The sequence below is a fragment of the Coturnix japonica genome, chromosome 25 (assembly GCF_054131305.1).
Source record: "Coturnix japonica strain WE chromosome 25, WE-NBRP24, whole genome shotgun sequence".
Lineage (NCBI taxonomy): Eukaryota > Metazoa > Chordata > Aves > Galliformes > Phasianidae > Coturnix > Coturnix japonica.
The window spans coordinates 6,946,371-7,013,554 of NC_140687.1; the positions used below are offsets into that span (position 1 = coordinate 6,946,371).

At 48.4% G+C, this 67,184-nt stretch overlaps 1 protein-coding gene and 1 pseudogene across 2 annotated transcripts; both read left to right on the forward strand.

Annotated features, from left to right (window-relative positions):
- The first annotated feature begins 11,367 nt into the window (after positions 1–11,367).
- On the forward strand, positions 11,368–14,841 carry LOC146756862 (uncharacterized; annotated as a pseudogene). The gene is made up of 4 exons (XR_014937170.1): positions 11,368–11,607; positions 11,797–11,923; positions 12,643–12,753; positions 12,859–14,841. The product of XR_014937170.1 is annotated as an uncharacterized LOC146756862 (transcript).
- Positions 14,842–43,175: 28,334 nt separating this feature from the next.
- Positions 43,176–46,460, forward strand: LOC146756863 (uncharacterized). Its single transcript, XM_085523827.1, has 3 exons — positions 43,176–43,515; positions 44,125–44,223; positions 44,332–46,460. The coding sequence occupies exons 1-3, from the start codon at positions 43,176–43,178 to the stop codon at positions 46,122–46,124; spliced, it is 2,232 nt and encodes a 743-aa protein (XP_085379953.1). The 3' UTR covers positions 46,125–46,460.
- Positions 46,461–67,184: the final 20,724 nt, after the last annotated feature.

Consider the following 67,184-nt stretch of genomic DNA (forward strand, 5'->3'; position numbering starts at 1 on the left):
CATGGTAAGCACATAATACTTGCCATTGTGACTTGCGTAATCCAACTCCATAACCACGAAGCAGTTATAAAGCAGGTATGTTTAATGAGTGATGCGCATACACCCTGGTGCATGGGGGATAGCTTCACCTTACTTGCACACCGTTAGGACAAAATGTGCAACAGATATAGGCTGAACTAATACATAATCAATAGTTTGCAGGAATTTGGATACATATTAATTATATTCATGAGACCCCATTAGCATGCAGTCCCTCCCCCCTTGCGTATGTGTACTGAGTTGTGGGGGTGGTTGTGGGATGAAGGCTCATCATCTTCCTCGCTGTAAACTTTCGACCCTGCGGGAGGGGCACCCCCCAAACTCATTCCAGCTTGCTCTGTGGACATCTAATCACCACACTGTTCTGGGGCTCTTCCACCCTTCTCTTCATGGCCTTCATCTCCTTGTTTTCTCAAAATTAGTGTCTGCAATTCCCCCTCTCTGCCCCCCTGTAACATAAACTATCTATCTGTAACTACCCTTTGCCTTAGTGAGTCCCCCTTTCCCTTTCTGTAGCAAAGTGTTCCCTTTTCATCTACTATGCGGTCTTTTTTCACTATTCAATTGTGAGATGGTGGCAAGGTGATATAATCAACCTGCCACTCCTCCCTGTATTTAACCTTCTGCCATTTTCCTTGCCCACAGAGAAGTTTCACCTCTTGGCTTGTTTAATTACGGCACGTGTTTCACAGTCATGAGTAACCTGCGCAATAGTGTCCATAGTTAAGTCCACCCCTCGGTCTCCGGCCCACTTATATGTCACATCTCTTCCCCGATGGCCCGAGGTCTCATGAGCCCATCGAGCTAGAAATAACTCACCCTTATTCTGCCAGTCCAAGTCAATTTGAGAAACCTCAATTCTGGCAGCTCAATCTGCCTGATGGTTGTTCTGTTGTCCTTCCGTAGCCCGACTCTTGGGCACGTGTGCATCCACATGACGCACCTTTACAACCGTACCTTCGGGTTTCAATGTCTTTCCACAGTCCAGCAGCCCAGATAGGTTTACCCCTCCGTTGCCAGTTACTTTTTTCCTACTGCTGTAAGCACCCCCATGAGGCATTTACCACCATCCATGAGTCAGTATAAAGATAAAGCATTGGCCACCTCTCCCATTCAGCAACATCTAAGGCCAGCTGGACAGCCTTTACCTCTGCAAACTGACTTGATTCTCCTTTACCTTCAGTAGCCTCTGCAACCTGTTGTGTGGGGCTCCATTTGCGATGCTTCCCTACGATGTGACATGATCCATCAGAGAACAGGGCATATTTCTTTTCATTTTCTGGAAGCTCGTTGTATGGTGGGGCCTCTTTAGCACGTGAATCCCCCCTGTGGCGCAAGTGGTAGAAGTGCCACTCTGCTACACAGGAGGCTCGAATCCTGGGGGGTTGGACTCGATGATCTCTAAGGTCCCTTCCAACCCGCACGAGACTATGATACTATGATACTATGACACCTCTTCTGCTGCTGATGTTCCAAACTTTTTACCTTCAGGCCAGTCCATGATCACCTCTAGGATCCCTGGAAGGCTGAGGTTCGCCATCTGAGCTCGTTGTGTAATCATCACAATCCACTTGCTCCAGGTGGCATCAGTAGCACGATGGGTGGAGGGAACCTCTCCTTTGTACATCCAGTTCAGCACTGACAGTCGAGGTGCCAGAAGGAGCTGTGTTTCAGTACCAACTTCTTCGGAAGAGGCCTGAATCCCCTCATACACACTAAGATCTCCTTCTCAGTTGGAGTGTAGCACTCTTCGGACTCCTTGTATGCTCAACTCCAAAATCCCAGGGGTCAGCCTCAGGTCTCTCCTGAGGCTCTTTGCCACAAACTTCGAGTGGGACCTTTCTCTCCAGCAGCAGTGTAGAGGATGTTCTTTACATCCTGTCCCATCTGTACTGGCCCCACGGCCACGGCACAGGGTACCTCTTGTTTAATCTGCTCAAAAGCCTTCTGCTGTTCAGGGCCCTATCCAAAACTAATCTTCTTCTGTGTTACCTGATAAAGGTGTAGGGCTGTAGTTTGGAACGTGCATCCTCCAAAAGCCTACTACACCCAGGAAAGACTGTGCCTCATTCTTGCTAGTTGATGTAGACATGGCAGTGAGTTTTTCGATCACATCAGTTGGGATGTGACTATGTCCATCCTGCTACTTTATACCTAGGAACTGAATTTCCTGGGCAGGCCTTTTGCTTTGCTTAATAGCTTGTAAAAGAATTTGGATTATTTGCTCTCCTTTTGTGAAAACGTCATCAGCTGTATCGCCCCTCACAACAATGTCATTAATGTACTTCAGGTGTTCAGGAGCACCACCCTGTTCCAGTACAGTTTGGACCAACCTATGGCAAATGGTTGGGCTGTGTATGCACCCCTGGGGCAAACAGTTCCAAGTATACTGAATGCCCCTCCAGGTGAAGGCAAACTGTGGCCTACTGACGTATCTGCAAATTAACCTGACTTATCCCAGGACCTTGACTTTCCGGGGGAGAGACACAAACATGGATGCCATGATGTCTTCTCTCATTTTTTTGCTGCGTCACACTCCTTATATACCATCCTAAATCCTGTGCAGACACGTACACCCTCTACACAAAGCCCGATGCACGCGAGAGAGCCTCTACACACACCTAACTAAACCCCCCACCCACTAACTCTTAATCTGCAGGCCTTACTCAGCTCTTCTAGAACACTCCATCTACTCAGAACTATTGTATGCACTCATAAATCCTTGCAAAGACAGCTTAGTTCCCCAACAGACGACATTCTGCAGCCAAAGGAATGGAGAAGAAGGCATTAGCAATGTCAATGGTGGCAATGGTGAGTGAGTTTTGCTGATCACTCCCTGATTCTCCAGCTGGCGAGTCAAATCATGAATGGGGAGCAAGGAATCCCTGTTAGTGTGGTACTGCCATCTGTGCACTGTCTTTGTAGCAATTGGTACCTGCTGCTCTTTTACTTGTAGCAGCCCCACAACAGACGGGTCCTCTGACAGGTCAGGCAAAACAGACAGCTTCTTAATGTCCATATCTACAGCAGCTATTCCAAAGGCCCATCAATACCCCTTCGGAACCTTATATGCCCCCTTCTGAGGTAATCAATACCAAGTATACATGGAGTCCCCGGGCCAGTCACAATAGGATGCTTTTGCCAGTTTTTACCAGTGAGGCTTATTTCGGCCTCCAACACAGTCAGTTCTTGAGAGCCCCCAATCACTCCAGAAATATGGATTGATTCTGTCCCTTCATGACTCGAGGGCATTGGAGTGCACTGTGCACCAGTATCCACCAGTGCCTTATATTTCTGTGGTTCTGATGTGCCAGACCATTTAATCCACACAGTCCAATAAACTCTTATTATCCCTCTCCCCGCCAAGACTGAGGGCAGGGCTCTTCTATTGGTTACCTGTGATGAATGGAGCAACTCCACTGGTGGTTGGTCTGTTTAGTAGTTCTCTCACCCGTGCTCGTAGTACAGGAGTAGGCTGGTTGTGCCACTTCCTCATGTCTTCTCTGTGGTCCCGTAGGTAGCACCACATGGAAACACGCGGTGCAATCTTACTGTTGTTCCTTGCTCGAGCTGGAAAGCACACGCGTCTAATAGCTGAAACTTTTGATGATACAGGTGAGGAGTAGGATTGGAATATTTTGATCAGGTCCTTCACTAGACCTGGTGACTCGTATGGAGACTGACCTTCATCAGTCGTTTCTGATACTACTACTCGACCAACACAATTAGTCGATGTAAATAGTTTCTTGTGCATTTCATCTATCAGTCTTCTACTCGTGAGATGGCAGAAACTGTGGTGCGTACTGGGGGGAGCTGCTCTTCATAGTTTTGAAGTGTCATAATCAGTTCAAAAACTCGGGGTCTTCTCTCTTGTTCCTCAGATCTTCCAAATGTTGTTGCCAGTGTCTGTGCATATCTTTCTGGTGCTGTACTTGTGAGTTTCTGCCACATGCTAGGCTTGGTCCTCACTCTCTCAGGATCATGGTCTTGTGGATCAGGGTCATACAACATGTGTGCCCTGGTGGCGCAGTGGTTAAGGACACCGCCTTGCAACACTGGGGCCCGGAGTTCGAATCCCCCCTGTGGCCCAACAAGTGGTAGTAGTGCCGCTCTGCTACACAGAGGCTCGAATCCCGGGGGCTGGATTCGATGATCTCTAAGGTCCCTTCCAACCCGCACGAAACTATGAAACATTTCCACCACGGTCATTTCCCTCAGGTACTGGATACCTTTTTCAATGGTATCCCACTTAATAGTCTGAGGCTTCAAAGCATTCTTGAAGGGTTACATTTCCCTCACGGCTGTTAACAGTCCAGAGGGTGCCAGCTCCATCCAAACATCTGCTAATCTCTCTGTCGATAGCTGGGTCTCTGGCAATGCTTCCTAGTTGGTGAGATTCATTACCAGCTAGAGACAGGCTATTGGCCCCGTTGTCCCAGCAGCGAATCAATAAGGCAAGAGACCTTCATTTTGATGCCATGTAAACTCCTTTCTTGAGCCTTGGAATTCATCCATCTTCAGAGGTTGATGAATGGTAATAGAGATTTCCTCCTCATCACTCTCTTCTTCATGCCTCTTAGTTTTTTTGTTTTTTAGTTTTTTTTGCATTTCTCAGTGCCAATCCAGACCCCCTACCTGGATCTTCTGCTGCCTCCTCCTCTGCTTCTCCTTCTTCTCATCCTAGACACAAGGACACCTGTTTCCATTTCTTCCTTCCACAGGGGCAACTGATATTGTTACTGGTGCCTTCTGTGACTGATCAGAGTTGACTTGGGGATTTATTTTTTTTTTGAGGCTTGAACCTCAGATAGGAAACACTCTCTCTCTTGGGTAGTATTATACAGAGCACGGTAAGCATAAACCAAACCCCAAGTATGGTTTACCTCCTTAGATCTCTGACTCAAATACTCAATTTCTCAGGGTCCCTCAGGTGTTCAAGAGTGAAATCCCATGACACTGCGGGTCCCCACGCTTCTAAGATTTTTCCTAAACCTTTCCATATTCCCTGCCAGTCAGCATTTTTTGTTTTGGAGGGGACTTCCGCATAGAACGAATGGAGAGAAGTACATTCATATATATTGATAATGATAACATGAACATGAGTATGAACACAAGGATGAACACTAACTCGGTTTTCAAAAACTGTGTGGCAAACTGATAAGGCAGCCTGGAAACCAGATTGAACATCGTGGTGTTTGTAAAATTAGCTGCTGTGAAATTAGCAATTGTGAAATTAGTCATTGTAAAATTAACTATTTCATCTGGGATGCAAGTGTCAAAATTCACATCATACCACATTGCATAGAAGTACAAGGGAGGTGTCTCCATCAATGCCCTTACTTGGTTGTATAATGCATATATTCTATAACAAGAAATCAATAAATTAAGAAGGGCCAGTAAGTTTCAAAGAACATGATGGCTTTGAATCCCCTATGCAGTGCTCCTAAAATAAAGAGCAGACTCATAGCTGGCAGTAGCTGGCAGGCACTGTAAAAGTCAAAGCTAGCTAGCTGTGCTCTGGGAGAGAAAGAAATCCCATTGTTTTCTTTACAAAAGCAAGACAGCAATGCTCAGAGTTTACAGCTACTCCTGAATGTTGACAGTTTGCCTGGACTTTCAAGGTCACACTCTCAGTGAGCAGCTATGAAAAGATATCACTCCCCTAACAAAGCTCTCTGAGAGCAAAGAGAGATTTGTTCCAAAAGCTAAAAAGCAGCAGCTTATGCCCGCCATCTCCACCAAAATCTGTCACAGGTTACCTAGATTTATGTTTGGTAATGACAGGGTGCAGCTGCCCCGTAGGGCCCCCAGCCCAAAAAAGAGAGCTCCAGCCTGCGAGCAAGATTATAAATATGTCCTCTGCGTGTGACTTATCTCTGGCCATGAAGTCCTCTGGGATATGTAGTTTTCTTCTGAGAGATGAGTATTCGGAATGTTGTTATTCCATGGAACTGGAGTATGAAGCTTCTAATGATCCAAACTGCACGTAATGTTATGATGTGGAATATTGACAGCAACATTACAAAACCATGACACAATATTTTGGCCACTTTGTGTTAAAGCCAGAGTAACAGTTTTTAATCAGTCAATATAATCGCACTCTTAGCTCCAGTTTTATTCAATTTCTTGCCAGAGTAACCTGGCAGATACAAGAATTTCTGTATTCCTACTTGTTTTCTTAGCTTATATTTAATTAATCCAAAAAAGGAAACCTTTCCTGTTGGGCAATAGCTTCTGAGAAGCATCAATATCCACCAGAAAATGAACCTCTTTATCCTGCTTTCCTCGATGCAATTTCCCATTGCAGTTTGCACACTGCTTTCCTTCCAGTGGGGAGGAGCCCACCCTGGGCTGTTCAAGACCCCATCCCCCCTCGCCTCTCCATGAGGGGATGTCTGGGTCCTACTGCCTTATTCTAACACCACAACAGTAAGAGCTGTTCTTATTCCCAGTTCCTTTTCTATATGTACGTCAATCAGTTTTGTTTTGGTTAGTTTTCATATCATTCACCACTCTTCCGTCCTGACATTCCTTTTATACCTTGCCAGTCCTTCTTTCTTCTGCCTGTGTCTGTCCCAAACTTTCTTATTTTCCAAACTCTCATCATTACATAAGCTACTAACATCCTATTTCACTTTCGCCTCCTTCTCTCCAGAGGTGTCCAGTGCTAACACTGGGATTTCAGGTTTCCTAGATCTCTGCACATGATGGCTATTCTCACTTCCATTGCCCCATCCTCTCCACCTCCCCCTTCCCTGTTTACAGCAGCAGTCTCTTTCCCTGGCTCTCTCTCACTCTAAAAGTTCCTGCTGGGGGAGGGAACAATGAAGGGGGATTACTCTCACAGAATCACAGAATTGTAGGGGTTGGAAGGGACCTCTAGAGATCATCGAGTCCAAGCCCCCTGTCAAAGCAAGTTCCCTACACCATGTTGCACAGGTAGGCGCCCAGTTGGGTCTTGAATATCTACAGAATCTCTCATACCAGCACAGATAAACTCACTTTCTCCTTAACCCATTTTCCTTTGAACACTATTCCACTATTTGTACCCTCAGTTACAGTTCCACATACCCTCAATTATACTTTTGTATAGGTATATCACGACTTATATATATATATATATACATTGTGTTAGTTTATACAATTATTCGGTTAATTATTTTAACTTCTCCTCTTTGGATCGTTTATTACTCAGGTCTTGTTTGTCCAGCACCGAAAATCAGTAGTTCTATTTCAGATGGCTGGACAGAAATGAGCTGCAGTCTTTGTACTTATGGATTTTACCTAATTTTTAATAACTACAAATTGCTTCACTTAGATGCTGAGAGCTTGAAACGAAATACTCGTATCTTGTTCTAAATGCAGAAACAACAACTGATTCCCACAAAATGTATGGCAGTCAGTTGGTGTCTGTGGCAATTTGGAATGTATTGCACTGGGTACGTAGGGTCACCCCCAATACATTAGACCTTATCTTTTTACAGCGGGAGGGGGCTGTGTGCCGCACTTTGAGAGGAGTGCTGGGTATAAGCTGACCATACTGGGGTTGTAAGAGAAATAGTCATCAAAATACGAGAGGGACTAGAAAAAGGGAGAAAGGAGAGAGATGCAACAAAGCTGGTATGAATCAATGTTTAACTGTTCTCCCTCGCTGACTACCTTGCTGTCCACTTTAGCGGGACCTCTTATTTTATTAATCCTGAGACTAACTCTTGGACCATTTCTGTTCAATACACTTATTGGTATTGTTAAGGGTCGGTTAGAAACAGCCTATTTAATGTTAGTAAGAAAAGAATATGAACGTATCAGTAGCAAGGAAGATGATGAATCTACCCTCCAAAGGGCTAAAGAAGCAGTAAAACGATTTAATGAACAAAATCAGGATTAAATAGAAAAAGGGAGATTGTGATAGGTAAGGGTAAGTTTGTTAGTCAAATGAAACTCAGTGGTGCTTTCTCAGGAGTCCTGGAATGTAAACAGTGTTGTAAAATGTAGATCGTGTTGTAAAGCAGGGAAACTAAGAAGCAGCAAGCACTGCAAACTACACATTGCCAGGGCACATAAGCTGCTAGAAAATAACCAAAGATATAGGAAAAGACTGCTGACTTTCACCCCCACAACACTCTACGACCGCAGCAATAATCTGCACAGCCACAAGAATGACTGGAATATATAAAAGAGATAACAACTGTACAAATGCAGAACCTTTGTTCAAATTGCCACCCTGGCGGAGTACAGACTCCCCTCAGCACCCAGCTCTGTTTTGCTCACTTTACCACCTTCCTTAATTGAATAAAGCTATCCCTTTATTTAAATCACAAGACTTTGCCTGGTTTTGACACGGGAATCTATAGCAGACAACCATACGGACCAAAAACCCACACAGAACTCCATAGTATTGCTTCACAGAAGACTTATTAGGACCCTTAGACAAGGATCTGGGGATAGTCGTATTCTTATCGCAGCTTTTGGGTAAAGCTGCTACCCACAGCTCGGTTCCATTGCAAGAGTTCTGTTCAACATACAATGTCCTCTGGTGCTGTACCGGAGATTGCCTCTTGCTGGGACATACTCGTTGGGGAGAGGAGTGAAAGGAATGCCAGGACAGCAAGGGAGGGATGTCTGACCACAAGGGTGTGCGAATGTCCCCACCGAAGGAAGCAAAGAGAGCCGGCAGAAAGCGATGCTTCATTAGCGTAACTAAACACAGCCCCCATTCCTCCCTCCCTCAAACCGTCCTCCCCTACACCCCTCCCATCGCCCTCCCCCGAGGGCAGATGTGCCATGAGAACGAGCTCCGGGCGTGCTCGCTGTGGGAATTCCTGCCTTCCTGAGCCTGTGCGGAAGAGGCGAGAGCCTGGCTGGAAGCCATCCGGGCAGCACCGCGGTGGCAGGAGGTGCACCAAGGCCGTCCTGCGGCCAGCTCCGGGCTGAGGGCACTCGGCGTCCTCTGCTCTACGCGACTCCGAGGAGCCCGGCTACCTGCACCAGAGCTGGGAGCAGCCTGCTCCGCACCCAAGGTAGGTGCCCTTCGTGGCTCGTGCAGAGGAGCGCACGCTTCCTGCCCCCTGCCAGCAGCACCGGGAGAGGAGCGGGGAGCGGCCCCGGACGGGGCGGAACCCGCACTGCCGTACCCCAGGCGGGACCCTGGTCCCGGCTCCAGCTCCCACTCAGCGCAGCAGGTTTGCTGGCCCAGACGGGCTGCAACCAGGGCAGCAGTTTATGCAGCCCGGGCTGGGCTCCGAGGGGCACGGGAACGGGCTGGGAGCTGGGACAGTGAGGAAGGGAGCAGAGGAGGTCAGCGTGCTCTGCTGCCCGGTTGGATCTCTGTAACACAGAGCAACTGGGACTGCAGTTCTTCCTCTGGGCTACAGGAGACACGAGACGGCCTCGCTCTGCAGCTGTGCACGCGTGGATTGACGGAAGCTTTAAACCCCCCGATGCCTCCTTTGGAGTGTCTTAATGTGAAGCCTCCAAGAGGAAATTTCCACTCCCCCTGCTTCTCCTCCCCGGCAGTTCCCAGCTTCCCTTCGGGGACCCTGCGGGCAACACGTGCCTCTGGTGACCCTTGAAATGGCGTTACCATTTGTTTGCTGAGCGCTTGCCTGATGGCTCAGCTGGGGTTGTGCAAAGCCCTGGCAAGGCTTTTGTTGAGTCTGTCCCGGCAGCTGCAGATGCCTTGAGCGCACAGCTGCGGGCCCTGAGCACGTTCAGCATCTGCAGCAGCTCCGGCACTGGGCTCTGGAACAGACGATGAGAAGCTGGCAGCCTGTGGGCTGACTGGAGCACGCGTTGAGAACACGGCCGAGCAGCAGCAGGTCAGTAAAGCACAGCCCAGGTGCCTTCTGCAAAGGGCACGCGCTGCTGAGAGCGTCCCCTGGCAGTGAGCACAGTCTGCGTGCTGAGCTGAAGAGAGAGGGAGGAATGTATTCATTGATGTAATGCAGGTATCATGGAGTGCTCTAACAAGGGCTCAACAAGGCTGTTGTAACCACGTGGTTGTTTATTGCCTTAATTGTTCTGTTTTGAGCTGCTACTATTTGATAAGTTGCCTTCCTGGTTGAGTTAAAATTCCCAGCACAGCATTGTCTGGTGGTGGTTGTGACCGTCACAGGCTGGTTTGACTGCAGTGCTGTCAGATACTCTCTCTTTTCAGGAGTTTTTTACATGTTTTGTTGATTTGTTTCTGTGTTTAAGTAAGCCATCCTGTTTATTTGAGAAGTGTGTAAAATCCAGTTGACTCCTCGCCATTTTGCACTTCCTTACACAAGGAATGTGAGCCCTCATCACTTTTAGGTAACATCAGCAGCAGGTGGTTTTGAGAACTACATCATTTTCCTTCACAAAGTACTTTTCCAAACCCTTTTATGAGGGCTTGGTTGATTTCAGCAAGCCCAAGGCTACTTCCACTCCTGAGAGGATGTACAGACATCTGCCAGAGGATTTAATCTGTTTGCCACCAGGTGTTCCCCTCACGGATCTGTAGAGGCAGTGCTCTAGCAGGCTGCTCTGCTGGCAGCTGCCATCTGTGCTGAGGCTCGCTGTGTTTGTGTGTTGGGGACTGCATTCACAGTGTTCTTCCATGAACCAGGTGCTTTTCTGCACCTCCTGCTGGATGGTTGGATGGCCATACCATTTTCTAACAGTATTTTTACAGCACTTTCCTGGGTAGCCATCCCATTTAGACGTGCTTGCAGTCAGTCAAAAGATCCCCAGTTGGCACAGACTGTCCTTGTTGTATGTCCTCAACTTTCTTCTCCACTCAGACCTCCAATAAAACTCCCCTTCTGAGGTGACTGGATACACTTGGTTATTTACTGCATAGAGGGTAGGGTTACACGCACAGCTACAGGAGGCCATCCCATTGAGTCACGAGGCTCAGAGTACTTCCCCTTTCTTTCTCATGTCTTCAGACCACAGAGGTAAGGAGCTAGGATGTGGCTGGATCCTCTCCAAGTCCCAAACTTGCTCAAGGCTTTGTGTGGAAGGAATCAAATGGTCCCTCTAAGGCAGAGCCTTATAGAGCACATGAAAGCTCCAAAGTGACCACGGCTGTCTTAGAGAAGATCTGTACTGAGGAGGAGTCTTGATGTCAAGCTGCAAGGGATCTCTGTGCAGGTGTGAGCTGCAGAGAGCCCTGCTTGAGGGCAGGTCCTGTAGTGCAGCCTGCTGCTGTGCAGCAGAGCTGGAGGGGCACTTGTGCTGCTCCCTGTTTTGGGGTAAGATGGCTGCCTCCATGCCTTGCTTTGTCTTAAGTCCCCAGCTCAGTCTCAGCTGTTGAACTAAGTGTCTGCTAACAGTTGCATCAGCCTCCCAGTATGAAACAGCTTTGTGGCAGTTTATCTCTTTGAGCTAGGCTGTTTCCTGTGCTGCAGCACATTGTCTTCCTCTGTAAGCCGAGGCTGTGCCCTGCAGAAGGGCTGAGCTGGGACTGGGACTGCTGCATTCTCTCACAGCTCCCCTGCCATTTCTCTTCTCCCTGCAGGCTCCAGTTCAACTTCTGCCTTCCAGCCGTGATCATCCCAGCCTGCAGGAGAGCAGGAAATGGCCGCAGCACATCCAGCTGAGGTAGGGGTTGGGGAAGCAGGCAGGAGAGGCCAAATGGCCAGGGATGTGAATGCAGGGGAAGAGGGAGATGCCCTCATGCAGCATGTGTGTGCTGGGGACAGAGAAGCGGCTGGGATGGGAGGTTCTGTCCTGTGTGAGCTGTTTGCCTGGGCCTTGGCTGTTCCCAGCAAGGATCCTGTTTGCTTGCAGGAGCCCGTGAGCTTTGAGGAGGTGGCCGTGTATTTCAGCAGGGAGGAGTGGGCGCTGCTGGACCCTGCGCAGCGAGCGCTCTACCGGGACGTGATGCTGGAGACGTACCAGTGCGTGGCCTCACTGGGTGAGAGCTTGTCTGCCTTTCCTCCTTGTTAGGGCACCTTTGGCTGTGCAGAATGAGCCTCTGCAAGCTGGGCCTTGAATAATTGTCATGCAGCTACATATTGACTAACACAGCAGTGCCAGCAAGAAAGGAGATACTGAGAAGCATGAGTTTCAGAAGGGATTAGTATGCACGGCACTCTGATCAAAGCTGCAGAGACATTGCTGGCAAGCAGGCATCAGCCAGGAGGGAGAAAACCAGCCCTTGTGTTGTGTGTTGCATGGTGCCACCAGCTCCAGCTCACAGATGACTCCCTGAATACTGCTATGAAATTGAGGATTTTCCATGCAATTGCCGTCAACATTTTGATGCCTTGACCACTGGTAGATTGTAAGAAAATAAGTAATCTGTTTTAAAGTTAATTTGAAAGAAAAAATATCCCTTCACAATGTTCAGAGATGTCAAAGCATTCTTTGCTCCAAGGGAAGCTGTAGGCGTGGTGTCATTCAGACCCAAATGTTGTTTTCTCCATGGGGAGGGACACAGTGGTGCTGATGACCTGTTGAACATATAAAAAAAATATCCCTTCATAATGTTCAGATGTCAAATCATTCTTTGCTCCAACATTCAGGCCCAAGGGGTGGTTTGTCCATGGGGAGGGAGACAGAGTGGATCTGTTGAACAGGCACTGTGCCAGAATGAGGGAAATGCTCTCTTGTTCCCTGTTTCTCTCCCTGAAGCTCCATTTCCAGCCCCCAAGCCCGTGGTGATCTCCCTGCTTGAAAGTGGGGAAGACCCCTGGATCCCAGATGTGCGTAGCCCTGAGGCCATGCCAGGAGACCTCATCCCAGGTGAGATGGTGGAGGGAAGGGGAATGTTGGGGCTGTAAGAGCCTTCTCTGCCTTTGTTTTATTTTGGGCACCGTGTGCTATTGCTGCATTTTCTCTGTCATCCAGCAGCTGATGGGATCAAAAATGCAAAGGAGGTTCTGCAGAGAAGTTGTGTAGCAGATAGACAGTGGGGTCACATCTCTGCGGAAGAAATCAGAAGGGATGCCCATGAAGGCCTGCAGCAAGGTCCAGGTGAGCACATCAAGAAGCCCCTGGGAACGCATCTGGGAATGACATTGAGGAAGCCAGTGGACTTCACCATAGGTCCAAAGCAGCCTGAGGAAACCAGGAGCAAGGATGCGTGCCAGATGAAAAAGCAGAATCCGTGCACTGAGTGTGAGAAAAGCTTTAAAACAGATTCCAGCATCACTAACCGCCAGTGCATGCACTCAGCAAAGAGGCATTACGAGTTCTGTGATTCTGCAGAGAGCATGAAAAGGAGAGTCCACCCCACTGGCCATCAGTGCATGTACACAGGTGAGAGAGCCTCCGAGTGCTCTGATTGTGGAAAGAATTTCACGGACACTGGGAGCCTCACTTCCCACCAGTGTATCCACAGAAGAGAGAGAATGTACAAGTGCCCTGAGTGTGGGAAGAGCTTTAAATGTAGTTCTAAACTCAAAAGACACCAACGTGTCCACACAGGAGAGCGACCATATATATGCCTTGTGTGTGGGAAGAGCTTCAAAAACAGTTCCAGCCTCATCTACCACTATCGCGTCCACACAGGAGAGAGACCATTTAAGTGTACTGAGTGTGGGAAGAGCTTTAGAAGCAGCTATGAATTGAAGATGCACCTGCGCATCCACACAGGAGAGAAACCATATAAGTGTTCTATGTGCGGGAAGAGCTTCAAAAGCAGTTCCAAGTTCTCCCAACACCATCGCATCCACACAGGAGAGAGACCATTTAAGTGCACTGAGTGTGGTAAGAGCTTCAGGAGCAGCTCTGAATTGAAGCTCCACCTGCGCACCCACACAGGAGTGAGACTATATAAGTGCTTTGAGTGTGGGAAGAGCTTCAAAATCAGTTCTGTTTTGAAGTGCCATCAACGCATCCACACAGGACTGAAACCCTTTCAGTGTCCTGAGTGCAGGAAAAGCTTCAAAAGCAGTTCTGTATTGAAATTGCACCAGAATGTCCACTCAGGAGACAAACCATTTAAATGCCCTGAGTGTGGGAAAGGCTTCAAATGGAGTTCCAGCTTCTCTTCCCATCAGCGCGTCCACATGGGAGAGAGACCCTTTATATGTCCTAAGTGTGGGAAGAGTTTCAAAGGGAGTTTTGATTTGTAGCGCCACCAGCGCATCCACACAGGAGTGAAACTGTCTAAGTGCACTGAGTGTGGGAAGAGCTTCGCCAGCAGTTCTTTTTTGAAGTGCCACCAGCGCATCCATACGGGAGAGAAACCCTATACGTGCCCTGAGTGTGGGAAGAGCTTCAAAAGCAATTCTGAACTGAAGTGCCACCAGCGCATCCATACAGGAGTAAAACCCTTTCAGTGCACTGAGTGTGGGAAGGCCTTCATAAGCAGTTCTAAATTGAAACTGCACCAGAATGTCCACTCGGGAGACAAACCCTTTAAATGTATTGAGTGTGGGAAAAGCTTCAAATGGAGTTCCAGCTTCTCTTCCCATCAGTTTATCCACATGGGAGAGAGACCATTTAAATGTACTGAGTGTGGGAATAGCTTCAAAAGGAGTTCTGATTTGAAGCGCCACCAGCACATCCACACAAAAGAAATACCCTGAAAGTGTCCTGAGTGTGGTAAGAGCTTCAAAGGGAGTTCTGAACTGATGCTGCATCAGAGCATCCACACAGGAGTGTGTCATTATGTTATCTAGATCAATCTATGTCCGTGACTGGGGTTAGCAGGCCTATGGGCTCCCCGCCCCCCATTAATGGGAAGGAAAAAGGGGTAGGGAGACGGGAGCTGGGCTCAGGGAAACAAACAGAGCAGCAGCAACAATCTAAGGTGGAGACTTACCTTACTAACTATGATGTTGGGATGTAAGATTACACAATATAATACAGTCTTATTGAAACTGAGGTCCTCTGGGATGTGTAGTTCTTCTCTCTGCTCCACATGATGTTCTGATGTGGAATAGCAATAGCAAAAAAATTACCAAACCATGACATTCCACCCCTTAATCTACATCATTACATCATGCTTAAAGTACATACATATATACAAATAAAAATTAAAATGCATTACACACACAGGTCTACATACAAATATATACAAAGAATTACTGACTGCACTCCCCCAGCATCAGATTCCCTTGTGGTACACATTGAACATCCCATACTATGTATACATATATGTAGTATTGACCAACCAAGTGGCTTCTGCCCAATGTTTTTCCCAGTGCTTCAGTGTTCCACCGTCCATTGTTTTCAACATAGCTTTCAACAACCCATTGTATCAATAAATTTACCAGAAGCTGGTTATGGCATAGGATATGGTAAACCCACTGTATCTATAAGGAAATGTTTGAAATGTGTCCCATTATCAGACTCAATTCCTCTTGGGGTGCCAGGTTGCCACAGGACTTGCTTCTCTAGACTCAGTATGGTGTTTCAGGTGGTAGTATGGGTACTGTGTATGTGTCAAGCCTTCACCATGGTAAGCACATAACACTTACCATTGTGAGAGTGTGGCAAGGTGATATAATTAAGCTGCCACTCCTCCCTGTATTTAACTTGCCATCGTCCTTCCTCTCAGAGAGGTTTAAGCCTTTTGTCTTGTTTAATTATGGCACATGTTTCACAGACGTGAATAACTTGCACAATAGCATCCATAGTTAAGTCCACCCCTTGGTCTGCAGCACACTGATGTGTCACATCTCTTCCCTGATGGCCCGAGGTCTCATGGGCCCATCGAGGTAGAAATAATTCACCCTTGTTCTGCCAGTCCAAGTCTATTTGAGCTACCTCGATTTTGGCAGATGGATCAACCTGATGGTTGTTTTGCTGTTCTTCAGTAGCCCGAATTTTGGGCATGTGTGCATCCACATGATGCAACTTTACAACCATATCTTTTGTTTGAGCAGCAATGTATTTCCATAGTTCAGCAGCCCAAATAGGTTTACCCCTCTGCTGCCAGTTATTTTGCTCCCGCTGCTGTAACCACCCCCATGAGGCATTTGCCACCATCCATGAGTCAGTATAAAGATAAAGCATTGCCCACCTCTCCCATTCAGCAACATCAAAGGCCAGCTGAACAGCCTTTACCTCTCCAAACTGACTTTGTTCTCCTTTACCTTCAGGCCTCTGCAACCTGTCGTGTGGGGCTCCACACAGCAGGTTTCTGTTTGCGATGATACCACACAATACGACATGATTCATCAGTGAACAGGGCATATTTCCTTTCATTTTCTAGTAGCTCATTGTATGGTGGGGCCTCTTTAGCATGTGATACCTCTTCTGCAGGTGATGTTCCTAACATTTTACCTTCAGGTCAGTCCATGATCACCTCTAGGATCCCTGGATGGCTGAGGTTCCCCATCCACGCTCTTTGTGTAATCAGTACCATCCAGTTATTCCAGGTGGCATCGGTAGCATGATGGGTGGAGGGAACCTCTCCTTTGAACATTCAGTTCAGCCCTGGCAGTTGAGGTGCCAGAAGGAGGTGCGTTTCAGTATCAACTACTTCAGAAGCAGTCCGAACCCCCTCATACACTGCTAAGATCTCCTTCTCAGTTGGAGTGTAGCACTCTTCAGACCCCTTTTACGCTCAACTCCAAAATCCCAGGGGTCAGCCTCAGGTCTCTCATGAGGCTCTTTGCCACAGACTCCAAGTGGGACCTTTCTCTCCAGCACCAGCAATGTAGAAGATGTTCTTTACATCCTGTCCCGTCCATACTGGCCCAGGGCCACAGCACGTGGTATCTCTTGTTTTATCTGCTCAAAAACCTTCTGCTGCTCAGGGCCCCATATAAAATCATTCTTCTTCTAGGTCACCTGATAAAGGTGGCTTACAATGAGGCTGTAGTTTGGAACGTGCATCCTCCAAAAGCCTACTACACCCAGGAAAGACTAAGTCTCTTTCTTGCTAGTTGGCAGAGAAATGGCAGTGATTTTTTCGATCACATCTGTTGGGATGTGACAACTTTCATCCTGCCACTTTATCCCTAGGAACTGAATCTCCTGGGCAGGCCCTTTTACTTTGCTTCGCTTAATAGCAAAGCCAGCTTGTAGAAGAGTTTGGATTATTTGCTCTCCTGTTGTGAAAACTTCCTCTGCTGTATCGCCCCTCGCAATAATGTCATCAACGTACTGCAGGTGTTTAGGAGCACCACCCTGTTCCAATACAGATTGGACCAACTCATGGCAAATGGTTGGGCTGTGTTTCCACCCCTGGGGCAAATGGTGCCAAGTATACTGAATGCCCCTCCAGGTGAAGGCAAACTGGCCTACATTATACAGCCAAAGAATGGAGAAGGCGGCATTAGCAATGCCAGTGGTGGCATACCATTTGGCTGCTTTTGACTCCAGCTCGTACTGGAGTTCTAATATGTCTGGCACAGCAGCACTCAGTGGGGTGTGACCTCATTCAGGCCACGGTAGTCTACCATCAGCCTTCATTCTCCACTGGCTTTACACACTGGCCATATGGGGCTGTTAAAAGGTGGCCGCGTTTTGCTGATGTCTCCCTGATTCTCCAGATGGATAATCAAATCAAGGAATCCCTATTGGTGCGATACTGCCGTCTGTGCACTGTCTTTGTTAGCAATCAGTACCTGCTGCTCTTTTAGTCGTAGCAGCCCCACAACAGACGGGTCCTCTGACAGGCCAGGCAAAACAGACAGCTGCTTAATGTCCATATCTGCAGCAGCTATTCCAAAGGCCCATCAATACCCCTTCGGAACCTTGAAATGCCCCCTTCTGATGTAATCAATACCAAGTATACATGGAGCCCCTGGGCCAGTCACAGTAGGATGTTTTTGCCAGTCTTTACCAGTGAGGCTTATTTTGGCCTCCAACACAGTCAATTCTTGAGAGCCCCCAGTCACTCTAGAAATATGGATTGATTCTTCATGACTCGAGGGCATTAGAGTGCACTGTGCACCAGTATCCACCAGTGCCTTATATTTCTGTGGTTATGATGTGCCAGACCATCAAATCAACAGAGTCCAATAAACTTTATTATCCCTCTCCCCACCAAGACTGAGGGCAGGGCCCCTCTATTGGTTACCTGTGATGACTGGAGCAACTGTACTGGTGGTTGGTCTGTTTTGTAGTTCTCTCACCCGTGCTCGTAGTACAGGAGTAGGCTGGTCGTGCCACTTTCTCATATATTCTCCGGGGTCCCGTAGGTATCACCACATGGAAACACGCTGTGCAATCTTACTGTTGTTCCTTGCTCGAGCTGGAAAGCACACGCGTCTAATAGCTGAAACTTTTGATGATACAGGTGAGGAGTAGGATTGGAATATTTTGATCAGGTCCTTCTCTAGACCTGGTGACCCATATGGAGACTGACCTTCATCACTCGTTTCTGATACTGCTACTCGACCATCATAATTAGTCGATGGAAACAGTTTCTTGTGCATTTCATCCAGTCGGTCTTCTATTCGTGAGATGGCAGAATATGCGGCACGTAGTGGGGGGGAGCTGCTGTTTGTAGTTTTGAAGTGTCATAATCATTTCAAAAACTTGGGGTCTTCTCTCTTGTTCCTCGGATCTTCTAAATGTTGTTGCCAGTGTCTGTGCGTATCTTTCTGGTGCTGTACTTGTGAGTTTCTGCCACATGCTAGGCTTGGTCCTCACTCTCTCAGGATCATGGTCTTGTGGATCAGTGTTATACAACATTTCCACCATGGTCATTTCCCTCAGGTACTGGATTTTCTGATGGTATCTGTTATGGTTTTGTAGTTTGGTTGGTGTTTGTATTCCACATCAGATAACCATGCGGATAAATGGGAATTAAGGGGACAAGTTTTTTTTCCTCTGGACTGCCTTAAATGGGCATGTGGGGATCGGCAACGGAGGGGAGGTCAGGAAGGGGACGTGTTTTTCTGGCCTGGCTCCCTGTGAGGAGACAGCGCGGTCGGAGCTTCCCACCTTCCATATCTCATCAGTGAGATTGGGGACTTGGTATTCTCTTTGTTGAAACTCTCTTGTTGTTGTTTAGCGTTATTAGGTTATTAAACTGCCATTTGTTCTCAAATCACTTTTTCCTCCTTCATTTTTTTTTTAGACTTAATCGCAATCTCCCTTCCCCTCCCCTCTCCTGAAACACATGTGGTCGGGCCGCGCTGTGAAGTGCTGCACTGTGCTGCTAGAGAAGGGAGGCACTTTTGTTCCTGCTGCCCTGGGTTTGTTCCCACTGTCCCAGAGTGAGCTCTAGCGGGAAGTTCGTGACATTTTTTGGTGGAGAATGCGGGCAATTCTCTGGGCAATGTTTTGGGCAGTAATGAATTGGCTTATTTCAGCAGCCCTGTACGTAGGACTGATGGTCCTTATGTTCCTGTGGTCCTGGCTTCAGAGCATCGTGTTGGGGGGGTTAGTTGTAAATGCATTAAGCCAACAGGTGCCAGGGATAGGGATACCTGCCTGGCTCCCTTCCAGCCTAACAAACAACACAGACACTGTGCTCGGACTGGTTCACGAATGCTCTGAATTCCTTAAGTATGACTGGGGTGTCAAATTGGATACTGTGTTGTTAGTCTCTCTAATTGTAATAATTGTAGTAGCTTACTATAAAGTCCAGAGAGACTTGCAAAGAATAGTGAGAGACTTCGGAAAAGGGCAAGGAGCATCAGGACCCCCGGTTTCAGGTAATCTCACCCCTGAACACCAGAGGGAACCTTGGGAAATTAAATGAACATTTGAGTGAGGGATGGTGTAACTCAGGGGAATCTCAGAACGAACGGCTTATGAAGGAGATAGAGAGTCTCAAGAATGAGATCCAAACCCTAAGGGAAAGGCTTCAAGTTAATCCCAGCCAACCACAGGAAGCACCAGCATCAGTGTCAGTTGCCCCATTGGAAGGCCAGAGATGGGAGCGTGTGTCCTCATGTCTGGAATGGATGGATGAAGTTGAGGAGGCCCTCCCCAAAACCACCGAGGAAGACTAACAGACACGGAGAGGATAGCGATGATGAGGGGGAAGTCACCGTTTCCTCTATTCGTAAACCTATGAAAATTACTGAAATCCAAGGCACGAGAAAGGAGTTTGCCCGACTCCCAGGTGAACGCCTTGTCACTTGGCTGCTCCGGTGTTGGGACAATGGGGCCGCCAGCATGTTCCTAAGTTGCAATGAGGCTCATCAATTAGGAAACATTGCTCGAAACTCATCTATTGATAGAGGGATCAGCAGATGTCTCAATGGAGTTGCCACTCTCTGGGAGAGGATGCTATCAGCTGTAAAGGCAACCTGTCTTCTAAAAAGTGATTTGGAGCCTGTACTGGAAAAATGGAGTACAGCTGAGGAAGGTATCCAGTACCTGAGAGAAATGGCTGTGGCAGAAATTCTGTTCGATCCCACGTTTGTCCCTAAGGACCCAGAGGATGGCCATGACCCACAGAAGGTGAGCAGTACTCCAGAACTATGCAAGAAACTTATACGGTCAGCACCAGAGAAATATTCCAGTATACTATTAACGAACTCTAACAGGTATGAAGAGCTGGAAAGAAGACCTCCAATTTTTGAGGTTATTCTTTCACTGCAAAATACCGAAAGCACACTAGTGCCATACCGTGCCACCATCGCAGCCATCTGCCTAATAACGGAGAGACTGGACCAAATAGAGAGAAAACAAGACAACGTGCTGAAGAACTGGTTCGTGGCAAGGAACCACAGTGAACCTGTGGCAGTCTCAGCCATCAGACGCAAGTGCCCGCCTGCCCGAGTGAATGACAGCAGTGAGCCTATGTCATGTGGTGCCATGTCGAACTACCTGCGTGACCATGGAGAGAATATGAGGAAGTGGCATGACGAACCCAATTTTGCACTGTGAGCACGTGCGAGAGAATTACAAAAGAGGTCAGCCACTACTGAGATTGCCTCTACCGCTGCAGACAACCAATAGAGGGGCCCTGCCCTCAGCCAGGGGGTTAGAGGGATAATAGAGTGTATTGGACTGTGTGCATTCGGTGGCCTGGCACATCAGAACCACAGAAATATAAGGAGCTGGTGGATACTGGTGCACAGTACACTCTGATACCCTCAGGTTACAAAGGGACAGAACTGATACATATACATGGTGACTGGGGGTTCGCAGGAACAATCTGTGTTGGAGGCCGAGATAAGCCTCACCGGTAGAGACTGGCAGAAACATCGTATAGTGACTGGCCAGGGGGCTCCTTGCATACTTGGAATAGATCACCTAAGAAGGGGACATTTCAAGGACCCCAAAGGATACTGATGGGCTTTTGGAATAGCTGCTATAGAAACAGAAAACATAAAGCAGCTGTCTGATTTGCCTGGCCTATGAGGGGACCCGTCTGCTGTGGGGTTACTACAGGTGGAAGAACAATGGGTACCAATTGCCACGAGAACGGTACACAGACGACAGTACCGTACTAATAGGGATTCCTTGCTCCCCATCCATAAGCTAATTCAACAACTAGAAAGTCAGGGAGTAATTAGTAAAATCCATTCACCTTTCAATAGCCCCATATGGCCAGTGCGCAAAGCCAGTGGAGATTGGAGGCTGACAGTGGACTATCGTGGCCTTAATGAGGTCACACCCCCATTGAGTGCTGCAGTGCCAGACATGTTGGAACTCCAGTATGAACTGGAATTGAAAGAGGCAAAATGGTATGCCACCATTAATATTGCTAATGCATTCTTCTCTGTCCCTTTGGCCACAGAGTGTAGGCCACAGTTTGCCTTTACTTGGAGGGGTGTTCAGGTCACTTGGAACCGTTTGCCCCAGGGGTGGAAACACAGCCCGACCATTTGCAATGGGCTGATCCAAGCCACGTTGGAAAAGGGCGGTGCTCCAGAGCACCTGCAGTACATTGATGTTATCGTTGTGTGGGGTAATACAGCAATGGAAGTTTTTAAAAAAGGAGAACGGGTAATCCAAATCCTCCTGTCTGCTGGTTTCGCTATTAAGCGAGACAAAGTGAAAGGCTCTGCCCAAGAAATCCAGTTTCTAGGGGTGAAATGGCAAGATGGGCGTCGTCACATCCCAACAGACGTGATCAACAAAATTACTGCTATGTCTGCACCCACTGACAAAAAAGAGACACAGTCTTTCCTGGGTGTAGTGGGCTTCTGGAGGGTGCACATCCCGAATTATAGCCTCATTGTGAGCCCCCTCTATTAGGTGACCCGAAAGAATCTCAGAATCACAGAATCAGAGAATTGTAGGGGTTGGAAGGGACCTCTAGAGATCATCGAGTCCAACCCCCCTGCCAAAGCAGGCTCCCTACACCACGTCACACAGGTAGGCGTCCAGGCAGGTCTTAAATATCTCCAGAGAAGGAGACTCCACCACCTCCCTGGGCAGCCTGTTCCAGTGCTCCGTCACCCTCACCGTAAAGAAGTTCTTGCACACATTCGTGCGGAACTTCCTATGTTGTACTTTCATCCCATTACCCCTAGTCCTATCCCCACGCACTACTGAAAAGAGACCAGACTCACCACTATGGCTCCCACACCTCAGGTATTTATAAACCTGGATCAAGTCCCCCCTCAGCCTTCTTTTTGCAAGGCTAAACAGACCCAGATCACTTAGTCTGTCCTCATAGGGGAGATGCTCCAGGCCCTTCACCATCTTAGTGGCCCTCCGCTGGACTCTTTCCAAGAGATCCCTGTCTTTTTTGTACTGGGGTGCCCAGAACTGGACACATTATTCCAGATGAGGCCTCACCAGGGCAGAGTAGAGGGGGAGGATCACCTCCTCCGACCTGCTGGACATGCTCTTTTTAATACACCCCAGTATGCCATTGGTTTTTTGGGCTACAAGGTCACACTGCTGGCTCATGGTCAATCTGTCGTCCACCAGGACGCCCAGGTCCCTCTCTGCAGAGCTCCTCTCCAGCAGGTCTTCCCCCAGCCTGTACTGGTGCATGCAATTATTTCTACCCAGGTGCAAGACTCTACACTTGCTTTTGTTAAACCTCATCCAGTTTCTTACTGCCCAGCTCTCCAGCCTGTCCAGGTCTCACTGAATGGCAGCACGGCCTTCAGGTATATCAGCCAATCCTCCCAACTTTGTGTCATCAGCAAACTTGCTGATGGTGTTCACTATCCCCTCATCAAGGTCGTTGATGAAGATGTTGAACAAGACCTGACCCAGTATAGACCCTTGGGGGACGCCGCAGGTTACAGGCCTCCAGCCGGACACCGCACCGCCAATGACAACCCTCTGCACTCTGCCAGTCAGCCAATTCTCGACCCACTTCACTGTCCACTCATCTATCCCATACTTCCTCAGCTTTGTTATAAAAATGTCATGGGGGACAGTATCAAAAGCCTTACTGAAATCAAGGTAGACTACATCTACCGCCCTCCCCCTGTCCACCCAGCTAGTGACATCTTCATAAAAGGCCACCAGGTTGGTCGAGCACCACCTCCCCTTGGTGAACCCACGCTGAGTTCTCTTGATAACCTCCTTATCTCCCAGTTGTCTGGAGATGGCATCCAGCACAAGCTGTTCCATCACCTTCCCTGGGACAGAGGTGAGGCTGACTGGCCTATAGTTACCCGGGTCTTCCTTCTTGCCCTTTTTGAAGACTGGAGTGACATTGGCCGTCCTCCAGTCTTCAGGCACCTCCCCAGTTCTCCAAGACCTCTGAAAGGTTACAGAGAGCGGCTCAGCAATGACTTCTGCCAGCTCTCTCAGCACCTGTGGATGCACCCCATCAGGTCCCATGGATTTATGGACATTAATGTTTCCTAGGCACTCACGGACCACCTCTTCCCTGACTAAAGGGAAATCTCCCATTCCCCAGACTCTCTCATCAACCTCCAGGGTCTGGGATTCCTGAGGGAGAGCCCTTTCACTAAAGACAGAAGCAAAGAAGGCATTCAGTATTTCCGCCTTCTCAGCATCCCCTGTTACCAGAGCGCCCCCTCACCTAGTATGGGGCCCACATTCTCCCTAGCCTTGCTTTTGCTGTTAACGTATTTTAAAAAGCCTTTTTTATTATTCTTTATCTCCTTAGCTAGATTCAACTCCAGGTGGGCTTTGGCCTTCCTGGTTGCATCTCTGCAGTCCCTGACTACATTCTTGTATTGTTCCCAAGTGGTCAGACCCTTTTTCCACATATCATGTACTTTCTTCTTTCCGTGGAGCTTGCACATGAGCTCCTTACTCATCCACGCAGGTCTCCTTGCACCGTTTCCCGATTTCTTAGTCACAGGGACGCACTGATCCTGAGCTTGGAAGAAGAGCCATTTAAACGCTAACCAGCTCTCACAGGCCCCCTTGCCTTCTAGCACCCTGGCCCACGGGATAGCCCCAAGTAGGTCCTGAAGGAGATCAAAGTTGGCTCTCCTAAAGTCCAGGGTAGCAATCCTACTTTTTGCTTTGCTTCCTCCACTCAGGATCTCGAACTCCACCATCTCATGGTCACTACTTCCCAAGCTGCCCCCAACTTTTACTTCCTTAACAAGTCCTTCCTTATTGGTGAGAATAAGGTCCAGCAATGCCCCACCCCGTGTCGGTTCCTCTACCACCTGCATCAGGAAGTTATCTTCAATGCACTGCAAGAATTGTCTGTACCGCGCATGCCTGGCCGTGTTGGTCGTCCAGCAAATATCTGGATAATTGAAATCCCCCATAAGTACCAGTGCTTGGGAGCGTGCCGCTATTTCCAGTTGCTTATGGAAGGCCTCATCAACCTCCTCCTCCTGATCAGGAGGCCTGTAGTACACACCCACAACAGTGTCCCCTTTGCCAGCCTGGCCCTTGATTCTCACCCACAAGCTCTCAACTTCTACATTACTCTCGCCCAGGTGGAGTTCAATACATTCTAGCTGCTCTCTCACATAAAGAGCAACTCCACCACCCCGCCTTGCCAGCCGATCTTTCCTAAAAAGCACATAGCCTTCCATGACAACATTCCAGTCATGCGAGCTGTCCCACCACGTCTCCGTGATCGCAATGAGATCATGGCCACTTGACCGCACACAGAGCTCCAATTCTTCCTGTTTATTCCCCATGCTTCGCACGTTGGTATACAGGCACTTGAGAGAGGCAGCATCTCCCCACCCCTCTCCATGCCTTTTAACTCCATTGTCTGCACCTAGCGAGCTCTGCTTTGTGTCTTGAACTGCCGCCTCAGACCCAGCGGCCCTCGTTTTGTCCCCTTCCCCCATCCTACCTAGTTTAAACACCTGTCAATAAGTCCTGACAGTTCCTTGGCTAGAACCCTCTTACCCCTTTGAGACAGGCCGCTTCCATCTGCCGCTGTCATGCCAGGTGCCGAATAAATTGCCCCATGATCAAAAAAACCAAGACTCCTATGTCTGCACCAACTCTTTAACCATTTGTTTAAGAGGTGGGTTTTCAGGCCCAACTCAGTATCCCTCCCTGCCACTGAAGGTACAGATGCAATAACCACTTGCACACCTGTTCCTTCAATTACCCGCCCCAGTCCCCTGAAATCATCTTTGAGAGCTTTCAGGCTTTTTTTACTAACTTCTTCACTGCCAGCCTGAACTACCAGCAGGGGATAGTAATCAGAAGGGCAGATCAGACTGGGAAGTCTCCCAGCAATGTCCCTGACCCGTGCCCCGGGGAGGGAGCACACCTCCCTGCGGGTAGGGTCAGGCCGGCATATAGGGCCTTCCATTCCTTGCAGAAGGGAGTCACCTATGACGACTACCCTTCTATCCTTCTGTGTGGAAGAAGTTTTGAGGTGCAGGTGTGTCTGTTTCCCCCGAGGCACCCTCACAGGTGGGGCTGATTCCACATCTGTATTCACCTCTCCCTCAGTTTCCAGGGCCACAAATCTATTTTGCAGAGGCACCTGGGGAGCCGAGCATGGTTGCGGGGGGGGGCACCCACTTCGCCGAGCCACCAGTACCTGTTTCCACCCATCCTTTTCTCTCAGGCTACTTTGGTCTGATTGGCAACTGCAGGATAGAGGCTCTGTCGACAGTCCCACACCCCCTACCTCTACATTTGTATTGGTAGGGGTAAGGGAGGACTGACGGCTCAGTGCAGCAGGAGCACAGTCCATCTGCACACTCCTTTCTATTGCCTGTTTGTAAGGCGACCTGGGGCAACATGCTCCTTGGGGAGCTTCAGCTGTGTGCCTGGATCCCAGGCCCGATAGGGCATGGCACCACCCATCAATTTCAATTTCACAGTCCTTAATGGACCTTAGCCTCTCCTGTTCAGATTCTCTGATTGTTTGCAGTCTAACTACCTCCTCCCTAAGCTCCACCACAAGGCTGAGCAGCTCATCTAGCTGCTCACACCGCACACAAGTTGCATCCTTCCCATCCTCTCCTGGCAGCAGTAGGTTGAGGCACTCCTGGCAGCCAGAGACCTGAACTGCCACATCTTGGAGCAGACCCTCTGTCTGGGTTGCCACAGGCTTTGCACGGGAAGCCCGCTTCCTGGTGAGGACCATGTTTGAAGCGTTAGCGTCAGGTCCTGTCAACAGAAGAGCAAGTTAACTGAGAAAAAGACAAGAGCACTAACTCGTGCTTACACAAGACGCAGCCTCCACTCCCACTGCTGCCTTATTGAGTGGGCAGTGCAAGCAGCCCTCAAACACTGACTACCTCCAAACTAGGTGCTCAGAACAGCTGTTCACACCTTCTGTGTTGTTTTGTGAACTAGTTCCCGCCCTCCCTGGCCTCTCTTTATCCACACAGCAAATGGGTCAAGGTCAATTACCAGTGATAAAGAGCAGGCAGTGTCAGCTCCGCCCCTGGTGAGTCAGGAGCCCTCCCACAAGCTGCCAGCTGCTAGCCCAAGCACAGCACTGGTGCTAGCTCCAAAAAACTCTAAAAAAAGAGCTTTTCTGGTCCTTTTTCTTCACTTTTCTTCACTTCAGTTTCCTTCTCCAGTGCAGTTTTACCTGCTTGAAGCTGGTCTCTGAAGCAAAAAAAAATGGGTTTCCTGAAGTTCTTTTTCCCTGGCAGCTTCTCAATGAAGATATAATAGAACTTTATTTCGAAGGTCAGCCCATCAGTGAAGAGCACTCCGACATCCTTGAGCACCACGGCCACGTTCTCCCCATTCTGCAGGCAGATGGAGAGCAACCATACAGTGCTTTGGATACAAGCCTGCACTCTCCGCTTGCTCACAGAGGCGGCTGCGGCCACCTGGCTGCACTTCAGGGGCTCCACCTTCCTGTGGGCTGAGAAAATACCAGGGATGGTGTTGATGATATGGTTGCTGTTCCACCTAGAACTGGTTCTAAGGGACATCATCCAGAACGGCCCTGCGTTTGGATGGGCTCCTGCGAGGGGTAGGCCTGCTTCTGAGAAGGGATGTGGTGGCCCTCTTTGCCCCGTCCACAAAGCCAGCAGAGCTTGAATCCCCCCTCCTACCTGGCAGGGACTCCCTGCCATTAGGGACTTGAGGTGGTGCACAGCTGTGAGGTTGCTGGCCAGGTGAAACACAGGCCAGCACAGGGTCACGGTCCTGTCCTCTGTCCTGATCTCCTTGGAGATGATGGATGATGAAGGAGCCGAAGGTGGGAATCCAGACCCCTTGCGAGTGGAGGAGGTAGAAAGGGTGGATGCATTACAGGCTGGCTGGAGGAAGAGCTGGAGGTGGTCCTGTGTGGGAACAGAGCTCAGGAGCCCCCTCCTGCTGTTGAGAGGCACAAGCCAGGGCAGTGGGGACAGCTTTGGGGCTGCACAGCCCTCTCCTTTCCCTCGCCCTCCATCCCAAACTCAGCTCAGCAGGGAAAGACAGGGTGAGCTTCCTGCTGTGTGTGCAGAGGAAGACTCAGAGTAAGTCCAGGCTGAGGCAGACAGGGCGAGGAGGAACCTGGCAGCCAACAAACACACCTTGTGTGTGGACAGATTTATTGACAACTGGCTAGCTGAGAAGGGTCACGTAGACACTGTGCAGCTGACCAAGCTGCTGTGCCATCTGCAAGGACGACGAGAGCAATGGGATGTGTGATGGTGGGGAGAAGTTGGCCATGGTTTTGGGAACTCAGCAAGGAAGTAGCTATCAGGACGAAAACTGCAAGTTAAAAAGATAGTTGGGGTGACCTCATATGGGCCATAGAGCAGATACAGGCCCCACAAACCCATATGGGCCCCATAGACCCCATACAAGCCTCACTACCCCATATGGGACCCATAGAACCCATACAGGCCCCACAACCCCATACTGGCCCCATACACCCCATACAGGCCCCACAACCCCATATGTGCCCCATGGACCCCATACAGGCTTCAAAACCCCATATGGGCACCATAGACCCATACAGTCCCTACAACCCCATATAGGCCCCAAAACCACATATGGGCCCCACAACCCCATTAGGCCCCATAGACCCCATACAGGTTCCACTACCCCATATGGGACCCATAGACCCCATACAGGCCCCACAACCCCATACTGGCCCCATAGACCCCATACAGGCCCCACAACCCCATACTGGCCCCATAGACCCCATACAGGCCCGACAACCCCAGATACGCCCCACAACCCCATATGGGTTTCATACACCCCATATAGGTCCCACAACCACGTATATTCCCCACAACACCATACAGGTCCCACAGCCACATATAGGCCCCACAACACCATGTGGGTCCCACAACCCCATACAGTCCCCATAGACTCCGTACTGGTCCCACAAGCCCATACAAGCCCCACAGACACCATACAAACCCCACAGAAACCATACAAGCCCCATGGATGCCATACAAGCCCCATGGATGCCATACAGGTCCCACAACCCCATACAGGCCCCACAATCCCATATGGGACCGACAGACCCCATATGGGACCCATAGGCCCCATAAAGGCCCCACAAAACCATATAGACCCCATAGACCCATATTAACCCATAGAACCCATATGGGCCCCATAGACCCGATACAGGACCCCAAACCCACATGGGTCCCATAGACCCCATACAGGCCCAACAAGCCAATATGGGCACCATAGACCCCATATAGGCTCCACAACTCCATATGGGCCCCATAGACCCCATAAAATTGCTACAACCCCATATGGGCCCATCAGACCCCACAGAGGCCCCACAACCCCATATAAGCCCCATAGACCCCATACAGGCCCCACAAGCCAATATGGGCACCATAGACCCCATATAGGCCCCACAACCCCATATGGGCCCCATAGACCCCATAAAATTGATACAACCCCATATGGGCCCAACAGACCCCACAGAGGCCCCACAACCCCATATAAGCCCCATAGACACCATACAGGCCCCAAAGCCCCATATAAGCCCCATAGACCCCATACAGGTCCTACAACCATATACATGCCCCACAAACCCATACAGGTCCCACAACTACATACAGGCCCCATAGACCCCATACAGGCCCCACAACCCCATACATGCCCGACAACCCCATGCAGGCCCCATAGACCCCATACAGGCCCCACAACCCCATACATGCCCGACAACCCCGTGCAGGCCCCATAGACCCCATACAGGCCCCACAACCCCTTATGGGCCCCATAGAGCCCATACAGGTCCCACAACCCCATATGGGCCTGTCATGGAGTTCTCTCTAGAGCTCACTCCGGGACAGTGGGCAAAAACCCGGGGGAGCAGGAACAAAAGTGCCCCCCTTTCTCTAGCGGCGCTGCACGGTACGGCACAGCACGGTCCAGCCACGTGCGTTTCGGGAGAGGGGAAGGGAAGGGAGATTGCGATTGGGTCTAACAAAAAATGAAGGAGGAAAAAGGTGATCTGAGAATGAACGGCAGTTTAATAACCTAATAACGCTAAACAACAACAAGAGAGTTTCAACAAAGAGAATACCAAGTCCCCAATCTCACCGAGGGAGCTGTGGAAGGTAAGAAGCTCCGCCCGCGTTGTCTCCCCGCAGGGAGCCAGGCCAGGAACCCCGTCCCCTGCCCCACTTCCCCTCCGGTGCCCCTCCCCACAGGAACATTTAAGGCAGTCCACAGAAAAAAAAAACTTGTCCCCTTTCCTCCCATTTTTAGGCATGGTGTTCTGATGTGGAATACCAACACCAACCAAATTACAAAACTATAACAGGGCCCCATAACCCCATACAGGGCCCACAACACCATACAGGCCCCACAACACCAAAATGGCCCCGCAAACCCATACAAACCCCACAACCACATATGGGCCCCATAGACCCCATACAGGCCCCAAAGCCCCATACTGGCCCCATAGACCTCATTCAGACCCCACAACCCCATATGGGCACCATGGAACCCATACAGGCCTCACAACCCCATATGGTCCCCATAGACCCCATACAGGCCCCACATCCCCATATAGGCCTCACAAACCCATATGAGACCCATAGACACCATAAGGGCCTCATAAACCTCATACAGGCCCCACAACCAACATTGGCCCCATAGACTGCATACAAACCCAAAAACCCCATACAGCCCCAAAAACCCAATACAGGCCCCACAACCCCATAGGACCTACAATGCCATAAAGGCTCCAAAAACCCATACAGGCCCCATAGATCCCATACAGGCTCCACAAATCATTATAGGCCCCATAGACCCCATATGGGACCCATAGACCCCTTATGGGCCCCATAGACACCATACAGGCCCCAAAACCCCATATGGGCCCTATAGACCCCATACTGACCCCACAACCCCATAAGGTCCTTATAGACCCCATACAGGTCCCACAAAACCATACAGGTCCCTCAAAACCATATAGGCCCCATAGACCTCATACAGGACACATAGACCCCATATGGGCCCCATAGACTCCATACATGCCTCACAACCCCATATGGGCCCCACACAGGCCCCATATGGGACACATAGACCCCATATGAAACACAAAGACCCCATACAGGCCCCACAACCCCATACAGGCCCCACGACTCCATACATGCCCCACAACCCTATATGGGACCCATAGAACCCATACAGGCCCCACAACCCCATACTGGCCCCATAGATCCCACACAGGCCCCACTACCCCATATGGGCCCCATGGACTCCATACACGCTCCAAAACCCCATATGGGCACCATAGATCCATACAGTCCCTACAACCCCATACAGGCCCCATATACCACATACAAGCCCCATATACCCCATATAGGCCCCAGAGACACCATACAGGTCACACAACCCCATACAGGCCCCATAGACCTCATGCAGGCCCCACAACCCCATATGGGCCCCAAAATTCCATATGGGACGCATAGACCCCTTACAGGCCCCACAACCACATATGAGCCTCATAGAGCCCATAGATTCCCCACAACCCCATATGGGCTCCATAGACCCCACACAGGCCCCACAACCCCATATAGGTCCCATAGACCCCATACAGGCCCCTGTTACGGGTTACTTAGATTTATCTATGCCCGTGACAGGGGAAGCCACCCCGTGCCCCCCCCCCCCCCCCGGGGCCCGGAAAAGAGGGGAAAAAGGAGTGGGATAAAACAGCGGCAATCTAAGGAGGAAAAACTTATTTTACTAAATATGATATCGAAATACAAGATAACACAATATAATATAATTGAGGCTAACAAATCAAACGAAACAGAGAGAGAGAGTCCCCGAAAACCGAGAGGCCTACTGTGAACTCTAGGCGACACGGCTGGAACGCTTCCCACTCTCCGAGAAGTTGGAGAGAAGAAGGAGGGCACTCCAGCCTGGAAACGAGATTATGCAGCGTCCTGGTCCCGTGACTTATTGTTACCCCTGTTGTTCTCTGGGATATGTAGTCTTCTTCTGTGGACTGCACATTCAATAGAAGTATCCATACTTTACATGATGTTATGATGTGGAATACTGATAGCAAAATTACAAAATTACAAAACCATGACATTCCACCCCTTATTCTACATTATTACATCATGGTTAATATATATACATATATATACACGTATGTAAAATTATGATAGCTAAATAGTAGAATTGCATGTAACATAACTAAATGTACAACTATAATAACACTACACATGCAAACATATATATATAGATAGATAAAATAAAATTATAATATAATTATAAAATTATTGACTGCACTCCCCCAGCATCAAATTCCCTTGTGGTACACACTGAACATCCCCATCCTTCTGCATTACCCACCAAGTGCACCCAGGTTCCTGGGCAAAGACAGTTCCACGGATAGGTTTGCCCTTTCCAGAAGCTGGAAGGACCCAAACAGCTTTTCCCAACATGTTCTTTACATGTATAACAGGGACCTTATCTCCTTCTACAGTGTGTAGGGGGCTAGATTGACTAGGACCATCACGATTGACAGATCCTCTAGTATTGACCAACCAAGTGGCTTCTGCCAGATTCTTCTCCCAGTGCTTAAATGTTCCACCACCCATTGCTTTCAACATAGTTTTCCACAACCCATTATATCGTTCAATTTTACCAGAAGCTGGTGCATGGTAGGGAATATGATAAATTCACGCAATGCCATGATCCTTGGCCCAAGTATTTATAAGAGAATTTTTGAAATGTGTCCCATTATCAGACTCAATTCTTTCTGGGGTGCCATGTCGCCATAGGACTTGTTTCTCAAGACCTAATATGGTGTTTCGAGCAGTAGCATGGGGTACTGCGTATGTTTCAAGCCACCCAGTGGTTGCCTCTACCATAGTGAGTACATAACACCACTGCGAGATCGTGGCAAGGTGATATAATCAACCTGCCACGCCTCCCCATATTTATACTTTTGCCATCGCCCTTCCTCCCAGAGAGGTTTCATCCTTTTGGCTTGTTTAATTATGGCACATGTTTCACAATCATGAATAATCTGCGCAATAGCGTCCATGGTTAAGTCCACCCCTCGGTCTCTGGCCCACTTATATCTTGCGTCTCTTCCTTGATGGCCTGAGGTCTCATGAGCCCATCGAGCTAGAAATAATTCGCCCTTATTCTGCCAATCCAAGTCGATTTGAGCCACCTCAATTTTGGCAGCTTTATCTACCTGATAGTTGTTTTGTTGTTCTTCAGTAGCCTGACTTTTGGGCACATGTGCATCCACGTAACGCACCTTTACAACCATATTCTTTGTTCGGGCAGCAATGTCCTTCCATAGTTCAGCGGCCCAAACAGATTTACCCCTCCGTTGCCAGTTATTTTGTTCCCACTGCTGTAACCACCCCCATAAGGCATTTGCCACCATCCATGAGTCAGCATAAAGATACAGCATTGGCCACCTCTCCCGTTCAGCAACATCTAAGGCCAGCTGGACAGCTTTTACCTCTGCAAACTGACTTGATTCTCCCTTACCTTCAGTGGCCTCTGCAACCTGTCGTGTGGGGCTCCACACAGCAGCTTTCCATTTGCGATGCTTCTCTACAATGCAACATGATCCATCAGTGAATAGGGCATATTTCTTTTCATTTTCTGGTAATTCGTTGTATGGTGGGGCCTCTTTAGCACGTGATACCTCTTCTGCTGGTGATGTTCCAAACTTTTTATCTTCAGGCCAGTCCATGATTACCTCTAGGATTCCTAGACGATTGAGGTTTCCCATTCGCGCTCGCTGTGTAATCAGCGTAATCCACTTGCTCCAGGTGACATCGGTAGCATGATGGGTGGAGGGAACCTGTCCTTAGAACATCCAGTTCAGCACTGACAGTCGAGGTGCCAAAAGGAGCTGTGTTTCAGTCCCGACTACTTCGGAAGCAGCCCGAACCCCCTCATACGCGGCTAAGATCTCCTTCTCAGTTGGAGTGTAGCACTCTTCAGACCCCTTATATGATCGACTCCAGAATCCCAGGGGTCGGCCTCGGGTCTCTCCTGAGGCTCTTTGCCACAAACTCCAAGTGGGGCCTTTCTCTCCAGCACCAGCAATGTAGAGGATGTTCTTTACATCCTGTCCCATCCATACTGGCCCAGGGCCACGGCACAGGCTATCTCTTGTTTAATCTGCTCAAAAGCCTTCTGCTGTTCAGGGCCCCATGCACAATCATTCTTCTTCTAGGTCACCTGCTAAAGGGTACTTACAATGAGGCTGTAGTTTGGAACGTACATCCTCCAAAAGCCTCACTACACCCAGGAAAGACTGTCTCTTTCTTGCTAGTTGGTAGAGACATGGCAGTCATTTTGTCGATCACATCTGTTGGGATGTGACAACATCCGTCCTGCCACTTTATCCCTAGGAACTGAATTTCCTGGGCAGGCCCTTTTACTTTGCTTCGCATAATAGCAAAGCCAGCTTGTAGAAGAATTTGAATTATTTGCTCTCCTTTTGTGAAAACTTCCTCTGCTGTATCGCCCCTCACAATAATGTCATCAATGTACTGCAGGTGCTTAGGAGCACCACCCTGTTCCAATACAGATTGGACCAACCCATGGCAAATGGTTGGGCTGTGTTTCCACCCCTGGGGCAAACGGTTCCAAGTATACTGAATGCCCCTCCAGGTGAAGGCAAACTGTGGCCTACATTCTGCGGCCAAAAGAATGGAGAAGAAGGCGTTAGCAGTGTCAGTGGTGGCATACCATTTGGCTGCTTTTGACTCCAGCTCGTACTGGAGTTCCAACATGTACCGCACAGCAGCACTCAGTGCGGGTGTGACCTCATTCAGGCCACGGTAGTCTACCCTCAGCCTCCATTCTCCACTGGCTTTACACACTGGCCATATGGGCAGTTAAAAGGTGACCGCGTTTTGCTGATCACTCCCTGATTGTCCAGCTGGCAAATCAAATCATGAACGGGGATCAAGGAATCCCAGTTGGTGCAGTACTGCTGTCTGTGCACTGTCTTTGTAGCAATCAGTACCTGCTGCTCTTTTACTCGTAGCAGCCCCACAACAGACGGGTCCTCTGACAGGCCAGGCAAAACAGACAGCTGCTTAATGTCCATATCTACAGCAGCTATTCCAAAGGCCCATCAATACCTCTTCGGATCCTTCTGAGGTAATCAATATCAAGTACACACGAAGCCACTGGGCCAGTCACAATAGGATGTTTTTGCCAGTCTTTACCAGTGAGGCTTATTTCGGCCTCCAACAGAGTCAATTCTTGAGAGCCCCCAGTCACTTCAGAAATATGGATTGATTCTGTCCCTTTGTGATTCGAGGGCATTAGAGTGCACTTTGCACTGGTATCCAGCAGTGGTTCTGTGGTTCTGTTGTGCCAGACCATTTAATCCACACAGTCCAATAAACTCTTATTATCCCTCTCCCCGCCAAGACTGAGGGCAGGGCCCCTCTATTGGTTACCTGTGATGACTGGAGCAACTCCACTGGTGGTTGGTCTGTTTTGTAGTTCTCTCACCCGTGCTCGTAGTACAGGAGTAGGTAGGTCGTGCCACTTCCTCGTGTCTTCTCTGTGGTCCCGTAGGTAGCACCACATGGAAACACGCTGTGCAATCTTACTGTTGTTCCTTGCTTGAGCTGGAAAGCACGTGTGTCTAATAGCTGAAACTTTTGATGATACAGGTGAGGAGTAGGATTGGAATATTTTGATCAGGTCCTTCACTAGACCTGGTGACCCGTATGGAGACTGACCTTCATCAGTCGTTTCTGATACTACTACTCGACCATCACAATTAGTCGATGGAAATAGTTTCTTGTGCATTTCATCTATCAGTCTTGTACTCGTGAGATGGCAGAAACTGCGGTGTGTACTGGGGGGAGCTGCTCTTCATAGTTTTGAAGTGTCATAATCAGTTCAAAAACTCGGGGTCTTCTCTCTTGTTCCTCAGATCTTCCAAATGTTGCTGCCAGTGTGTGTGCATATCTTTCTGGTGCTGTACTTGTGAGTTTCTGCCACATGCTAGGCTTGGTCCTCACTCTCTCAGGATCACGGTCTTGTGGATCAGGGTCATACAACATTTCCACCACGGTCATTTCCCTCAGGTACTGGATACCTTTTTCAATGGTATCCCACTTAATAGTCTGAGGCTTCAAAGCATTCTTGAAGGGTTACATTTCCCTCACGGCTGTTAACAGTCCAGAGGGTGCCAGCTCCATCCAAACATCTGGTAATCTCTCTGTCGATAGCTGGGTCTCTGGCAATGCTTCCTAGTTGGTGAGATTCATTACCAGCTAGAGACAGGCTGTTGGCCCCATTGTCCCAGCAGCAAATCAAGCAGGCAAGAGACCTTCATTTTGATGCCATGTAAACTCCTTTCTTGAGCCTTGGAATTCATCCATCTTCAGAGATTGATGAATGGTAATAGAGATTTCCTCCTCATCACTCTCTTCTTCGTGCCTCTTAGTTTTTTTTTGTTTTGTTTTGTTTTGTTTTGTTTTTTTGCATTTCTCAGTGCCAATCCAGACCCCCTACCTGGATCTTCTGCTGCCTCCTCCTCTGCTTCTCCTTCTTCTCGTCCTAGACAGAAGGACACCCGTTTCCATTTCTTCCTTCCACATGGGCAACTGATATTATTACTGGTGACTCCTGTGACTGATCAGTATTAACTTGGGGATTTTCTTTTGAGGTTTGAACCTCAGATAGGAAACTCTCTCTCTCTTGGGTAGTATTATACAGAGTACAGTAAGCATAAACCAAACCCCAAGTATGGTTTACCTCCTTATATCTCTGACTCAAATACTCAATTACTCAGGGTCCCTCAGGTGTTCAAGAGTGAAATCCCATGACACTGCGGATCCCCACACTTCTAAGATTTTTCCTAAACCTTTCCATATTCCTTGCCAGTCAGCATTTTCTGGTTTTGGAGGGGACTTCCGCATAGAACGTGAACATGACGCATGACGTGAACATGAGTATGAACACGAGTATGAACACTAACTCGGTTTTCAAAAACTGTGCGGCAAACTGATAAGGCAGCCTGGAAACCAGATTGAACATCGTGGTGTTTGTAAAATTAGCTGCTGTGAAATTAGCAATTGTGAAATTAGTCATTGTAAAATTAACTATTTCATCTGGGATGCAAGTGTCAAAATTCACATCATACCACAATGCATAGAAGTACCAGGCAGGTGTCGCCATCAATGCCCTTACTTGGTTGTATAATGCATATATTCTATAACAAGAAATCAATAAATTAAGAAGGGGCCAATAAGTTCCAAAGAACATGATGGCTTTGAATCCCCTATGCAGTGCTCCTAAAATAAAGAGCAGACTCATAGCTGGCAGTAGCTGGCAGGCGCTGTAAAAGTCAGAGCTATCTAGCTGTGCTCTGGGAGAGAAAGAAATCCCTTTGTTTTCTTTACAAAAGCAAGACAGCAATGCTCAGAGTTTACAGCTACTCCTGAATGTTGACAGTTTGCCTGGACTTTCAAGGTCACACTCACAGTGAGCAGCTACAAAAAGATATCACTCCCCTAACAAAGCTCTCTGAGAGCAAAGAGAGATTTGTTCTAAAAGCTAAAAAGCAGCAGCTTATGCCCGCCATCTCCACCAAAATCTGTCACAGGTTACCTAGATTTACCTTTGGGAATGACAGGGGCAGCTGCCCCATAGGGCCCCTAGCCCAAAAAAGAGAGCTCCAGCCTGTAGTTTTCTTCTGAGAGATTTGTATTTGGAACGTTGTTATTCCATGGAACTGGAGTATGAAGCTTCTAATGATCCACACTGCACATAATGTTATGATGTGGAATATTGACAGCAACATTACAAAACCATGACACAATGTTTTGCCCAGTTTGTGTTAAAGCCAGAGTTACAGTTTTTAATCAGTCAATATCATCGCACTCTTAGCTCCAGTTTTACTCAATTTCTTCCCAGAGTAACCTGGCAGGTACAAGAATTTCTGTATTCCTACTTGTTTTCTTAGCTTATATTTAATTAATCCAAAAAAGGAAACCTTTTCTTGTTGGGCAATAGCTTCTAAGAAGCATCAATATCCACCAGAAAATGAACCTCTATATCCTGCTTCCCTAGATGCAATTTCCCATTGCAGTTTGCACACTGCTTTCCTTCCAGTGGGGAGGAGCCCTCCCTGGGATCTTCAAGACCCCATCCCCCCAACTCTCCCTGAGGGGATCTCTGGATCCTACGGCCCTATTCTGGCACCACAACAGCAACAGCTGTTCTTATTCCCAATTACTTTTATATCTGTACGTCAATCAGTTTTGTTTTGGTTAGTTTTCATATCATTCACCACTCTTCCGTCCTGACATCTCTGTTATACCTTGCCAGTACTTTCTTCAGCCTGTGTCTGTCCCAAACTTTCTCATTATCGAAACTCTCATCATTACATAAACTACTGACATCCTATTTCACTTCCGCCTCCTTCTCTCCAGAGGCGTCAAGCGCTAACACTGGGATTTCAGGTTTCCTAGATCTCTGCACATGATGGCTATTCTCACTTCCATTGCCCCGTCCTCTCCACCTCCCCCTTCGCTGTTACAGCAGCAGTCTCTTTCCCTGGCTCTCTCTCACTCTAAAAGTTCCTGCTGGGGGAGGGAACAATGAAGGGGGATTACTCTCACAGAATCACAGAATTGTAGGGGTTGGAAGGGACCTCTAGAGATCATCGAGTCCAAACCCCCTGTCAAAGCAAGTTCCCTACACCATGTTGCACAGGTAGGCGCCCAGTTGGGTCTTGAATATCTACAGAATCTCTCATACCAGCACAGATAAACTCACTTTCTCCTTAACCCATTTTCCTTTGAACACTATTCCACTATTTGTACCCTCAGTTACAGTTCCACATACCCTCAATTATACTTTTGTATAGGTATATCACGACATATATATATATATATACATTGTGTTAGTTTATACAATTATTCGGTTAATTATTTTAACTTCTCCTCTTTGGATCGTTTATTACTCAGGTCTTGTTTGTCCAGCACCGAAAATCAGTAGTTCTATTTCAGATGGCTGGACAGAAATGAGCTGCAGTCTTTGTACTTATGGATTTTACCTAATTTTTAATAACTACAAATTGCTTCACTTAGATGCTGAGAGCTTGAAACGAAATACTCGTATCTTGTTCTAAATGCAGAAACAACAACTGATTCCCACAAAATGTATGGCAGTCAGTTGGTGTCTGTGGCAATTTGGAATGTATTGCACTGGGTACGTAGGGTCACCCCCAATACATTAGACCTTATCTTTTTACAGCGGGGAGGTTGGGTAGGGGGCTGTGTTCTGCACTTTGAGAGGAGTGCTGGGTATAAGCTGACCATACTGGGGTTGTAAGTGAAATAGTCATCAAAATACGAGAGGGACTAGAAAAAGGGAGAAAGGAGAGAGATGCAACAAAGCTGTTATGAATCAATGTTCAACTGTTCTCCCTGGCTGACTACCTTGCTGTCCACTTTAGCGGTACCTCTTATTTTATTAATCCTGAGACTAACTCTTGGACAATTTCTGTTCAATACACTTATTGCTATTGTTAAGGGTCGGTTAGAAACAGCCCGTTTAATGTTAGTAAGAAAAGAATATGAACGAATCAGTAGCAAGGAAGATGATGAATCTACCCTCCAAAGGGCTAAAGAAGCAGTAAAACGATTTAATGAACAAAATCAGGATTAAATAGAAAAAGGGAGATTGTGATAGGTAAGGGTAAGTTTGTTAGTCAAATGAAACTCAGTGGTGCTTTCTCAGGAGTCCTGGAATGTAAACAGTGTTGTAAAATGTAAATCGTGTTGTAAAGCAGGGAAACTAAGAAGCAGCAAGCACTGCAAACTACACATTGCCAGGGCACATAAGCTGCTAGAAAATAACCAAAGATATAGGAAAAGATTGCTGACTTTCACCCCCACAACACTCTACGACCGCAGCAATAATCTGCACAGCCACAGGAATGACTGGAATATATAAAAGAGATAACAACTGTACAAATGCAGAACCTTTGTTCAAATTGCCACACTGGCGGAGTACAGACTCTCCTCAGCACCCAGCTCTGTTTTGCTCACTTTACCACCTTCCTTAATTGAATAAAGCTATCCCTTTATTTAAATCACAAGACTTTGCCTGGTTTTGACACGGGAATCTATAGCAGACAACCATACGGACCAAAAACCCACACAGAACTCCATAGTATTGCTTCACAGAAGACTTATTAGGACCCTTAGACAAGGATCTGGGGATAGTCGTATTCTTTTGGGTAAAGCTGCAACCCACAGCTCGGTTCCATTGCAAGAGTTCTGTTCAACATACAATGTCCTCTGGTGCTGTACCGGAGATTGCCTCATGCTGGGACATACTCGTGGGGGAGAGGAGTGAAAGGAACGCCAGGACAGCAAGGGAGGGATGTCTGACCACAAGGGTGTGCGAATGTCCCCACCGAAGGAAGCAAAGAGAGCCGGCAGAAAGCGATGCTTCATTAGCGTAACAAAACACAGCCCCCATTCCTCCCTCCCTCAAACCGTTCTCCCCTACACCCCTCCCATCGCCCTCCCCCGAGGGCAGATGTGCCATGAGAACGAGCTCCGGGCGTGCTCGCTGTGGGAATTCCTGCCTTCCTGAGCCTGTGCGGAAGAGGCGAGAGCCTGTCTGGAAGCCATCCGGGCAGCACCGCGGTGGCAGGAGGTGCACCAAGGCCGTCCTGCGGCCAGCTCCGGGCTCAGGGCACTCGGCATCCTCTGCTCTACGCGACTCCGAGGAGCCTGGCTCCGCACCCAAGGTAGGTGCCCTTCGTGGCTCGTGCAGAGGAGCGCACGCTTCCTACCCCCTGCCAGCAGCACCGGGAGAGGAGCGGGGAGCGGCCCCGGACGGGGCGGAACCCGCACTGCCCTACCCCAGGCGGGACCCTGGTCCCGGCTCCAGCTCCCACTCAGCGCAGCAGGTTTGCTGGCCCAGACGGGCTGCAACCAGGGCAGCAGTTTATGCAGCCCGGGCTGGGCTCCGAGGGGGACGGGAAGGGGCTTGGAGCTGGGACAGTGAGGAAGGGAGCAGAGGAGGTCAGCGTGCTCTGCTGCCCGGTTGGATCTCTGTAACACAGCGCAGCTGGGACTGCAGTTCTTCCTCTGGGTCATGGGAGACACGAGACGGCCTCGCTCTGCAGCTGTGCACGAGTGGATTGATGGAAGCTTTAAACTCCCCGGTGCCTCCTTTGGAGTGTCTTAATGTGAAGCACCCAAGAGGGAATTTCCACTCCCCCTGCTCCTCCTCCCCGGCAGTTCCCAGCTTCCCTTCGGGGACCCTGCGGGCAACACGTGCCTCTGACGACCCTTGAAATGGCGTTACCTTTTGTTTGCTGAGTGCTTGCCTGATGGCTCAGCTGGGGTTGTGCAAAGCCCTGGCAAGGCTTTTGTTGAGTCTGTCCCGGCAGCTGCAGATGCCTTGAGCGCACAGCTGCGGGCCCTGAGCACGTTCAGCATCTGCAGCAGCTCCGGTACTGGGCTCTGGAACAGACGATGAGAAGCTGGCAGCCTGTGGGCTGACTGGAGCACGCGCTGAGAACACGGCCGAGCAGCAGCAGGTCAGTAAAGCACAGCCCTTCTGCAAAGGGCACGCGCTGCTGAGAGCGTCCCCTGGCAGTGAGCGCAGTCTGCGTGCTCAGCTGAAGAGAGAGGGAGGAATGTATTCATTGATGTAATGCAGGTATCATGGAGTGCTCTAACAAGGGCTCAACAAGGCTGTTGTAACCACGTGGTTGTTTATTGCCTTAATTGTTCTGTTTTGAGCGGTGCTCTAGCAGGCTGCTCTGCTGGCAGCTGCCATCTGCTCTGAGGCTTGCTGTGTTTGTGTGTTGGGGGCTGCATTCACAGTGTTCTTCCATGAACCAGGTGCTTTTCTGCACCTCCTGCTGGATGGTTGGATGGCCATACCATATTCTAACAGTATTTCTGCAGCTCTTTCCTGGGTAGCCATCCCCTTTAGGCGTGCTTGCTGTCAGTCAAAAGATCCCCAGTTGGCACAGACTGTCCTTGTTGTATGTCCTCAACTTTCTTCACCACTCAGACCTCCAATAAAACTCCCTTTTCCCATTCCTGCAGCAAAGGGAGACAATAAGCAGTCATTCACAGAAGAGTTTGGGATGCACTTAATATCTCTTGTTGTCAGTTTGTTTCCCTTCTTGCCATCCTACAGACTTTCCCCATTGGTCACAGGTGGATCGAAACACAGTATACACTCCTAAGGGAGAAACAGGCTTATATTTGTTGATATAATAGGGATATGCTGTAGTGATTTAGTAGTGACAAACAGGATCGGAGGTGGCTGGATACACTTGGTTATTTAGTGCATAGAGGGTAGGGATACACACACACCTACAGGTGGCACTCCCATCGAGTCACGAGGCTCAGAGTAGTTCCCCTTTCTTTCTCGTGTCTTTAGACCACAGAGGTAAGGTGCTAGTGATTGCGGAATCAAACTCTATAATCCAGAGATGGGTTATAAAGCAGGTATGTTTATTCCAGTGTTGTGCAGTGCCGGGTGCAAGGGGGATAGCTCCAACCAAACTTGCACACCGATTTGTAAAATCGTGACATAGATATAGGTACATCTAATACATAGTCAATGAGTTCTCGAAATTCTGATACATATTCAATAGTTCTTTAGTATGCAGACCCCCCTCTTGTTATCGCCCATCTTATCAGGGAGATGCAACTCCTCTTCTGATATTTAAACTTCTAATCCTCTCCTCCCCAGGTGTCTCAGGGAGATCTCACTTCTTATCTGCATCCTTCCTGCTCTCCCAGAGCCATTGTCTCCATTCCTTGTTATTCTAACTAGATCATTCCTTTTCCCACCTACAAACTACATATAACTATCTCCCTCTAGCCCCCCTTTGTTCTAAATTCCACCAGAGCCTCTGTTTCTTGCATCGCTGTTCACAAGGATGTGGCTAGATCCTCTCCTAGTCCCAAGCGTGCTCAAGGGTTTGTGTGGAAGGAATCAAACCTGCACAGTCCCTCTAAGGCTGAACCTTAGAGAACACAAGAAAGCTCCAAAGTAACCACAGGTGTCTTACAGAAAGTCTGTTTTGAGAAGGAGTCTTGACGTCAAGCTGCAAGGTATCTCTGTGCAGGTGTGAGCTGCAGAGACAGCCCTGCTTGAGGGCGGTCCTGCAGTGTAGCCTGCTGCTGTGCAGCAGAGCTGGAGGGGCACTTGGGCTGCTCCCTGATTTGGGGTAAGATGGCTGCCTCCTTGCCTTGCTTTCTCTTTAGTCCCCAGCTCAGTCTCGGCTGTTGAACTAAGTGTCAGCTACCAGTTGTTTCAGCCTCCCAGTTTGAGACAGCTTTGTGACGGTTCATCTCTTTGAGCCAGACTGTTTCCTGTGCTGCAGCTCATTGTCTTCCTCTGCAAGGCCAGGCAGCGCCCTGCAGAAGGGCTGAGCTGGGACTGGGACTGCTGCATTCTCTCACAGCTCCCCTGCCATTTCTCTTCTCCCTGCAGGCTCCAGTTCAACTTCTGCCTTCCAGCCGTGCTCATCCCAGCCTGCAGGAGAGCAGCAAATGGCCGCAGCACATCTAGCTGAGGTAGGGGTTGGGGAAGCAGGCAGGAGAGGCCAAAAGGCCAGGGATGTGAATGCAGGGGAAGAGGGAGATGCCCTCACGCAGCATGTGTGTGCTGGGGACAGAGAAGCGGCTGGGATGGGAGGTTCTGTCCTGTGCGAGCTGTTTGTCTGGGCCTTGGCTGTTCCCAGCAAGGTGCTTCTTTGCTTGCAGGAGCCCGTGAGCTTTGAGGAGGTGGCCGTGTATTTCAGCAGGGAGGAGTGGGCGCTGCTGGACCCTGCACAGCGAGCACTCTACCGGGACGTGATGCTGGAGACGTACCAGTGCGTCGCCTCGCTGGGTGAGAGCTTGTCTGCCTTTCCTCCTCGTTAGGGCACCTTTGACTGTGCAGAATGAGCCTCTGCAGGCTGGGCCTTGAATAATTGTCATGCAGCTACATATTGACTAACACAGCAGTGCCAGCAAGAAAGGAGATACTGAGAAGCATGAGTTTCAGAAGGGATTAGTATGCACGGCACTGTGATCAAAGCTGCAGAGTCAGTGCTGGCAAGCAGGTATCAGCCAGGAGGGAGAAAACCAGCCCTTGTGTTGTGTGTTGCATGGTGCCACCAGCTCCAACTCACAGATGACTCCCTGGTTACTGCTATAGAATTGAGGATTTTCCATGCAATTGCCGTCAACATTTTGATGCCTTGACCTCTGGTAGATTGTAAGAAAATAAATAAGCTGTTGTAAAGTTAATTTGAATGAAAAAATATCCCTTCATGATGTTCAGAGACGTCAAAGCATTCTTTGCTCCAAGGGAAGCTGTAGGCGTGGTGTCATTCAGGCCCAAATGGTGGTTTCTCCTTGGGGAGGGAGACAGAGTGAGCTGTTGAACAGGCACTGTGCCAGAATGAGGAAAATGCTCTCTTGTTCCCTGTTTCTCTCCCTGAAGCTCCATTTCCAGGCCCCAAGCCCGTGGTGATCTCCCTGCTTGAAAGTGGGGAAGACCCCTGGATCCCAGATATGCGTAGCCCTGAGGCCATGCCAGGAGACCTCATCCCAGGTGAGATGGTGGAGGGAAGGGGAATGTTGGGGCTCTAAGAGCCTTCTCTGCCTTTGTTTTATTTTGGGCACCGTGTGCTATTGCTGCATTTTCTCTGTCATCTGGCAGCTGGTGGGATCAAAAATTCAAAGGAGGTTCTGCAGAGAAGTTGTGTAGCAGATAGACAGTGGGGTCACATCTCTGTGGAAGAAATCAGAAGGGGTGTCCAGGAAGGCCTGCAGCAAGGTCAGGGTGAGCACATCAAGAAGCCCCTGGGAACGCATCTGGGAATGACATTGAGGAAGCCAGTGGACTTCACCATAGGTCCAAAGCAGCCTGAGGAAACCAGGAGCAAGGATGCGTGCCGGATGAAAAAGCAGAATCCGTGCACTGAGTGTGAGAAAAGCTTTAAAACAGATTCCAACATCACTAACCGCCAGTTCATGGACTCAGCAAAGAGGCATTACGAGTTGTGTGATTCTGCAGAGAGCATGAAATGGAGAGTCCAACCCACTGGCCAGCAGTGCATGTACACAGGAGAGAGAGCCTTTGAGTGCTCTGACTGTGGAAAGAATTTCACGGACACTGGGAACCTCACTTCCCAGCAGTGTATCCACAGAAGAGAGAGACTGTACAAGTGTGGTGAGTGTGGGAAGAACTTCAAAGATAGTTATAAACTCAAAAGGCACCAACTTGTCCACACAGGAGAGCGACCATATAAGTGCACTGAGTGTGGGAAGAGCTTCAAAAGCAGCTATGAATTGAAATCGCACCAGCGCATCCACACAGGAGAGAGACCATTTAAGTGCACTGAATGTGGGAAGAGCTTCAAAAGCAGCTATGAATTGAAATCGCACCAGCGCATCCACACAGGAGAGAGACCATTTAAGTGTACTGAATGTGGGAAGAGCTTCAAAAGGAGTTCCGACCTCACCGACCACCATCGCATCCACACAGGAGAGAGACCATATAAGTGCACTGAGTGTGGGAAGAGCTTCAAAAGCAGATATGAATTGAAATCGCACCAGCGCATCCACACAGGAGAGAAACCATTTAAGTGCACTGAATGTGGGAAGAGCTTCAAAAGGAGTTCCGACCTCTCCGACCATCATCGCATCCACACAGGAGAGAGACCATATAAGTGCACTGAGTGTGGGAAGAGCTTCAAAAAGAGTTCCAAACTCACTCGCCATTGTCGCGTCCACACAGGAGACAGACCATTTAAGTGCACTGAGTGTGGGAATAGCTTCAAAAGCAGTTCCGACCTCACTTGCCACCATCGCGTCCACATAGGAGAGAGACCATATAAGTGCACTGAGTGTGGGAAGAGCTTCAAATGTCATTCTCAATTGATGCGCCACCAGCGCATCCACACAGGAGAGAGACCATTTAAGTGCAATGAATGTGGGAAGAACTTCAAAAGCAGCTATGAATTGAAATGGCACCAGCGCATCCACACAGGAGAGAGACCATATAAGTGCTCTGAGTGTGGGATGAGCTTCAAAAGCAGTTTTGTTTTGAAGTACCACCAGTGCATTCACACAGGAGTGAGATCATATACGTGCACTGAGTGTGGGAAGGGCTTCAAAATCAGCTATGATTTGAAGCTGCACCAGCGCATCCATACAGGAGAGAAACCCTATACGTGTCCTGTGTGTGGGAAGAGCTTCAAAAGGAGCTCTGAATTGAAGGTGCACCAGCGCATCCACACAGGAGTGAGACCATTTAAGTGCTCTGAGTGTGGGAAGACCTTTGCCACGAGGCGTGCTTTGAAGTGCCATCAGTGCATCCACACGGAAGAGAGACCCTGGATGTGTCCTGAGTGTGCGAAGAGCTTTGAAGGGAGTTCTGAATTGAAGCATCCATACAGGAGAGTGTCACGGTGTTATCTAGATCAAACTATGTCCGTGACAGGGGGTTAGCAGGCTTTTGGTCTCCCTGCCCCCCAAAAATGGGAAGGGAAAGGGGGTAGGGAGATGGGAGCTGGGCTCAGGGAAACAAACAGAGCAGCAGCAACAATCTAAGGAGGAAGACTTACCTTACTAACTCTGATGTTGGGATGCAAGATTACACAATATAATACAGTCTAATTGAAACTGAGGTCCTCTGGGATGTGTAGTTCTTCTCTCTGCTCCACATGATGATATGATGAGAAATACCAATAGAAAAAATATTACCAAACCATGCCATTCCATCTCTTATTCTACATCGCTACATCATGCTTAAAATACATATAAATAAACAAAAATTAAAATGTATGACACACACAGGTCTATTTACATATATATACATAGAATTACTGACTGCACTGCCCAAACATCAAATTCCTTTGTGGTACATATTGAACATGCCCATCTTTCTGCATCACCCACCAAGTGCTCCCAGGTCCCTGGGCAAAAAATATTTCACCAAGTGGTTTGCCCTTTCCAGAGGCTGGAAGGACCCAAACGGCTTTTCCCAACATGTTCTTTACATGTACTACAGGGATCTTATCTCTCTCTACATTGTGCAGGGGGCTGGATTGGCTAGGACCCTCATGATTGACAGATCTTCTCATACTGAGCAACCAAGTGGCTTCTGCCCAATGCTTCTCCCAGTGCTTCAGTGTTCCACCATCTATTGCTTTCAACATAGCTTTCAACAACCCATTGTTCAATTTTACCAGAAGCTGGTCACTGTAGGGGATATGATAAACCCACTGTTTTTATAAGGAAATGTTTGAATTGTGTCTCATTTTCAGATTCATATCTTTCTTGGGTGCCATGTCACCATAGGACTTGCTTCTCAAGATTCAGTGCGGTGTTTCAGGTGGTAGTATGGGTACTGTGTATGTGTCAAGCCACCCAGTGTTTGCTTTCACCATGGTAAGCACATAATACTTGCCATTGTGACTTGCGTAATCCAACTCCATAACCACGAAGCAGTTATAAAGCAGGTATGTTTAATGAGTGATGCGCATGCACCCTGGTGCATGGGGGACAGCTCCACCTTACTTGCACACCGTTAGGACAAAATGTGCAACAGATATAGGCTGAACTAATACATAATCAATAGTTTGCAGGAATTTGGATACATATTAATTATATTCATGAGACCCCATTAGCATGCAGTCCCTCCCCCCTTGCACATGTGTACTGAGTTGTGGGGGTGGTTGTGGGATGAAGGCTCATCATCTTCCTCGCTGTAAACTTTCGACCCTGCGGGAGGGGCACCCCCCAAACTCATTCCAGCTTACTCTGTGGACATCTAATCACCACACTGTTCTGGGGCTCTTCCACCCTTCTCTTCATGGTCTTCATCTCCTTGTTATCTCAAAATTAGTGTCTGCAATTCCCCCTCTCTGCCCCTCCTTAACATAAAGTATCTATCTGTAACTACCCTTTGCCTTAGTGAGGCCCCCTTTCCCTTTCTGTAGCAAAGTGTTCCCTTTTCATCTACTATGCAGTCTTTTTTCACTATTCAATTGTGAGATGGTGGCAAGGTGATATAATCAACCTGCCACTCCTCCCTGTATTTAACCTTCTGCCATTGTCCTTGCTCACAGAGAAGTTTCACCTCTTGGCTTGTTTAATTACGGCACGTGTTTCACAGTCATGAGTAACCTGCGCAATAGTGTCCATAGTTAAGTCCACCCCTCGGTCTCCGGCCCACTTATATGTCACATCTCTTCCCTGATGGCCCGAGGTCTCATGAGCCCATCGAGCTAGAAATAACTCACCCTTATTCTGCCAGTCCAAGTCGATTTGAGCAACCTCAATTCTGGCAGCTCAATCTGCCTGATGGTTGTTCTGTTGTCCTTCAGTAGCCCGACTCTTGGGCACGTGTGCATCCACATGACGCACCTTTACAACCGTATCTTCGGGTTTCAATGTCTTTCCACAGTCCAGCAGCCCAGATAGGTTTACCCCTCCGTTGCCAGTTACTTTTTTCCCACAGCTGTAAGCACCCCCATGAGGCATTTGCTACCATCCATGAGTCAGTATAAAGATAAAGCATTGGCCACCTCTCCCATTCAGCAACATCTAAGGCCAGCTGGACAGCCTTTACCTCTGCAAACTGACTTGATTCTTCTTTACCTTCAGTAGCCTCTGCAGCCTGTTGTGTGGGGCTCCATTTGCGATGCTTCTCTATGATGTGACATGATCCATCTGAGAACAGGGCATATTTCTTTTCATTTTCTGGAAGCACGTTGTATGGTGGGGCCTCTTTAGCACGTGAATCCCCCCTGTGGCGCAAGTGGTAGAAGTGCCGCTCTGCTACACAGGAGGCTCCAATCCCGGGGGGTTGGACTCGATGATCTCTAAAGTCCCTTCCAACCCGCACGAGACTATGGTACTATGACACCTCTTCTGCTGCTGATGTTCCAAACTTTTTACCTTCAGGCCAGTCCATGATCACCTCTAGGATCCCTGGAAGGCTGAGGTTCCCCATCTGAGCTCGTTGTGTAATCATCACAATCCACTTGCTCCAGGTGGCATCAGTAGCACGATGGGTGGAGGGAACCTCTCCTTTGTACATCCAGTTCAGCACTGACAGTCGAGGTGCCAGAAGGAGCTGTGTTTCAGTACCAACTACTTCGGAAGCAGCCTGAATCCCCTCATACGCAGCTAAGATCTCCTTCTCAGTTGGAGTGTAGCACTCTTCGGACTCCTTGTATGCTCAACTCCAAAATCCCAGGGGTCAGCCTCAGGTCTCTCCTGAGGCTCTTTGCCACAAACTTCGAGTGGGACCTTTCTCTCCAGCAGCAGTGTAGAGGATGTTCTTTACATCCTGTCCCATCCGTACTGGCCCCAGGGCCACGGCACAGGGTACCTCCTGTTTAATCTGCTCAAAAGCCTTCTGCTGTTCAGGGCCCTATCCAAAACTAATCTTCTTCTGTGTTACCTGATAAAGGTGTAGGGCTGTAGTTTGGAACGTGCATCCTCCAAAAGCCTACTACACCCAGGAAAGACTGTGTCTCATTCTTGCTAGTTGATGTAGACATGGCAGTGAGTTTTTCGATCACATCAGCTGGGATGTGACTATGTCCATCCTGCTACTTTATACATAGGAACTGAATTTCCTGGGCAGGCCTTTTGCTTTGCTTAATAGCTTGTAAAAGAATTTGGATTATTTGCTCTCCTTTTGTGAAAACGTCCTCTGCTGTATCGCCCCTCACAACAATGTCATTAATGTACTTCAGGTGTTCAGGAGCACCACCCTGTTCCAGTACAGTTTGGACCAACCTATGGCAAATGGTTGGGCTGTGTATCCACCCCTGGGGCAAACGGTTCCAAGTATACTGAATGCCCCTCCAGGTGAAGGCAAACTGTGGCCTACTGACGTATCTGCAAATTAACCTGACTTATCCCAGGACCTTGACTTTCCGGGGGAGAGACACAAACATGGATGCCATGATGTCTAAATCCTGTGCAGACACGTACACCCTCTACGCAAAGCCCGATGCACGCGAGAGAGCCTCTACACACACCTAACTAAACCCCCCACCCACTAACTCTTAATCTGCAGGCCTTACTCAGCTCTTCTAGAACACTCCATCTACTCAGAACTACTGTATGCACTCATAAATCCTTGCAAAGACAGCTTAGTACCCCAACAGCTGACATTCTGCAGCCAAAGGAATGGAGAAGAAGGCATTAGCAATGTCAGTGGTGGCATACCATTTGGCTGCTTTTGACTCCAGCTCGTACTGGAGTTCCAACATGTCCCGCTGTCACGGTTTGAATGAAAAATCCACCTGCGTCCGTGACAGGGGGCCGTGGGCCCCAGAGGGGCCCTAGGCCGAAAGGAAAAAGTTAATTAGGAAAAGAAAACAGCGGCAACGATCTAAGGAGGCACACTTATTTACTAAATACTATATCGAAATACCGGATAACACAATATAATACAGTATAATTGAAAATTAAAATTGAGCTAATGAATCAAGCAAAATAGGAGAGAGAATGAGTCCCGTAACCGAGAGGCCTACTGTGAATCTAGGCGAACGGCTGAAGGCTCCCACACACTCCCCTGAACGCCAGAACTCGAAAGACGTCAGTCTAGTCTGCGACAGAGTTAATATAGAGTCCAGGTCCCGTGACCTATCGTGTTGCTCTCTGGGAGATGTAGTCTTCTTCTGTAAGTTGCAGATTCAGTAAAATTATTCATGCTTTATATGATGTTATGATGTGGAATACTGATAGCAAAATTACAAAATTATTAAACCATGACATTCCACCCCTTATTCTACATCATTACATTATGTTTATACATACATACACACTCATACGTATAGTTGTGAGTAATCAGCAACCTTATTTTCTTGACAATTTATATTTATTCCATACAAATCCCTAAGTTGAGAACAAAACTCTATAACCTAACCCACTATTATTTATTAATTTTGAGAAAAATGGCCAAACTGCCAGAAAAAGGAAAACATTTCAGCGGTGGAGGAGAAAGGCAGCACTAGTAGGGCGTCCCCCACATCAAGGTGCACTCATCCTTTCCCAGCCACCACTGCAGATTTCCTTTTGACTTATACTTCTTTCCATGTGTGCTCTATACATGCATGGCCAGTGCACGATATAGAGTCCAGATGGAAAACTTGCTTACAGAATGCCTAATTAAGCTGTATAGAAAAAAGTGTTTCCTTAACATTAATCCACTCTATCTTAAGTCCTGTACCTAATTGGACATTTGTCAAACATTTTCTGAGACTCTACCTATATATCTACAAGAAAATCATTGGCTGCACTCCCCCAACATCAAATTCCCTTGTGGTACACATTGGACATTCCCATTTTTGTCCATCACCCACCACGTGCACCCAGGTCCCTGGGCAAAGACAGTACCCCGGAGAGATTTGCCCTTTCCAGACGCTGGAAGGACCCAAACTGTTTTTCCCAACACATTCTTTATGTGTACTACAGGAACCTGTCATGGTTTACTGACTGAGCACAATGCCCTCCGGACCGAGCACAATACTCTCCAGACTGAGCACAGTGCCCTCCGATCCGAGTACAACACTCTCCAGTCCAAGTATGACACCCTCCAGTCTGAGCGTGGCACCCTCCAGTCCAAGCACGATGCTTTCCAACCCAACTGCGACACCCTCCAGTCTGAGCACAACACTCTTCAGTGTGTGCATAACGCCCTCCGGTCCGAGCATAACACTCTTCAGACTGAGCACAATGCTCTCCGGACTGAGCACAACACTCTCCAGACTGAGCACAATGCCCTCCGGGCCGAGCATAACGTCCTCCGGTTCGGGTACAACACTCTCCAGTCCAACTATGACAACCTCCAGACTGAGCTCGGTGCCGTCCAGTTCGAGCAGAATGCTCTCTGAGACCAGCTATGTGCCCTCCGGGGTGAGCTGAATGTATTTAACCAACTACCAGGGGCACATGTAGTCCAATTTGACCAGCCATTGGGGGCACATGTAGTCCAATTTGGCCAGCCACTGTGGGTGCATGTAGTCCAATTTGACCAGGCACCGGGGGCACATGTAGTCCAATTGGACCAACCATCGGGGACACCAGATACAACGTTGGTTGCCCCTGTAAGAGGGCGAAAGACAAAACAAGTTTCAACTCAGTTAGAGAAAATGCAGAAGGAGTTAGAAGAGCGGAGGGAGTTAGGAGAGCAGGACTCAGGAGAGCAGGGGACTCAGGAGAGCAGGGGGAGTCAGAAGACCAGAGGAAGTTGGAGGAGAAGAGGGTGTTAGAGGGGTATAAAAAGATGTTAGAGGAGCAGAAGAAGTTTGAGGAGCAGATGAAGTTGGAGGAGCAGAGGAAGTTAGAGCAGTATAAGAAGATGTTAGAGGAGCAGAAGAGGTTAGAGGAGCAGAGGAAGTTAGGATAGAGGAAAAAGAAGGAGGGTTACCTGGAAGAAATAACACAAGGGTCAGGGTCAGAGTCTGAAGAGGAGCCAAAACCTAGATTTTCTTTACGAGAATTTCTCAAGTCCAAACTTGTAGATGGGGCAGCCTCATCAACACAGTTGCCACCATCAACACCTGGGACTCTTGATAGAGCAAAAGGCGAACAAAGTATTAGGACCATTATTGATCAATCTTTTAAACTGAGTGAAATTCGAGATCTAAGAAAGGATTTCACACGTCAGCCAAAAGAAAATATGGTCACTTGGTTACTTCACTGCTGGGACAATGGTGCCAACAGTGCGTGGCTCGATGGCAGCGAAGCTCACCAACTGGGTAGCATTTCCATGGACTCACGTGAGGACAGAGGTATTGGCACATGCCAAAATCAGTCCTACACCCTCTGGAAGCGGATGTTGATAGCAGTAAAGGATAGATTCCCCTTTAAATGGGACTTGGAGCCTGAGAAAAAGAAATGCAATGATATAGAAAAAGGTATCCAATTTTTGAGAGAAAGTGCTCTGGTGGAAATGCTATACAGCCCCCACTTCAATCGTAGCGATCCAAACCAATTACATGATCCTGAAGCAGTCCGCGTTCCACGACAAATGTGGCGTGACTTTACAAAAGCAGCTCCAGAAAAGCATGCCAGTGCACTTGCATTAGTATATGGCCAGGGGGAAAGGAAACCCCTGGTGAATGAACTAATTGGCAGACTTCAGGAACTTGAATTATTTATAAGCGCTACAGAAGTTAATCTGTATACTTCAGCCATTGTCAAAATAGTGGAAAGATTAAACAAGATGGAGGGAACACAAAGTGATATTATTGACAAATTGGCTAGTGTGCCTGATGTAGATGAATCCATGGTGGTACAAGATGATGGAGACCAGGATTTCCACGATCGCCTATTGAGAAAGCTAAACAACATGAGTTCCTCTCGACCTGTATCATCGAAAATCTCAACCATAAAAAAGAGACGTCCTCTTATTCAAGCAAATGACAATGATAAGTCACCTCGAATCAACAATGAGCCTACACGTCTTGCCTTGTTGTATTTCCTCTGTTGTCATGGGGAAGACATGAAGAAATGGTGTAATTCATCCACTTCTGCACTTCAGGCATGAGTGAAAGAATTACAAGGTGAAATAACTACCATGGTGAACTCTTCCAAGAAGGGGAGAGTTCCAGTTGCTGCAAGCCACCGAGGTAAACAATAGAGGGGCCCTGCCCCCAGCCAGGGGTGGGAAAGGGACAATAGAGTATACTGGACTGTGTGGATTAAGTGGCCTGGCACATCTCAACCACAGAAATACAAAGCCTTGGTGGACACTGGTGCACAATGCACCCTAATGCCCTCAAGTCACCAAGGGACACAACCAATATATATCCATGGAGTGACTGGGGGTTCCCAAGAATTGACTATGTTGGAGGCCGAAATAAGCCTCACTGGTAAAAACTGGCAGAGACACCCTATTGTGACTGGTCCAGAGGCTCCATGTATACTGGGAATCGATTACCTTAGGATGGGACATTTTAAGGATCCCAAGGGGTATCGATGGGCCTTTGGGATAGCTGCTGTTAACACAAACAGTGTTAAGCAGCTGTCAGCTTTACCTGGTCTGTCAGATGATCCTTCTGCTGTGGGGTTGCTCCAGGTAAAAGATCAAGAGGTACCAATTGCCACCAGAGTGGTTCACAGACGGCAGTACTGCACTAATAGGGACTCATTGCTCCCCATTCACAAGCTAATTCGCCAATTAGAAAATCAGGGAGTGATTAGCAAAACTCACTTGCCTTTTAGCAGCCCCATATGGCCAGTGCGTAAAACCAGTGGGGAATGGAGGCTGACGGTAGATTACCGTGGCCTGAATGAAGCCACACCTCCATTAAGTGCTGCTGTACCAGACATGCTAGAACTCCAGTATGAGTTGGAGTCAAAAGAAGCTAGGTGGTATGCCACCATTGATATTGCTAATGCCTTCTTTTCCATCCCATTGGCTACAAAATGCAGGCCACAGTTTGCTTTTACCTGGAGAGGTATTCAGTATACCTGGAACCGTTTACCTCAAGGGTGGAAGCACAGCCCAACAATTTGCCATGGGTTGATCCAAGCTGTCTTGGAGCAGGGTAATGCTCCCGAGCACTTGCAGTATATTGATGACATTGTAGTGTGGGGCCATACAGCAGCAGAGGTTTTCAAGAAAGGAAAACAGATAATCCAAATTCTCTTGCAAGCTGGTTTTGCCATTAAGCGCAGCAAGGTGAAGGGGCCTGCCCAGGAAATGCAGTTCTTAGGTATAAAATGGCAAGATGGATGTCGTCACATCCCAGCAGATGTGATTGACAAAATCACTGCTATGTCTCCGCCCACAAATAAAACAGGTCCTAATTAACTTTTTCCTTTCGGCCTAGGGCCCCTCCGGGGCCCAGGGCCCCTGTCACGGACGCAGGTGGATTTTTCGTTCAAACCGTGACAGAACCTTATCTCCCTCCACGGTACATAGGGAGCTGGATTGGTTAGGACCACTACGATTACTAGATCCTCGAGTGTTGACCAACCAGGTGGTATCTGCTAAATGGTTCTCCCAATTTTTATACGTTCCGCCACCCATTGCTTTCAACATAGTTTTCAAGAACCCATTGAATCGTTCAATCTTACCAGAAGCTGGTGCATGATAGGGAATATGGTAAATCCACTCAATGCCATGATTTTTGGCCCAAGTGGTTACATGAGATTTTTTGAAATGGGTCCCATTATCTGATTCAATTCTTTCCGGAGTGCCATGCCGCCACAGGATTTGCTTTTCCAACCCTAATATGGTGTTTCGGGCAGTAGCATGGGGTACTGCGTATGTTTCGAGCCACCCAGTGGTTGCCTCCACCATGGTGAGTACATAACGCTTACCATTGCGAGATCGTGGCAAGGTGATATAATCAACCTGCCATGCCTCTCCATATTTATACTTTTGCCATCGCCCTTCCCTCCAAAAAGATTTCATCCTCTTGGCTTCTTTAATTATGGCGCATGTTTCACAGTCATGAATAACCTGAGCAATAGCGTCCATACTTAAGTCCACCCCTCGGTCTTTGGCCCACTTATATGTTGCATCCCTTCCTTGATGACCTGAAGCCTCATGGGCCCACCGAGCTAGGAATAATTCACCCTTGTTCTGCCAGTCCAAGTCTATTTGAGCCACCTCAATTTTGGCAGCCCGATCAACCTGATGGTTATTTTTATGTTCTTCAGTAGCCTTACTTTTAGGCACATGAGCATCTACATGGCGCACCTTTACAACAATGTTCCTTATTCGGGCAGCAATGTCTTTCCACAGTTCAGCAGCCCAAACAGGTTTACCCTTTCGTTGCCAATTATCATCTTCCCACTGTTGCAACCACCCCCATAAGGCATTTGCCACCATCCATGAATCAGTATAAAGATGAAGCATTGGCCAGCTCTCCCGTTCAGCCACATCTAAAGCCAGCTGAACAGCCTTTACCTCTGCGAATTGACTTGATTCTCCTTTGCCTTCAGTGGCCTCTGTAACTTGTCGTGTGGGGCTCCATACAGCAGCTTTCCATCTGGAATGCTTCCCTACAATACGACATGATCCGTCTGTGAATAGGGCAAATTTCTTTTCGTTTTCTGGTAGCTCATTGTATGGTGGTGCCTCTTTAGCGCGTGATACCTCTTCTGTAGGTGGTGTTTCAATTTTTTTACTCTCAGGCCAGTCCATGATCACTTCTAGAATTCCAGGATGGCTGAGTTTTCCCATTCGAGCTCGTTGAGTAATTAATGAAATCCACTTACTCCAAGTGGCATCAGTAGCATGATGGGTGGAGGGAACCTGTCCTTTAAACATCCAGTTTATTACTGGCAAGCGAGGTGCTAGAAGAAGCTGAACCTCTGTCCCAACTACTTCAGAAGCAGCCCGAACCCCCTCATACACGGCTAAGATCTCCTTCTCAGTTGGAGTGTAGCGCTCCTCAGACCCTTTATATGCTCGACTCCAAAATCCTAGGGGTCGGCCTCGGGTCTCTCCTGAGGCTCTTTGCCACAAACTCCAGGTGGGACCTTTCTCTCCAGCAGCAGTGTAGAGGATGTTCTTCACATCCTGTCCCGTCCGTACTGGCCCCAAGGCCACGGCACGGGCTATTTCTTGTTTTATCTGCTCAAAAGCCTGCTGCTGCTCAGGACCCCATGAGAAATTATTCTTCTTCTGTGTTACCTGATAGAGGGGGCTCACTATGTGGCTGTAGTTTGGGACATGCATTCTCCAAAAGCCCACTACTCCCAGAAAAGATTGGGTCTCTGTTTTGTTGGTGGGCGGAGACATAGCAGTGATTTTGTCAATCACATCTGCTGGGATGTGACGACGTCCATCTTGCCATTTTATACCTAAGAACTGAATTTCCTGGGCAGGCCCCTTCACCTTGCTGCTCTTAATGGCAAAACCAGCTTTCAAAAGAATTTGGATTATCTGTTTTCCTTTCTGGAAAACCTCTGCTGCTGTATGGCCCCACACTACAATATCATCAATATACTGCAAGTGCTCAGGAGCATTACCCTGTTCCAAAACAGCTTGGATCAATCCATGGCAAATTGTTGGGCTGTGCTTCCACCCCTGAGGTAAACGGTTCCAGGTATACTGAATACCTCTCCAGGTAAAAGCAAACTGTGGCCTACATTTTGCAGCCAATGGGATGGAAAAGAAGGCATTAGCAATGTCAGTGGTGGCATACCACCTAGCTTCTTTTGACTCCAATTCATACTGGAGTTCTAGCATGTCTGGTACAGCAGCACTTAATGGAGGTGTGGCTTCATTCAGGCCACGGTAATCTACCGTCAGCCTCCATTCCCCACTGGTTTTACACACTGGCCATATGGGGCTGTTAAAAGGCGAGTGAGTTTTGCTAATCACTCCCTGATTTTATAATTGGCGAATTAGCTTGTGAATGGGCAGCAATGAGTCCCTGTTGGTGCGGTACTGCTGTCTGTGAACCACTTTGGTGGCAATTGGTACCTCTTGGTCTTTTACCTGGAGCAACCCCACAGCAGAAGGATCATCTGACAGACCAGGTAAAGCTGACAACTGCTTAACGCCGTTCGTGTTAACAGCAGCTATCCCAAAGGCCCATCGATACCCCTTGGGATCCTTAAAATGTCCCATCCTAAGGTAATCGATTCCCAGTATACATGGAGCCTCTGGACCAGTCACAATAGGGTGTCTCTGCCAGTTTTTACCAGTGAGGCTTATTTCGGCCTCCAACATAGTCAATTCTTGGGAACCCCCAGTCACTCCATGGATATATATTGGTTGTGTCCCTTGGTGACTTGAGGGCATTAGGGTGCATTGTGCACCAGTGTCCACCAAGGCTTTATATTTCTGTGGTTGAGATGTGCCAGGCCACTTAATCCACACAGTCCAGTATACTCTGTTGTCCCTTTCCCCCCCCTGGCTGGGGGCAGGGCCCTTCTATTGTTTACCTCGGTGGCTTGCAGCAACTGGAACTTTCCCCCTTTTGGAAGAGTTCACCTTGGTGGTTGTTTTGCACTGTAATTCTTTCACTCGTGCCTGAAGTGCAGAAGTGGATGAATTATACCACCTCTTCATATCCTCCCCATGATTACTCAAGAAATACAACAAAGCAAAACGTATGGTCTTATCATTGTCATTTGCTTGAATACGAGGTGTCTTATTGTTGTCATTTGCTTGAATATGAGGACCTCTCTTTTTGATGGTTGAGATTTTCGATGATACGGGTCGAGAGGAACTCATGTTGTTTAGCTTTTTCAATAGGCGATCGTGGGAATCCTGGTCCCCATCATCTGGTACCACCATGGATCCATCTACATCAGGCATGTTAGTCAACATGTCAATAATATCATTTTGCGTTCCCTCCATTCTGTTTAACCTTTCAGCTATTTTGACAATGGCTGAAGTATAACGATTAACTTTTGTAGTGCTTATAAATAATTCAAGCTCCTGAAGTTTAGCAATTAGTTCATTAACAAGGGGTTTCCTTTCCCCTTGGCCATATACTAATGCAAGTGCACTGGCATGCTTTTCTGGAGCAGCCCTTGTAAAGTCACGCCACATTTGTCGTGGTACATGGACTATCTCAGGATCATGTAATTGGTTCGGGTCATTGCGGTTGAAGTGGGAGCTGTATAGCATTTCCACCAGAGCATTTTCTCTCAAAGTTTGGATGCCTTTCTCTATATCAGTCCATTTCCTTTTCTCAGGCTCCAAGTCCCGTTTAAAGGGGAATCTATCTCTTACCGCTATCAACATCCGCTTCCAGAGGGTGTAGGACTGATCTTGGCATGTGCCAATACCTCTGTCCACACGTGCATCTCTGGAAATGCTACCCAGTTGGCGAGCTTCATTGCCATCAAGCCACACACTGCTGGCACCATTGTCCCAGCATCGAAGTAACCAAGTGACCATATGTTCTTTTGGTTGACGTGTGTAATCCTTTCTTAGATCCCGAATTTCACTCAGTTTTAAAGATCTATCAATAATGGTCGTAATACTTTGCTCACCTTTTGCTCTATCAAGAGTCCCAGGTGTTGATGGTGGCAACTGTGTTGATGAGGCTGCCCCATCTAGAAGTTTGGACTCGAGAAATTCTCATAAAGAAAATCTAACTTTTGGCTCCTCTTCTTCATCTGACTCTGACTCTTGTATTATTTCCTCCAGGTAACCCTCCTTCTTTTTTCTCTCTCCTAACTTCCTCTGCTCCTCATACTTCTTCTGCTCCTCTATCATCTTCTTATACCCCTCTAACATCCTCTGCTCCTCCAACTTCTTCTGGTCTTCTGACTCCCCCTGCTCTCCTGAGTCCCCCTGCTCTCCTGAGTCCTGCTCTCCTAACTCCCTCCGCTCTTCTAACTCCTTCTGCATTTTTTCTAACTGAGTTGTAAATTGTTTTATTTTTCGCCCTCTTACAGGGGCAACCAACATTGTATCTGGTGCCCCTGGTAGTTGGTCAAGGTGTGGTACATACGGTTCAGACTTGGGGATGTTCCCCTTGGACTGGAGGGTGCATAGCTTGGATCGGAGGAGATCGCGCTCGAACTCCAGGGTGTCAAACTCAGCCCTGAGGGCGTTGTACTTGGACTGAATTGTGTCGAACCCAGACTGGAGCGTGTCGTGTTTGAACTGGAGAGTGTTGCACTCAGATTGGACGGCATCGTACGTGGTCTGGAGGTTGTTACGATCGATCTTGATAGCATCGAACTGAACCTCGAGGTCGCTGTACATGGACCGGAGGACATCTCGCTCAGATCGGAGGTTGTTACACTCGGACTGGAGGATGTTGTGCTCAGACTGGAGGGTGTTGTAATCAGTCTGGAGGGTGTCACGCTCCGACGGGAGAATGTCGCACTCAGACTGGGGGCAGCTATTCTCAGTCTGGAGGGCGTTGTGCTCGGACTGGAGAGTGTCGTGCTCGGACTGGAGAGTGCCGTGCTCGGACTGGAGAGCATTGTGCTTGGACTGGAGAGTGTCGTGCTCGGACCGGAGAGCGTTGTGCTCGGACTGGAGAGTGCCGTGCTTGGACCGGAGAACGTTGTGCTCGGACTGGAGAGTGCCGTGCTCGGACCGGAGAGCGTTGTGCTTGGACTGGAGCGTGCCGTGCTCGGACCGGAGAGCGTTGTGCTCGGACTGGAGAGTGCCGTGCTCGGACCGGAGAGCGCTGTGCTCGGACTGGAGAGTGCTGTGCTCGGACCAGAGAGCGTTGTGCTCGGACTGAAGAGTGTTGAGTTTGGATTGCAGGGATTCTTTCTCATACCAATATGTGTCTCGTTGATATAGGAGGTCTTCTCTCTCAGCTCTGAGACTCTCTTTCTCATACCAGAATGAGTCTCGTTGTTGTAGGAGGTTATTTCTCTCATCAAGGAGACTCTCATTCTCAGCCCTGAGACTCCCTCTCTCAGCATCAAAAACTTCCCTCTCAGAAATGGTATTAAATAAGGCCCGATAAGCATTAGCTAGGCCCCAAGTCATTTGTGCCTCCTGAGATCTGCCTGAGCCACAACATTCCTGTCTCAAATATGCGGTCAAACTCTTGGGATTCTTTAAGTGTTCAGGAGTAAAGCTCCATGACACTAAAGATGTCTGTCTTCTAAAAGTCTCTCCAAAGTCTCTCCACACTCCCTGCCACTCAGTATTCTCTAATTCTAGGGAAGACTTCCTCCTGAGGTTATAAATCCAGAAACTGAGTGAGATCACTACAATAACCAACAGTAAATTCAGGGAGATTAATACGATTGACAGTGTGGTCCACTGGGACAACTGGTCAGTCAAAGACTGCTTAAAGGATGCAAAGAAAAAAGGAAGAGCACGCTCAAAAACCACCATTTCCGTACTATTGGTTGCATTAGTTGCATTAGTTGCTCCCTCTGGAGCTGCATGCCAATACGAAGTAAGCGTTGCTAACCATGCTTTCAATCTATAATACATTCCTATAACTTCATAGGTAAAATGGGCTAGCTTAAACATGGTCCAATATGTTTGGAGCATCATAAAAGAGGAACTAATGAAATGCAGTACCTTATAAAGCCAACTTAGTAGAGAGAACATTTTTTTTTTTTTTCCAATATAGAGAAAAAAAAGTTAAAAACGCAAAGCTCAGTAGTGTTTATAAAATAAACCGGAGTATTGGCAGTCCACCTGGACTTTCAAGGTCAAGCTCGCAGGCGCAGAATCGCAAACCTAAGATAGCTCCTTAACAAAGAAAAACAACTTGTAGCCCTGTTAAAAGCTAAAAGAGCAACAGAAGAAAACACAGAAAAAACAGCAACTCAATTTGCCCGCATTCTCCACCAAAAATCTGTCACGGTTTGAATGAAAAAATCCACTTGCGCCCGTGACAGGGGCCCGTGGGCCCCGCGGGGGCCCTAGGCTGAAAGGAAAAAGTTAATTAGGAAAAGAAAACAGCGACAACGATCTAAGGAGGCACACTTATTTACTAAATACTATATCGAAATACAGGATAATAAAATATAATATAATATAATTGAAAATTGAGCTAACGAAACAGGCAAAATAGGAGAGAGAATGAGTCCCGTAACCGAGAGGCCTACTGTGAAATTTAGGCAAGACGGTGAAGGCTCCCACACACTCCCCTGAACGCCAGAACTCGACAAGAGAGCAGTCTAGTCTGTGACAGAGTTAATATAGAGTCCAGGTCCCGTGACCTATCGTGTTGTTCTCTGGGAGATGTAGTCTTCTTCAGTAAGTAGCAGATTCAGTAAAATTCTTCATGCTTTAAATGATGTTATGATGTGGAATACTGATAGCAAAATTACAAAATTATTAAACCATGACAGACCTGTAGCAGAAGTGACTACAGAGCTCATTATGAGGGGTGGAGTGACAGCGGGATCTGTCCCAGAGCATGGAGCAGCCACAGGACGTGTAGCAAAACTTTGGATCTACTGCAGGGTCTATGCCAGGAGTTGCAGAGACTGCAGCACTGTCAGCATTTCCAGCTCTCTGGATCTGGCACACTGCAGTCATGTGTGTTTCTTGGGGATTACAAGAACCACAGCAGACCTGCCCCAAATATTCTACCAGATTCTCAGGATCCTGCAGTTGCTCAGAGATGAAGTTCCAAAGCCATGGGGGTGCCCACCACTCCAGGCAGCTCCCACAAAGCCCTGTTTTACCTCGCTCTGGACAGTTGTGCTGTTATCTCAACCCTTGGAGCCTTACATCAGGAACCAAAATGATATGATATATAGTTATTTCTATATATCTGTTGATATGGAATTGTATGTAACAACTGATGCAGAAGCGCTTGCTCAGCACCACCAGACTGATGCTCAGCTGGGCTCTGGGCAGTGAAGAGACTGAGATGAGCTCCCACCCCTTTCAATACAATTTCTGCTTGCTGTCAGCTGATAGAGAACGTCCCTTTGGCCACTTTCAGTCAGCTGTCCTCACTCTGTTCCCTCCCAGCTCCATGTGCCCTCCACTGACCATGGCCTTGGCTCCGTACAACACTGCTTAGCAGCAGCTGTAACCATCAGAGTGTTATCAGTGGTTTTCTCCTAGAACCAAAACACTGCACCATAGCAGGCAGTCTGAAGACAATTCCATCTGAGCTGTAACTCAGATTCCTGCCTGTCCTCCTCCTCTTGTTCTTCCTGATCAGGAAGCAAGGAACAGAATCTGCCGCTCTCCTCTTTGTGCCTTTTCCATCAGTTCTCAGCTGGCCCCTCTGCCATCCCCAGGCAGAGCTCAGTCCACTCTCACAAAGGGCAGCAGCCTTTCCTCATCTTCCTTGCCCATCCATCATGAAGTGTCAGTGAATAGTGAAAAGGGACCCCATAGTAGATGAAAAGGGAACACTTTGCTACAGAAAGGGAAAGGGGGCCTCACTAAGGCAAAGGGTAGTTACAGATAGATAGTTTATGTTAAGGGGGAGCAGAGAGATGGGGAATTGCAGACGCAAAGCTTGAGAAAACAAGGGGATGAAGGCCATGAAGATCAGGGTGGAACAGCCCGAGAACAGTGTGGTGATTAGATGTCCACAGAGCAACTGGAACCAGGTTGGGGGGTGCACCTCCTGAAGGGTCGAAAGTTTACGGTGAGGAAGATGATGAGCCTTCATCCCATGACCACCCGAACAACTCACTACACATGCACAAGGGGGGAGGGACTGCATGCTAATGGGGTCTGAGGAATGTAATGAATATGTATCCCAATTCCTGCCAACTACTGATGATGTATTAGTTCAGCCTGTATCTGTTGCACGCTTTCTCCTGACGGTGTGCAAGTGAGGTGGAGCTACCCTCCTTGCAACAGGGTGTGTGTGCATCACTCATTAAACATACCTGCTTTATAACTACTTGGTGGTTATGGGGTTTGATTCCGCAAGTCACCATCTCTAGGGCCATCCTGCTCTATTGCCTGCTCCATTATCGGGGTGATGAGTCCATCAAGGCCTTTATATGGGACCTCATTCATCCCAATGACAACGGGAAGGCCGGCAAGCAACAAGGTAAGTGCGACCCATAAGTGCGACCCCATAGGGGCCAATGGGGACCCCAGCCCCATAAGTGGGAACACAGACCCATAAGTGAGGATCCAGACCCATAAGTGGGTCCCCAGAATCATAAGTGTGACCCAAAACCACATAACTATGATTCTAGCCCCGTAAGTGTGACCCCATAGGGGCCAATGTGGGCCCCAGACCCATTAGTGTGACCCGTAAGTGAGGCTCCAGCCCCATAAGTGGGTCCTCAGACTATAAGGGTGGCCACAGCCCCATAACTATAGACTTGGAGATGTCCCCAGCCCCATAAGTGGGTCTCCAGCCCCATAAGTGTGAACACAGACCCATAAGTGTGGCCCCAACCCCATAACTATAGATTTGGAGAGGTCTCCAGACCCATAAGTGAAGCTCCAGACCCATAAGTGGGTCCCTAGACCCATAAGTGTGAACCCAGACCCATAAGTGTGACCACAAACCCCATTTATATGGGCCCTCATTCACCCCAATGACAACGGGAAGGCCGGCAAGCAACAAGGTGAGTGCGACCCATAAGTGGGACCCCATAGGGGTCAACGGGGACCCCAGCCCCATGAGTGGGAACACAGACCCATAAGTGTGACCCCAAAACCCATAAGTATGATTCTAGCCCCATAAGTGATACCCCAAACCCCATAAGTGCCTCCGCAGCCCCATAAGTGTGACCCATAAGAGAGGCTCCAAACCCATAAGTGTGACCCCATAGGGGCCAATGGGGACACCAGCCCCATAAGTGTCACCCAAAGCCCCCTAACCGAGACCCTATGAAACTTTGAGATGTCCCCAGCCTCATAAATGTGACCCATAAGTGTGGCTCCAGCCCCATAACTTCATCCCCAGCCCCATAATTGTGAACCCATAAAGGCCAGTGGGGACCCCAGCCCCATAAGTGGGAACACAGACCCGTAAGTGTGACCCCATAGGGGCCAATGGGGACCCCAACCCCAGAAGTGGGAACACAGACCAATAAGTATGACCCAAAACACCATAACTATTGACTTGGAGATGGCCCCAGCCCCATAAGTGGGTGTCCAGACCCATAAGTGGGACCCAAAACCCCATAACTGAGTTCCTAAGTGTGAATCCAGCCCCATAAGTGAGGCTCCAGACCCATAAGTGAGGCTCCAGACCCATAAGTGTGACCCCACAGGGGTCAATAGGGACCCCAGCCCCATAAGTGGGAACACAGACCCATAAGTATGACCCAAAACACCATAACTATAGACTTGGAGATGGCCCCAGCCCCATAAGTGGATGTCCAGACCCATAAGTGGGACCCAAAACCCCATAACTGACTTCCTAAGTGTGAATCCAGCCCCATAAGTGGGACTCCAGCCCCATAAGTGAGGCTCCAGACCCATAAGTGAGGCTCCAGACCCATAAGTGTGACCCCACAGGGGCCAATGGGGACCCCAGCCCCATAACTGCATCCCCAGCCCCATAACTGTAACCCCAACCCCATAACTGAGACCCTAAAGACTTGGAGATGTCCCAAGCCTCATAAGTGGGACCCCATAGGGGCCAATGCGGACCCCAGCCCCATAACTGGGAACACAGACCCATAAGTGTGACCCATAAGTGCCTCCCCAGCCCCATAAGTGCGTCCCCAACCCCATCAGTGTGACCTCATAGAAGCCAATGGAGACCCCAGCCCCATAAGTCCATCCCTAGCCGCATAAGTGTGACCCAAAACCCCATAATTGAATCTTCAGCGTGATAACTGTGTCCCCAGCCCCGTAACTATAGACTTAGAGATGTTCCCAGCCCCATAAGTGTGACCCATAAGTGCATCCCCAGGCCCATAAGTGGGTCCCCAGACCCATAAGTGTTACCCATATCTGCATTCCCAGCCCCATAAGTGGGAACACAGCCCCATAAGTGCCTCCCCAGCCCCATAAGTGTGACCCCAGCCCCAAAAGTGTGACCAATAAGTGCCTCCCCAGCTCCATAAGCGCATCCCCAGCCCCACAAGTGAGTCCCCAAACTTCATAACTGCATCTCCAGCCCCATAAGTGTGACCCCAATGGGAACACTATGGGGGTCCCTGGTTGACATACCTGTACCCAGCCCCGTAAGTGTGACCCATAAGTGGTTCCCCAGCCCCATAGGTTCATCTCCAGCCCCATAAGTGCACTCCCAGCCCCATACCTGCATCCCCAATCCCATAACTGCATCCCCAGCCCCATAAGTGGGAACACAGACCCATATCTGAGTCCCCAGCCCCATAACTGCATCCCCAGCCCCATAAGTGTGTCTTCAGCATCCTCAAGGGGAAGAGAGCTGTATCTGCTGACAGTGCTGCAGCCTCTGCAACTCTTGGCACAGACCCTGCAGCAGCTCCAAGGTTTTGCTACACGTTCTGCACTTACTCCACACTCTGGACAGATCCCGCTGTCACTCCACCCCTCATAATGAGCTCTGCAGTCACTCCTGCTACAGGTCCTGTATCTGTTCCATGTATTGCTATAAGAAAATGAAACAAATTCCTCCCAAGGGAGGTGCACTGTGCCAGGAGGTTCAGCCCTGTGGTCACTCCAACCCCTCCAATGAGCCCAGTGGCTGCTCCAACTTCGTCACATGTCCTGTGGTGGTTCCAGCTCTGGCAATGAACTCTGGGGTCGCTTCAACTCCAGCAACAGCCTGAAAGTCAGTACAGCTCCTACAGTGAACCCTCTGGTTGTTAAAACCCCTGCAACTAGTCCTGGACTTGCAAACAGATAAACATAGGGATTAGTTCATATATGATTGCAACTGCATATGTTGTATATATGAGAAAATACACTAAATATATTATATATGTATAAATACATTTGTCATAATTATTATCTTTTTCTTTTTCTCTTTATCTCAACCCATAAAATTTAAACCACAGCCCTGCCCCGAGTCTCTTACTGATCTCCTTGGGACTATTCAGTTTATCTGGTCACGCACTGAAGAGCACCAGAAGATCTTGAGGATTTCTCAGGGAGCAGCTCCTGAGGTATATTCCTTACACCAGCTTTGGAAGAGGCCTCCAGTTCTCTGGTCCTGCTCTAAAGGAGCCCTCTTGTTACGGCAGTGCCGGCAAGGAGACCAGCTCTGACAGACCTGTTCGTATTGCCGGCTACTGACTGCAGCCCTCGATTTCTGCTGTAGAGGCAACAGGACAGTCGTGAGACACACAAGACCTTCAGGACTGCACAAATGAGAGGACTCGTGAGCACTGTGGTGGTGTAAAGAGATCAGAAATGAAAAGAGCACGTTGAGCTGCTGTCTGTGGCTGTACCTCCCCAAATCCAGACGAAGTATGAAGAAAGAAAACCTAAGCAAATGTCTTTTTTGAAAACATTTTAGGTATCTTCTAACATATTCAGGGAATCTGGATACATGTTTACATGAGCTCTTGGAGTGAAAAAATGGAAATTAGGTAGGAAAGAAGTGTAATACATTTTTATTTATGAGTTCAATTTTTTTTTTTTTTTTTTTTACGTTGCTATATCTCATGTAATCAAACAACCAAAGATACATAGAACATAAAGAACCATCACTGGGAATCCTATGAGGAAGTTGTGCATTTTATGGAAGCTGGAATAGTGTGTATTGCAACACCTTCCTGAGAGCGTGCTTGATCTCCCTGTTCCTCATGCTGTAGATAACAGGGTTCAGTGTTGGAGGAAGCACTGAGTACAGAAATGCCACTGCCAGATCCAGGAGTGGGGAGGAAATGGACGGGGGCTTCAGGTAGGCAAAAAAGCCAGTGCTGACAAATAGGGAGACCACGGCCAGGTGAGGGAGGCACGTGGAGAAGGCTTTGTGCCGTCCCTGCTCACAGGGCATCCTCAGCACAGACAGGAAGATCTGCACATAAGACACCACTATGAAAATAAAGCAGCCAAAGGCTAAAATGGAACCAAAAAAGAGAAACACAATTTCCCTGAGATAGGAAGCTGAGCAGGAGAGCTTGAGGATCTGGGGGATTTCACAGAAAAACTGGTTGACAACATTGCCTTGGCAGAGGGGCAGTGAAAACGTACTGGCAGTGTGCAGCAGGGAATAGAGAACCCCAGCGCCCCAGGCAGCTGCTGCCATGGTGGCACAA

Coding starts and splice junctions, on each gene's coding strand:
- LOC146756863 (XM_085523827.1), top strand. CDS start 43,176: ATGGCCGCAGCACATCTAGCTGAGGTAGGGGTTGGGGAAGCAGGCAGG. Junction 43,516..44,124: donor CCAGTGCGTCGCCTCGCTGG/GTGAGAGCTTGT, acceptor CTCCATTTCCAG/GCCCCAAGCCCGTGGTGATC. Junction 44,224..44,331: donor GCCAGGAGACCTCATCCCAG/GTGAGATGGTGG, acceptor GTCATCTGGCAG/CTGGTGGGATCAAAAATTCA.